The sequence below is a fragment of the Pelodiscus sinensis genome, chromosome 31 (genome assembly GCF_049634645.1).
Source record: "Pelodiscus sinensis isolate JC-2024 chromosome 31, ASM4963464v1, whole genome shotgun sequence".
Lineage (NCBI taxonomy): Eukaryota > Metazoa > Chordata > Testudines > Trionychidae > Pelodiscus > Pelodiscus sinensis.
In genome coordinates, this window is record NC_134741.1 from 11285371 (window position 1) to 11356020 (window position 70650).

Sequence of the window (70650 nt, forward strand, 5' to 3'; positions counted from 1 at the left end):
GCCTCCCCATGGCCCCTCAGCCCCCTGCCCAGCGAGACCCCCCATCTCTGCGCCCCTCATGGCAGGGCCCCCCCCCCCCGCACACGCCGGGAGCATCAGGAGGCGCCGAGAGCCCGGGGAGAGGGGCCGACACGAGCGGGGTGAGTGTTTGTGACGCCACCGCAGAGGCGGAGGGGGGGGGCGAGGCCATTGCCCGGCCGGAGCCGCCTCCCCCCAGACCCCGCCCCCAGCGCGCCCCGATCCCCAGCGCCGGACCCAACCCCGCAGCGAGTAACGGCGCCAACGGCCCCTCCCAACAGCTCCCACCTCAGGGCGCGCGGCGCGGGGCCCGAGCACGGTCGGGAACACAGGGAATGGAGCGGGCGCGGTCAGACCGCGCATGCGCAGCGAGTCAATGGCTCAGACCGAGGGGCTCCCATCAGTGACGTTTCTTGCTCCGACCCTTGCTCTGAAGCCCGAGTGACAAAGGAACCCCCGGCTGGGCCGAGACACGCGGCACGTGCGGGGGGGCCGGGTCCTGGGCCGGGGCAGGCAGCTCTTGAGACCCCCTCCGCAAGCTCCCCTTCGACCGTGACCCCCCCTGCAGGCTCCCCACAACCTCCCCTGCAACCGTGACACCCCGTATGAGCCCCCAAAACCCCCCTGCGACTGTGACACCCCCTGTGGGCCCCCCACAACCTCCCCTGCAACCGTGACACCCCCCTGCGAGCCCCCACAACCTCCCCTGCGACCGTGACACCCCCCTGCGAGCCCCCACAACCTCCCCTGCGACCGTGACACCCCCCTGCAAGCCCCCACAACCTCCCCTGCGACCGTGACACCCCCCCTGCAAGCCCCACAACCTCCCCTGCGACCGTGACACCCCCTGCAAGCCCCACAACCTCCCCTGCAACCGACACCCCCCTGCGAGCTCCAAAAACCTCCCCTTCGACCGTGACACCCCCCTGCGAGCCCCCCGCAACCTCCACTGCGACCCTGACCCCCCCCGTGAGTCCCTCCAACCTCCTCTGCGACCGTGACACCCCCCTGCGAGCCCCCCCAACCTCCTCTGCGACCGTGACACCCCTTACGGGCCCCCCCAACCTCCCCTACGACCGTGACACCCCCTGTGGGCCCCCCACAACCTCCCCTGCGACCGTGACCCCCCCTGTGGGCCCCCCACATCCTCCCCTGCGACCATGACACCCCCTGTGTGCCCCCACAACCTCCCCTGCAACCGTGACACCCCCTATGAGCCCCCAAAACCCCCCTGCAACTGTGACACCCCCTTCTATTCCCCCAACCTCCCTTGCGACCGTGACACCCCCCTGCGAGTCCCCCCAACCTCCCCTGCGACCGTGACACCCCCCTGCGGACCCCCTCAACCTTCCCTGCAACCGTGACACCCCCCTGCGAGCCCCCACAACCTCCCCTGTGACCGTGACACCCTTCTGTGGGCCCCCCCGCAACCTCCCCTGCGACCGTGACACCCCCCTGCGAGCTCCAAAAACCTCCCCTGCGACCGTGACACCCCCCCTGCGAGCCCCCACAACCTCCCCGTGACCGTGACACCCCCTGCGAGCCCCCACAACCTCCCCTGCGACCGTGACACCCACCTGCGAGCCCCCCACGACTTCCTCTGTAATTGTGACACCCCCCCTGCGAGCCCTCCACAACTTCCCCTGCGACCGTGACACCCCTCTGTGGGCCCCCCACAACCTCCCCTGCGACCGTGACACCCCCTGCGAGCCCCCCACAACCTCCCCTGCGATCGTGACACCCCCTGCGAGCCCTCCACAACCTCCCCTGCGATCGTGACACCCCCCTGCGAGCCGCCCACAACCTCCCCTGTGATCATGACACCCCCTGCAAGCCCCCCACAACCTCCCCTGCGACTGTGACACTCCCCTGCGAGCCCCCCACAACCTCCCCTGCGATCATGACACCCCCTGTGAGCCCCCCCACAACCTCCAGTGCAAGCTCTTTACAATCATCCCTATGGGGCCACCCACAACCTTCCGAACCTCCCACTTCATCCCACGGGGCTTTGGCAGACACCTCATAATGCTGCAAAGCCCATCCCTGAAGTGTCCTGGGCTCTCACTTGGGGATCCCTGTTCTGTTCATTCCCTCTGGGGCACCTGCATTGGCCACTGGGCAGACAGGACACTAGGCTGGAGGGGCCTTTGGTCTGACCCTGCCTGGCAGCTCCTGTGTGGGAGACCTAAAAAAGTCATTAATATCGGCAGCGCTATTGAAACTGAGGCTCTTTTAGAAAGAGCCAGAGCAGCCTTAGCGCACGTCAGAATCAGGCCGTGGAAATATGGATTCCAGCTGGAATAAGTGTTTGGCCTGTGAATTGAATGTCACTGGGCTTAATTGTGGTTTAATAATAAAGATTTTCCTGTTTGAATCTCAGTGTCTGTCACTGAATAGTTACTGTCTGAGCCAAGTACTGCATGCCCCTCCCCCTAACATTTCCCACTGCTGTGAAAATTGAACATGGTAAAACCGTGCAACTGGGAGTGTGTAACTAGATCCATATAAATACTCAGCTGTCACTTTATCTGTCCACATCACACATCAAACACAATGAATTCTGCACAAGCCTCACTCTCACTTCTTACTTGCACAGTTCTGGGAGCTGATCAGCCCAGCGTGGTGGATTCTGGGGAACATGTGATGCCCCAGGGACCCTCCACACCAGCCCAGGGGTGGGTGCCAGGGCCAGAGCCCTAGTGGGACATTGCTCACAAAGCCTCCAGGGCTGTGTTGTCCTCATTGGCTCCCTCCAATTCAGCAAACAGCCTGAGTCAGCTCCAGGGAGGGGCACAGCCGGTTGTAGCTGGAGGCAGGGCAGAGCCTGAGCTCAGAAAATTGAAACTAACTCTGTTCCCCCGCCCAGAGGAGCCATGGCTGCAGCCAACCCTGTGAAAAGCCTGCAGGAGGAAGCGATGTGTCCCCTCTGCCTGGAATATTTCACGGACCCGGTGGTCACAGCCTGTGGGCACAATTTCTGCCATGTCTGCCTCAGCCGGTGCTGGGAGGAACCCAGTCCAGCCACCTTCTGCCCGCAGTGCAGGGACCCGGTGCAGCAGGGCCCCCTCCGGCCCAACAGGCAGCTGGCAAACATGGTAGAACTAGTCAAACAGCTGACTTTGCAGGCAGTGAAGGGGGCAGGCGGGGACGGGGTGTGTGAGGAGCATCAGGAGGTGCTGAAGCTGTTTTGTGAGGCGGATCAAGCCCTCATCTGTGTGGTGTGCGACAGGTCCTGGGCTCACCGCGCGCACATGGTGCTGCCCATAGTGGAGGCTGCCCAGGAGTACAAGGTAGGGAACTGCTGCCCTGTCTGCTGGGAATTACTCTGGGTTTTAGTCACTGGCTAATTTCCCTGACTGTTCCTGGGAGAGGCTGTGACAAAAGAAATGCTCTGGCCAGGGGGCAACTGACGCAATAGAGCAAGTCCTTAAAGACACCGGCTGAGAGAAACTTCTCTGAGATGCTCAGCGGAATCCTTCTGGACCCATGCCCCCCCCCCCCCACGGGGAAATGAGGGGCTGTTACCCAATGGGAGGCTGGCTTATAGGAATGTGCTGCCTTCAGACTGGAGAAGGGGGGGGCTGGGTTACTACAGATTTGAGGACTAGAATTTATGGTTATTACTTGTATTTGCATCATAGTTGCACTGACAGACCCCATGTGAGATCCGGGCTCTGCACAAAACCCAGCCAGGGACAATCCCTGCCCTGAGTAGTTTACAGTCTAGGCAGACAAAAGATGGAGCAGGAAACTGAGGCACAAAGGCTTGTGAGTAGGTCAGTGCCTGAGTTCAGCATGGAACCCCAGTTTCTCCAGACCCAGTCTAGGGAGCTTAACCACTAGGGTATGCTGCTACCTCAACTGCAGTGATGAAATGTGTGAGTTAGGAGGGAAAGACGCCTTGCTACAGGCCCCGGGCCCAACAGGGAGAGGAGGTTTCCTGTGGTGTATGAAGGAACGGACTCCAGCCGGTGCAAGCACGAAATCGTTTTATTGCAAGATTACAACTATCTTTATTCCCTCTCAACTTCCCAAAAGTCCACATCCTGCTTTTCACAAACTGTGCTTTCTCACAGTCCCAACACAGCATTCTCGAAGGTCGTTGACTTGGGCAGATGTTGTTATTGTTGGCTCAGGACTCTTGATCACGCGCGTCCCCGCTGACTCCTGGATTGTCCTCCAAGGTCTGCAGCTTTTCTTGGTTTTGTCCTTGGATGCCCTGTCACATGGTCAATGCACTATACTTGTTGATTCTCTACAGTTTCCCACTGGGGTGCTGAACTCCTGGGCTGCTCCATGAGGGGGTTAAACTTAGATGCTGCAGCCAGCGCTAGAGGAGGTCACAGGACAGGATGCTGTGTGGGATCTGGAGCGCCTTGAGTCCACTCACAACAGGGCTCCAGGCAGCACAGGGCCATGGCAGGGACCACTGGGATCAGACTGGGTTGGAGCAGAACTACCCCCAGGCTGGAGCTGCCCGGTGCCGGTCTGACCTGTGCCAGTGGGTACCTGGGCACGGACCAGTCAGCGAGGTTCCTTTAGTTCCACCAGGCAGGCTGTGGGAATCTCCCAGAATGCACTGCTGCCAGGAGCTGTACTAGGGACTGGGGCAGCAGGTACTTGCCCAGAGGGCGTTGCTCTAAAAAGAGTTTAGGGCACCGTTGGGGCAAACCTGAACCCTACTTACTACAAATCAGCCTGTTTAAGTATGGGGGCCACTGACCCATCCCCAGAGCACAGGACATGCTCACGTCTACCTGCCCAAGCCCACCCTCAATGCTTGGGTGGCCTCTGTGGACCTGTCCCTGCCTCGGTCAGACCATCCCTCCATTGTGGAGGTGCCGCCCTCACCTGCTGCAGCCTCAGTCTCCTCCTGTCCCTTTCTCACCGGACAAAGCCACGGCCAGAGCTGAGTCCCCACTGGGCAGGGACAGAGCCCCACAGAACTGGGACTGTGCAGCATAAAGCCGGACAAATGGCCTCCTCAGGCCCTCAGATGGGGGGGAAGGGAGGGAGACAGAAGAGCCTGGTGATCTGCCCAGGGGCCCGTTGACGTTGCTCTGCTGAGCCTCCCTACAACTAATGGGTTGGCCCTGCTGCCAAGCCCAGCTGTGTCCAACCAGGGCAGTCCCCAGAGCTGAGCTCCCAGCCCCTGTTTAAGCCCTGGTGACTCCTGGGATTGGCATCACTTAGTTATTTCAATCCCCTCACTCAGAGATGTGTTGATTCACCCCCAGTGCGAGTCAGGGCCGGTTCCGGGCTGCGCCGCCAATCGTTTCACTCACGCCAACAACGCGCGGTGATAACTGAGATCTCTTTCTAATTACTAAACGGACTCAACCTGCCTTGGTAACAGACAGATTCTGACACACTCCCAGGCTGTATTAATAAGGTTTCATCTCCTTGGTGGGCCCTGATGTCACACAGCGACTGGGACCAACAGTCACTAGGGCTGTGAGTGGGAAAACGCCCCGTTCCCCACCCCTCTCAGCCTCACAATGAAACCTCCCAGCTCATTTATATTTCCTCAGGGGAAAATCCAGGCCCATTTGAAGACTCTGCGGGAAGAGAGAGAAAAGCTGCTGGGATGGAAAGCGATGTGGGAGGGGAGAAGTCAGGAGTATCTGGTAGGTGCCTTTGGCTATGGACCGGCAGGGGGAGGTCTGAATGTTGGGCAGCAGCTCAGGAGAGATTCAAATGGTGCCCAGCTGATTAGCAGAATGTTCACAGCTAGATTTCGTTTCAACTGGTGGTGCACATGTACATGCCTCAGTACACATTGAAAAATGTATTCCACACATGGATGGAGACGATTAAAGAGAACACTGATGCTGAGATCTGTCCCCTGCTGCTCTGGGTGTGATTTCCCAGAGCCCAAGAATAACAGAACTTGCTGCCCATGACAGGCAGGGAATCGTCCCTTTTAGAGGGACACATGGGCCAAACAGGAAACTGAGGGATGCCTCAGCCTAGTACCCACAGATGGTATTACAGGTTCTCAGGCTCTGCCCATGCCCCTGACCATCCCTTTCCCGGTTTTCATACAGAAAGAGACACAAGCCGAGAGGCAGAAGATTGTGGCCGAGTTTCAGCAGCAGTTCCTGGAGAAACAAGAGCGACTCCTGCTGGCCCAGCTTCTCGCTGGATGAGGAGACTGGGAGGCTCCAGACTGACGCTGACGGGAAACTCTCTGTGCAGATTTCCCGTCTCAGTGAGCTGATTGGTGAGCTGGAGGGGAAGTGTCAGAAGCCAGCGAGTGAATTCCTGCAGGTGAGACTAAGGGAGAAACATCCCAGCTCCCCACACAGGGAAGGGAGGCTCCTGAGTCAGAAGTGCTGGAGTCCAGCCATCAGATCTGGGTGTAACTCGGTGGGTGCATTGCTGACCTGTGAGTGACTGTTGTGCTTTGCAGTGTTACAGGCACAGAGCTATTAGAGATGGCAAAGCCCCATTTGCTCAGGGGAACATGGCCCTGGAGCCAGGGCAGGGCCTCTCTTCCCATGTTTGCAAAATCCCTTCCCTGGGTCCTGTGTGTGTGGATAGGGGCTGAGATTCTTTTCTCTCTCTCCTCCAGGACATGAGAAGCACCCTGAGCAGGTAGGCATCTCTCGCTTCCCTCCACTGCACAGAGCAGGGAAAGAGCTTGGATCTGATGCTGGCACCACATCTCCCCAGGGCCCTGCAGCCAGATGGGAGGGGAAGGTCACTGGCTGGGCACAAGTCTCTGATCAGCATCAGCCTACGGCTCTCCCCAGGCCCAGCAGACTCTGGAATTCCCCATTCAGGGCACAGTCTGACCTCAAGTGCTTCCTGGCGCTGTCACCTCCCTGGGGACTGGCTGCCTCAGGGCTGTGGGGTGGGACATGGGCCTGTCACTGCTGGGCACTGGGCACATTCAGCCCAGGGCAGCAGGGACCCAGAGTCTGTCCCACCCGAGGGCTGTTTGGAGACATGTGGGAATGGGCAGGGGAGGGGGGAGCTGGTGACTCAGTCTAGTCCCTAGTGGGCAGATTCCTACAGCCCTTCATGTAGGAACCTCCTGCCCCTCAGCGCCTGGAGGCCAAGGGGTGAGTTGGCTATGGAGACTGCTAGGAGTCTGACTAATAAGATGGGTGAACTAGAGTACTTCGTATTAAATGAGGAGATAGACATAATAGGCATCACTGAAACCTGGTGGAATGAGGAAAATCTGTGGGACACAATCATACCGGGATATAAAATATATAGAAAGGATACAGCAGTCCGGGTGGGTGGCGGAGTGGCACTGTATGTGAAAGATAATGTAGAATCAAATGAAATAAAAATATTAAGTGAATCAACATGTTCCATAGAATCGCTATGGATAGAAATTCCATGCTCCAATAATAAGAAATTAGCAGTAGGGATATATTACCGACCACCTGACCAGGACAGCGATACTGACATGCTGAGGGAGATTAGAGAGGCTACCAAAATAGAGAACTCTATAATAATGGGGGGTTTTAATTACCCCCATATTGACTGGATACATGTCACCTCAGGAAGAGAACCAGAGATAACATTTCTCAATGGCTTAAATGACTGCTTCTTGGAGCAGCTAGTGCGGGAACCCACAAGGGGAGAGGCAATTCTCGATTTAGTCCTGAGTGGAGTGCAGGATCAGGTCCAGGATATAACCGTTACAGGACCGCTTGGGACTAGTGACCATAATATAATAACATTCAACATTCCTGTGGTGGGAAGAACACCTCAGCAGTCCAGCACCCTGGCATTTAATTTCAAAAAGGGGAATTACGCAAAAATGAGGAGGTTAGTTAAACAGAAATTAAAAGGCACAGTGACTAGAGACAAATCCCTGAAAGCTGCATGGAAACTTTTTAAAGACACCATAATAGAGGCCCAACTTAAATGTATACCCCAAATTAAAAAAATATAGCAAGAGACCTAAAAAAGAGTCACCGTGGCTTAACCACCATGTAAAAGAAGCAGTGAGGGACAAAAAGGCATCTTTTAAGAAGTGGAAGTCCAGTCCTAGTGAGATAAATGGAAAGGAACATAAATGCTGTCAAATCAAGTGTAAACATGTAATAAGAAAAGCAAAAAAAGATTTTGAGGAACAGCTAGCCAAAAACTCAAAAAGAAATAACAAAATGTTTTTTAAGTACATTAGAAGCAGGAAGCCTGCTAAAAAGCCTGTGGGTCCCCTAGATGATCGAGCTATAAAAGGAGCAATCAAGGACGATAAAGCCATTGCGGAGAAACTAAATGATTTCTTTGCTTCAGTCTTCACGGCTGAGGACGTTGGGGAGATTCCTGAATCTACACCGTCCCTTGTGGGTGATGAATCTGAGGAACTGTCCCGGATTGAAGTGTCATTAGAGGAGGTTTTGGAACAAATAGAAAAACTTAATGTTAACAAATCTCCGGGACCGGATGGCATTCATCCAAGGGTTCTAAAAGAACTTAAATGGGAAATTGCTGAGCTATTATCTGTGGTTTGTAACCTATCCTTTAAATCGGCTTCCGTACCTAATGACTGGAAGGTAGCCAACGTGCCACCAATATTTAAAAAGGGCTCTAGAGGCAATCCTGGCAATTACAGACCGGTAAGTCTAACTTCAGTACCGGGCAAATTAGTCGAAACAATAATAAAGAATAAAATTGTGAAGCATGTAGAAGAACATAATTTGTTGGACAAAAGTCAACATGGTTTCTGTAAAGGGAAATCCTGTCTTACTAATCTATTAGAGTTCTTTGAAGGGGTTAACAAACATGCGGACAAGGGGGATCCAGTAGATATAGTGGATTTTCAGAAAGCCTTTGACAAGGTCCCTCACCAAAGGCTCTTGTGTAAATTACATGGCCATGGGATAAGAGGGAAGGTCCTTTCTTGGGCTGAGAACTGGTTAAAAGACAGGAAACAAAGAGTAGGAATAAATGGTAAATTTTCAGATTGGAGAGGGGTAACTAGTGGTGTACCCCAAGAGTCAATCCTGGGACCAATCCTTTTCAACTTATTCATAAATGATCTGGAGAAAGGGGTAAGCAGTGAGGTAGTAAAGTTTGCAGATGATACCAAACTGTTTAGGATAGTCAAGACAGAAGCAGACTGTGAGGGACTCCAAGAAGATCTCACCAAACTGAGTGATTGGGCAACAAAATGGCAAATGAAATTTAATGTGGATAAGTGTAAAGTAATGCACATCGGGAAAAATAACCCCAACTATATGTACAGTATGATGGGGGCTAATTTGGCTACGACATATCAGGTAAGAGATCTTGGAGTTATCGTGGACAGTTCTCTGAAAACTTCCACACAGTGTGCAGCGGCGGTTAAAAAGGCAAATAGGATGCTAGGAATTATTAGGAAAGGGATAGAAAATAAGACCCAGAATATCTTACTGCCCCTGTATAAAACTATAGTACGCCCACATCTTGAATACTGTGTACAGATGTGGTCTCCTCACCTCAAAAAAGATATTTTGGCCTTGGAAAGGGTTCAGAAAAGGGCAACTAAAATGATTAGGGGTTTGGAATGGGTCCCATATGAGGAGAGGCTAAAGAGACTGGGACTTTTCAGTTTAGAAAAGAGGAGACTGAGGGGGGATATGATAGAGGTCTATAAAATCATGAGTGGTGTGGAGAGGGCTGATGAGGAAAAGTTATTTATTAGTTCCCATAATAGAAGAACTAGAGGACACCAAATGAAATTAATGGGTAGAAGGTTTAAAACTAATAAAAGGAAGTTCTTCTTCACACAGCGTGTTGTCAACCTGTGGAACTCCTTGCCAGAGAAGGCTGTGAAGGCTAGGACTATAATAGAGTTTAAAGAGAAGCTGGATAAATTCATGGAAGTTAGGTCTATAAAAGGCTATTAGCCAGGGGATAAAATGGTGTCCTTGGCCTCTGTTTCAGAGGCTGGAGAGGGATGGCAGGAGACAAATCGCTTGATCATTGTCTTCGGTCCACCCTCTCTGGAGCACCTGGTGCTGGCCACTGTCGGTAGACAGGATACTGGGCTAGATGGACCTTTGGTCTGACCCAGTACGGCCATTCTTATGTTCTTATGTTCTTTAGTCCCTGTGGTGTAGTGGTGGTGCTGTCTGCTCTGTAACCCCGTGTCCTCCTGGCTCTCCCAGATGTATATTCACACTGGCTCTCCCAGATGTGTATTGGCCCAGACACCCAGGCCCAGCCTAAAGGTTAACAAGTCTCTTCCCAGAGGAAGACACAAAGGAAGGGAGGTGGAGCCCCACACCTTTCTGGGGGGCAGGGCTTGGGAGGGAGGCAGTTGCTGTCTGGGAAACATGGAGAGAACAGCCTAAGCTGGGGGCTAGGGGCGATGGACCCCTAACCTAAGGGGCCTGAGGCATCCTGGCCCTGCCCCCTGTAGCCATATCCCATATATGCTGGGCTGTATCCTGGAGGAACAGTAAACTCTCTCTTTTCTATGGGCTGGTGGAGTCTGTTCTCGTTGCTATGGGGCTGCAGGATCAGGGGGAACCCCAACTGCATCGCCACAGTCCTTCAGCTGGTTTCCCCAGGTCAGGCCTGCAGACTGTTCATGGGACCTGTGAGGGGATGTTGCAGGGCCAAGGGCTGCGCTGCCCCTGCTCTCGGGCTGGGAGAACTGGAAGGATTCGAACTCCAGACCCAGCAGAGCAGAGACTCACTGGCCAGAGCTGGAGAACTGAGTCACTCGGTGCAGTGTCCTCATGTGACGTTGTCTCTCCTCAGGTGTGAGACGGGGCCGTTCCAGCCGCCAGAGGAGATTTCTCCTGAACTGGGCGAGCGAGTCAGAGGTTTCTCCCAGCAAACGACTGCACTGTCGGAGACTCTGAGGGTATGTCTACACTACCCTCCTAGTTCGAACTAGGAGGGTAATGTATGCATACCGCACTTGCTAATGAAGCCCAGGATTTGAATTTCCCGGGCTTCATTAGCATAAGCGGGGAGCCGCCATTTTTAAATCCCCGCTGCTTCGAACCCCGTGTAGCGCGGCTACACGGGGCTCGAACTAGGTAGTTCGGACTAGGGTGCCTATTCCGAACTACCGGTACACCTCGTTTCACGAGGAGTAACGGTAGTTCGGAATAGGACCCTAGTCCGAACTACCTAGTTCGAGCCCCGTGTAGCCGCGCTACACGGGGTTCGAAGCAGCGGGGATTTAAAAATGGCGGCTCCCTGCTTATGCTAATGAAGCCCGGGAAATTCAAATCCCGGGCTTCATTAGCAAGTGCGGTATGCATACATTACCCCGCTAGTTCGAACTAGCGGGGTAGTGTAGACATACCCTGAGGGAGTTCACAGGTACCGAGAAGGGATGGGGGAGGGGAGAGTGAGTGACACCATAGAAAGAGAATGTCAGGAACAGAATCAGACAATGCAAAGCCATAACAAGGGTAGGACAAGTGGGGCACTCGCCCCATACACAGTACATGTAGGGGTGCAAAATTAAAAATTAGAAAGTTCAAATATTATTTCATATATATCTTTACTATCATCTATTTGCAATCTCAAAATATGTGCAATTAACAACATGTGCAATGAATAAAATTCATACAAAAAATTAATAATTTTATTATTTTGGGGGTGGAGGGTGCAGTTCAGCCACTTGTCCCAGGCACAGAACCCAAGTGGAGTCTGCAGGGTGGGAGGGGATGTTGGGGAGAAAGTGAATCTCTTCACACATTGTCCTGGGATAGTTGTGAGGCTGCAGGGATGTTGGTTCCTTTGCTGGGACAGGCCTGAGTGACAGAGGAATCAGGAGGCTTCAGACCTTTTTATATTAAATACCTGAGGGTGCGTCTACACTGCGGGACAAAATCAAATTAAGCTACATGACTTCCGCTGCATTAATTGCATAGCTGCAGTCGAAGTAGCTTAACTCAGCCATTGGAGCTGTCCACACAGCAGGCAGTGGAGGGAAGAGCCCTCTCCCTCCGACTTTTCTTACTCCTCCTGCAATGAGGGCTACCGGCATTGACAGAAGCGCCCCTCAGTGCGATTAGCTGTCTTCACTCAACCGCTAATTCGAACCCTGGAAGATCAACAGCAGCAGCCCTCATCTTCTCTGTAGTATAGATGCACCCAAGTGTGTCTCTGCTGTAACGAAAACCCAGGTCTGTGTGTTAGATGTGTGGGGATGTTGTGTACAATATGGACTCCTGAAATCTCACCTTTCTTCTCCCTTCCCCCACCAGACACGCTGCCCTCTGTTCTGGAAGGAGCAGGAGGGAAGTTCCTGGGACCTTTCAGACAGGGTGAGGTTTCAAGTGGAGACTGAAAACACCTTCCTGAGTTTGTGGCTCAACTCACTGACCAAATCCCCAGCGACCACGACAGGCAGAGCCCCAAACCTGCCCACTGAGCGGTGAGGAGCCCCAGGAGCACTGGATCAGAAGGACGAGGGGCCGTGTCCTGCCCCTTTAAGCAATGGGATGGTCGGACCCCCCACTTCTCACTATGGGCGCAGTTTGCAGGCAGGGGGCTTTGCAGGCAGGGGCTGCGCTTTGTGTCGGGGCAGCTGATCAGCGCAGCCCCTTCTTGGTCACCAGCCTCTGCCCTGTGCTGCCCCCTCCCAGGGACCCGCCCCAGATCCCCTTCCCCACAGGCCCTGCCCCCGGCCAGGCCAGAAGCCAGAGCTGGGTTCCCCCCATTGAGCCCGGCTGCCCTGAAGAGCCCTGGGGGTGACTAATGCCCAGGCCCTGCTCTCTGGGGTGAGGCTGCTCTTCCCCCATGCTGCCCCCTCCCCTCTGTGCCCTGGGCAGGGGGTGGACACTGCAGCAAGGGAGGGAGCTTCCCTCTGGGGTTTAAGGCTGGTATCTGCCTCCTATGCCCCACCCCCATTGAACCCTCCTGCTCTAGGCCTGGCCCTGGGGATGGAGCAGCCCGAGCTGGGGGCAGGAGGCTGCAGCCTCTGCACACAAATGAGAAGCTGATGAAGCGGGTCCCATTGCCCAGGCTGAGGCGCTGCAGTGACAGCTCGGCTCAGTCTCAGGGCCCAGGGCAGAGGCAGCTCCCTGGGGCCCAGGCCTGTCCCAGCCATAACAGGGCTGCTGGGGAGGGTGAGAAATGGCCCCAGCCACCCCCAGGGCTGAGCTCTGCCCCTCACACCCTGATTCTCTCTCCCCAGTGACTGACTCTGGATCCAGACACAGCAAATCCCCACCTCGTCCTGTCCGGGGATCGGAAACGTGTGAGATGGGAAGACACACGGCAGCCACTGCCCGACAACCCAGAGAGATTTGACACTTGGCCCTGTGTGCTGGGCCATGAGGGGTTCACCTCGGGGAGACATTGCTGGGAGGTGGAGGTGGGGGATGGGCAGTACTGGGTTGTGGGGGTGGCCAGAGAGGCTGTGAGCAGGAAGGGAGAGATCAGCCTGAGCCCTGAGGGGGGGATCTGGGCTGTGGAGCGGTGGGGGGGGTCAGTTCTGGGCTCTCACCTCCCCTGAAACCTCTATGCCCCTGAGCCGCCCCCCCCCCCCCCCCGCAGGATCCGGATTTGTCTGGACTGTGGCCAGGGGCAGGTGACATTGATCGATGCTGGTTCCAAGGCCCCGATCTTCACTTTCCTGCCGGGCTCCCTCCCCGGGGAGAGAATCCGACCATGGCTCTGGGTGAGGTCAGGATCCCCGCTCAGCCTGTGCCCCTGAAATCAGCCTCTCTGACCTCACACAGCCCCGTCTCTGTGACCTCACAGGACTCCCCTCACCCAGCCCCTGGCCCCTCATCTCTATGATGCCTGAAAGCTCCTCCCCCTCCCTCCCTCTAGCCCCAGGGATGGGAGGGGGAAGAACTCCTTGGACTGCAGGAGGAACAAGTGGGCAGGGGCTGGGGCTGGGCAGGGGCAGAACTAACAGCCAGGCTGGGGACAGGCAGAGGTGAGGGTGGCAGGACACAGAATTAACCAATCAGGGTTTGGGTGATGGGGGTAAGTTGGAAGCTGCACAGCAGCAGGGAGCGATTTGTACCAGTCTGTGTCCTGAGATCTCACTGGGGTCTCCAGCCAGAGCTCCAGCCACAGGAGCCAAAGTCGTCTTCCCCTGTGACCATGGGGCAGCCGGCAACACTTGTAACCTGTGTCCCCCTAATATTTTCCATCCCTGAGCAGAGTGAGTTTGATCTCGTGCACCAATACTGAGGTCGTAGGGGCTTGTTGGGCGTGTGCCAGGAAGAATCATATTTAAACATAAGACTTCTTACTTCTGTACAGATAACTTTTGAATAAATGTTATTCGATTCTATTGCATATGAAAAATGACTTTCAGCCTGTCTCCCTGAGTCCATCTGGGTATTTCCCTTAATATGGGCGTTTTCATTGCTTTGAAGAATACTGCTGTTAGAGATCCTATATCGTGGCATGTTCCAAAACAAAACAAATCACACGTCATCACTGGATTCCTGTAGCAGGTGGGTACGGCCACACTCCACCACATGGAAATCCTGACGGGCCCACTATACTGGTTACCTGGTGTAGTCTGGTCATCTTGGTGGAGCTTGGCTTGTTTTGCAAGGTATTTACAGGGCCCGAGGTCACCTCTTCCAAATGCTCTTTGCAGTAAAGCTGGAGGGAAATGGTTTTTATTTGTTTCAGCACAGTAGAAAAATGCTGAGTTAGAAAAACAGCCTGTTCCCAGATGCCTGAGAATCAGCTGAGCTACGTCCTCCATCCCTGAGGGGTTTTTACTCTCCTCGGCTCGAACACGTCTCGTACTGAGCCCAGACTGAACGGTGAATACACCGTCAATGGGCCCTGGGTGTGGGCCGCCCCTTTTCCTCCCACGTCTCTCACGAGAACACTCCAGTAGCTACGGTTGTGTGAGAAGATCTATAATAAGCAATGACGTTGAGCAGCAAAACCAAACCAATAACTTGTACTTTGGAAATAAAAAACACCAAGCCAGTGAAACATACACAGACGAGAGCCCCCGTCCAGTCATCACATGAAAGTGTGTTAGGCCTAATAAGGTGCTGTCCATGCACCACAGCCTCAGCCCCAGGAGCAGCTGCCGCATGGGCCTGGCCCCCACTCTCCCACTCAGCCCACCACCAACAACTTACTTTCCAAGGGGGGGGGGAGGTGCTGCAGCGCAGCTCTGCTGAGGAGGTGGATGGGATTCAAATTCTTTGTATGCCCCCTGGAGGGAACTGAGGTTGCGACCTGTCCCTGGGCTCAAGGGGAAACATTGTCATTGCCAGGCAAGGACAAAATCTGGCTCTCATGGTGGAGGAAGGGTTTTGAAGTCTGGCCCATGTTTCTGGAAACTCCTGGAACCATCCCAGCTTTTACCCTTCACTAGAACCTCAAGAGATCCTGATGAAGCCGGGTCCATTCTCCACTGCTGCAGGGGTCAGAACAGGGAGTCAGGGATCCCGCCTCTGCTCAGGGTCTGCTCAGAGAGGTCTGGGTCGAGTGGACGGGCCGGAGCCCAACTAAACCCACTGACACAAACTCCAATTAACCTCCAGATTCATCCACCAGGGTCACAAGATCAACCCAAACAACCCCCTGTGAGGAGCCATCGTCCTCTGCTTTCATTTACCCCACAGCAAACCCCTGTGCTGCTTCTCCTGCCCCTCTAGGGGCTTCTCCAGCAGGACACACGGAGCCGGCAGGAATTCTCTGCTAGCAGCCAAGGGAGGGGCTGGGACGCCCCCTCCCCTGAGCCCCCAGGAGTTTGATTCCCAGGGAGCCCCAGGAGAGTCAGAGAAGGGAGCAGCTCCTTGTCCTGGGAGAGGTTTTCTCTTTCTCCTCCACATCCACTTACAGTGCAAAACCGCCGCAGGGAGCAGTATGGGAATGAGGCGCTCTGAGCTTGTGTGCGCAGCACTGGAAGAAAAACAAGAGGTTCCATGTGACAAGGTGTGATGGAAAAACTGTGATTTGAAAAGGGAAAAGTGATGTTTGTGTGGCCGGTCACAGATCCCCAGGGATTATTTTCTGATTTAAAAACAATGAAAGAAAAACCAGTTTTCAATGCAGAGGAAGCTCTTCTTGCTTCTGTACCTTGCTACAAACTATACCAGGGTCAGCAACCTTTCCAAGGTGGAGTGCACAGATTTGATTTATTCACCTGTATGGATGGGGCTGAGGAACCGTGATGCTTTTAAAGTCCTACTTACGGCAGTGTCATTAATAAATAAATACAGATGCAGATCTTACCTTACAGTGTGAGCCTTGGCCTTGCTCTGCCTTGCCGAGTTCTCCAGTCTCAGGCTCGTGGTTTGATACTTTAGGCAGCACACACACCTCTGAGTGTTCAGTCGTTAACTGGCTCTGGGATGGACATATGTGAAAATGTCTGTTCACAGAGGTGTGTAGATCCAAAGGCTGAGCACCGTGAAAATGCTACTTTCTTCAAATAGTCAAATTTCACAGGCAGGACATTCCAACAGTCCATGGTAGTGACCCTGTAATCTGTCTTGGTAGCCTCAAGTGTGCACCACAGATCCATAAACTTCAAGTCCCTTTAGTCTAATCATTGCAATTCAATGAGCTGCATTTCAAAATCCTCAACACCCATCCACTGAAGCACTGTTGAATCCATGTCGCTGGCAGCAAAGTTGTCTGATATGATTAGAAAGGAAAACATCAGGCCACAATGTTGGAAAACTTGAAATGTGACAGAAAATTCTGAGGCGAGTTCTTGCCTGTACATTTTAATCTCAGCAATGCTGACAGTGCGATGTTTCAATAGTTCTTTCAGCTGTTGGAAACAGCGACAAGTTGAGGTGTCAATGTCCAGAGAAAAAATGGCAAATTTTGCAACAAATGCCTTCTCAATTTCAAAAAGTCTCAGAACAGTTTGGCCTGTGCCCTGCAGATGGAGGTTGAGTTTGTTTAGTTGTGGGTCATGTCAGCTAGAAACATTACTTGCATGAGCCATTTGTCATCATCCAGTTCGGGGTAGTTTTGACCTTTTTCTGGCAAAAAGATCTTGATGGCAGCAGAGGAGTCCACAAAGCACGTCCAAACCTTCCCACGGCCTAACCGACAAACACTGCTGGATGCAGAACGTCCTTGTATGCGCTGGCCACCTCCTCAAGCAGGGCTCGGAACTGCCGATGCATCAAGGCAGGTCAAGCAACAACAAAAGTCACCATCTTCACTGCTGTAGCCATCCCATTGTTAAGCTCAGAGTTAGAAATCTTGGCACAAAGATTTTATTGGTTAATAATACAATGAAAAATTCCTGTTGGGTGGCCAACGTGTTCCTCAACGAGCCTTACAAATCCCTTCCATTTTCCCACCATAGCAGGGGCTATGCTTCAGGTGTCACAGAAAACATTTTTGTGATGTCAATTCCTCTTTCCTCAAAATGTTTAACAAACGTCTTTGCTGTATCTTCCCCTGTAGCGGTGCCATGTGTGGGCTTTAGACAGCACAGCTCTGCTCAAACTTTGTCTGAGGCCTAGTATCTTGCAAGAACTGCTAACTGTGGTATGTCGTTTATGCCCACATACTCACCAAGTGCAACACTGATACTGCTACATCTTTTATTGCCATTGTCTGCTAGTTATTAATGTTTCCTGCCATTTCACCCAAGTGCCTTGCTCCAACCTGGCAGATGAAGGCAAGTCTTTTATTCTGGAGATGGTTGTGTCTCTATTGGGCAAGCCATTAAACATAACATCCAAACAATTGAGAAAAGCCTCTTTTATATAATCTCTCTCTGTAAATGGCTTTCCATGTTTTGCAACACAAAGTGCGATTCTGTAACTTCCGTCTGTAGCTTGATTTTTACTGATAGAGAAGTTAGTGGAGATGCTGCTTTGCTTTTCGTACCTCATGATGGCCCATTCAATTGTCTCAGCTTTGTCTGCCTCATCCTTGACGTGTTTCTCGTGCTCTGTCTGAAAACGTCGTAGGACACGTGATGTGCAGCAAACAGCGCTTTCACAACACAGAGCACACACAGTAAGGTCTGTAGGCTGAACTAACCCGTATTTGTCTGTCCAAGAAGGCTGATATGAGCGAACATCTCACTTTGCTTTCTTAGGAACTGCCATGAATTGCTGAGAATCGATTCCTCCTGCTGTCTCTTTGGATGGCTTTACTTCTTCCCTCCCTCCGGCTTCTGCTACCTCTGAGTAACAGGAGGCTAGTGTACGTATGGGAAGCAGGGGTCTGTCAAAGAGCAATAGTTTTTCCAGTCATCACTCTGCATATGCAAAGAGCAATTGCTTTTTCAGGATATACAACACATATCCAGCCCTCATAGGGGCAAGAACTCGCCTGCTTGCAGCTGCAGCCCCCACTCTGATCCCTAGGCTGCCCACAGCTGCAACACCCCCCCTCCAGTTCCTAACCAGCCTGAGGATTCAACCCCTGATGGGGCAGCAACTCGCCCTCCGTGGCTGCAACACCTGCCCCCTCCAGTCACCAGGCTGCCTGTACCTTCAACAGCTCCCCATCCCCAACCAGCTCAACGCTTCAACACCCACTCCCCCCAGTCCCCAACCAGCTCACGACTTCAGCAGTCCCCAACCCACCTTCCCATGGCTTTAACATGCCATGGCAGCAACTCACCTGGCTGCCAGGTGTTCTAGGCCTGAATCACCATCCACCCCACAATGCGGCCTCAGCCCAGAAGCAGCCGACATCCCAACATGGCACTGGCTGCCTGCAGCTTCAACACCCCTCCAGTCCTCAACCTGCCTACTGCCCCCCAAACACAGCCCTGGGCTGTCCCCGTGCCCATCAGTGGGAGCAGCTTCCAGGAGCAGGAGGAGGGTGGGTGCTGCTGTGGAGGTGGGTGGGCTTAAGCTGTTTTTGCGTTGCCGCATAGGTCCACACATTAAAGGAGCAGTGGTGCAGGCTCCTGGCTTCCAGGGGAGATGGGGCAGGGCTGAGCTCCCGTTTGGTGTGCCAAGAAAAATTGGTCACTTGTGGCACACGTGCCAGGGGCTGCCAACCCCTGAACTAGACCCACTTCAAATTTTGTAACCTATTTGTGTCCTTGTGTCCCCATTTAATGTGGAGATTCCAAAAGCTCAGCAAGGGGGTGAGAGGAGGGACCCAGCCCAGCCAGTGAGCCCAGGGCAGAGTGTGAGAAAATTCAGTGGTAGCAAATTGTGATGAGGACGTAGCTCTTTGTGTCACCTCTCACCTTTGTCACCATCTGGTTGGGAGAAGGAAATTCGGCTGGACTGGAAATACACAGAATTGGCTCCCTCTGGATCAGGGGATGGGAAAGGGGCAAGGCAGAGAACAGAGACAGGGGAGCAAAAAAGAACATCCATGAATGTCAGTGAGAGGCAGCAGCAGCATTTTTCCCCATCACACTTCTGGAAAGGAGCAGCCCCAGGAGGCAGCTTCATTCCTCTTTCTCTTTCCACTTTTCACTGCCTTGTCTGTGTTTGGTGGTGGGGAGGTGCAGGCACAGCCACGTGTTGTGTAGACCATTGTAGCTCCTGGTGGGCAGCTGTGTTTCTCATCTCTTGTTCTAGACCCATTTGACCACATTCAAGCAGTGCCTATATGTAGAGAATCAGCAAGCATAGTGCTTTGGCCGCATGACAGAGCGTCCCAAGGACGAAACCAAGCAAGAGTCCTGAGCCAACAATAACAACATCTGCCTGAGTCAATGACCTTCGAGAGTGCTGTGTTTGTGACTGGGAAAAAGCAGTTTGTGAAAAAGCAGTTTGTAAACTTTTAAGGGTATAAAGGTAGTTGTGATCTTGCAATAAAATGATTTCGTGCTTGCACCGGCCGGAGTCCGTGCCTTCATACACCACAAATGGTACCCGATACAGGGCTTGAAGTGAACGAGTGATTCAAACCGGTGGTGTACCCGCGGCTGGACAGAGGATAAGTTGTTGAGAGGAGCTCCCGAAATTACTGACATCACCTTTCGCAGGACGAACAGGTGAGCAGCCGCGGATAGAATAACAGAATGGGGCAGTCTGCCACGAAAGAGCAAAAACTGCAGCTTGAGATCTTGCAGCGCATTGTGAAGGAACAGAGGTTTAAGGTTCCCCCTGTACAGCTGGTTCAGCTGTTGGTTTGGATACGAGACCATTGCCCGTGGTTCCTGGAAGGGGGTTCTTATGATTTGACCTTCTGGGAGAAGGTGGGCAAGGAATTGAGAACCTCTGAACATCTTGCATTATCCCTCCCAAAAGGGATCATAGTAACGTGGCGAACTGTTTATACAGCCATACGGGCATTGCATCCCGCCGAGCGGGCCCTGAAGGAAGCGTCAGCAACATTTGATCCCAGGCCATATCAGGACCCAGAGGATCCCTCGTCCCCTCCCCCGAAACTCCCCGGGGAGGATTGTGAGCCAGTGTACGCCACGGTCCCGGTCTCCCCGGAGCCTGACGACTTGTGCCTCGGCCCTGAGGACAGTGAATCTGAGGAAGGCGGTCCCGAGGACCCCTTTTGACACAGAGATGGTGGCGGTCGACGTAGGGGCTGACTTGTACCCGCCGCTCGAGCCCATCAAGGCCCTGGTGGCATCTGCGCCGACGGCAGAGCAAATTTTACAGACTCAGAGGCTACGAGCTGTTTCTCGGTCCTTGATTGTAGCCCCTCCGCCTTTTGCCCCAGCATTAGCTCCCACTTCTTCATACAGGTCCGCAAGCCACACGGTCGCTCCATATGGGCCCCCCTTGGCGGCGCCCTCGCATAATGAACAGGCAGGGGGTTTATCTGAATGCTGCCGTGAGGCTCTTCAGCGAGGAGATGTACAACTTCTACAAGCCTTTCCAATTGTGTATGCGCCCCAACGGCCCGCCCGACATGAGGCTTTGCCATATGAACTTGTAAAAGAGTTGTGCAAATCTGTGAAGGATTATGGATTACAGTCTTCTTATACGATGAATTTGGTTGTGGCTATTTCGGAGTCGTGTGTTGTGGCCCCGCATGGTTGGCGCCTGCTGCTTAGCCTGGTGCAGTATGCAGTTTGGGACACCGAGAATCGTGACAGTGTTACATCACAAGTTATGGATTATATTACCAGTGGGATAAACGTTGGCATAGATGAACTCATAGGGCAGAGCCAATATGCTACTCCCCAGGCTCAGGCTCAGATGAATCGCTTGGTATTTACGCAAGCCACATCGCTGACCCTTCGAGCCTTATGACAGGTCCCTGATGCGGGCCGAAGGGACACATCTTTTGTTACGGTCCACCAGGGCCCCAGGAACCCTATGTGTCATTTTTGGATAGGCTCCAAACCGCCATACAACGACAAGTAGACTCGCCATACAACGACAAGGAGGCTCAGCACCTGTTGCTGTTTCAATTGGCTATCGAAAACACTAATATAGACTGCAGGAAGGCTTTGGACCCCCTGCGTAACAAGGTGAAAACTCTTTCAGAATTGATAAATTTGTAAAACCTGCACCCTAAGGGTTAAATGTGTCTTCCAAGGAAACTAATTATTGTTTTAAGAATTCAAACTCTGAAACGTCACTGTGTTTCTGTTCAAGGCTGAGTTGATAGCACTCTTGGCTTGCTTTCAGACCCAAGGTTGTGTGTGTCTGCAAACTGCCTGTCTGTTCTGAAAGGGGGGGCACTGTACCCCATAAGTAAGCCTGTAACATTGCATGTGATTCTTTTCAGGAAAAGAAAACCTTTTTGCTTGCTGGAATAGTAATTAGCAAGCACCTTGTTCTAAGAGAGTTTCTGTGGCAGTAAAAAAAGCCTGGTCTGCAGTACAAGAGGGAAACTGAGGCATGCCACCTTTAACTTAATAATTAAACAATAAAGTAATTTACTCAAACCCTCTCAAGCTGGTGTTCAAAATAAAAGTATTCCATTGGGTAACAGCAGGCTGATCAAAAAGTAGCAAAAATCTGTAAAGAAAAAGTGTTCTAAAATATAATGCACCACCCCAATAGGGGTAGAAATGTTTTCTTGTCTTTCAGATCATCAGAAAGCGCTGGTGCCAGCTGAAGAAAAACAACAAACAACAACAACAAAAAACCATGGTTCTGTGTCATGACATAATAAGTTCGTGTTCTGTGTTCTGTCCAGATTTGTCTTGTGTGTCTTGTTTGTGATATATGTATTTCAAACGTTCTTGTGTGTACAATATTGTTTTTTTAATGAAAGAATAATTTAAGTCCCTTGAATAATCTTAACTTTGTGCTTTACTCAGATGGTTTTTTTGCTTTTATAATTCTAGTGGAGTTTTAGTAGCAGGCTATGCAGTTTGTACTGTCTGGAATGTAATGAAATCTGCTCCTCTACCTGCTGTTTTTCCCTTCTCTCCTACGATCGCCAGCTCCTTTGCCATCTCTTTCAGAACTGTCCCTCCTGCAAGACCAAGCCCCAGAATCGGGAAAGCAGGAGTGGAGACTGGCAGGGTGCACCTTGCACCCAGAGCACTACTGATGCAGCTCTGTTGGCCACATTGTTGCCCCAGTGGTCTTGCTACCTCACCTTGCCTCCGTGCTCCCTGGATTGTCGCACGTTGGCAAAGGTAAAACAAAATTGGTTTGCTCCCAAATTCTCCCAAGCAGTCAAAGATTACTGTTTGGCTTGCCCTGTCTGCCAAGCCTACAACGTGGGTAAACCTGTAAAGACAGTCCCGGCAACCAGACCTCCACCTTTGGGACCATTTCTGAATTTACAAATGGACTTTATTTAATTGCCTAAATGTCAGGTTTTTTTGAATAATGTGCTGGTGATTGTTTGCTTGTTTTTGAGATGAGTAGAAGCTTATCCCTTCAGGAAAACTGATGCCATCACAGTGGCAAAGAAACTTCTAAATCATTACATCCCATCATGGGGAATACACCTTGTGATCTCCAGTGATAAAGGTACCCACTTTACTGGACAAATTGTTCAAAAACTGGCAAAGCACTACTCTACCAGACAAGCACTGCACTGTGCGCGACACCCGGAGAGCGCAGAAGCAGTAAAAAGATGAAACAGGATTTTAGAGAACAAACTTACTAAAATATGTGAGAACTCTGGCCTGTGTGCAAAATCTGGCTGCACTCTGCGACGGGACCCCGGTCCTAGCAGTAAAGTCACGGACGTTAAACCTTTTCTCAGCACACACACACACACTGCCCTGACCGTCGGCTGACACATGGGTAGAAGCACTCCCGATTGCCCTAATGAGCATGAGAGCCACTCCTAATCGGAAAACTGGACTCAGTCCACATGAAATTGCATGTGGCCGACCTATGAAATTGTTAAGCAACCCAAAATTAACCTGGCTGATGCCACGCTTGTTAAAAGAAGCCTAGTCAAGTATTGTCAGGAACTTATGAGGTGTGTACAGTCTTATCATTCACAGATTAAGGACGCCTTCCAGGAGGACCCGACTGAGCCGTGCCATAAACTACAACCAGGAGACTGGGTTTGCGTGAAAGTTCACCAATGAAAGACTGCCCTGGAACCCAGGTGAAAAGGTCCCTACCACGTCCTTCTGACCACCCATACTGCTGTAAAGTGCAAGGGATTGCCCACTTGGATTCATGCCTCTCACTGCCAACTGGTTCCAGCGCCTACAGAGGTTAGCCCCAACAAGGATCACTGCAGACCTGGTACCGGAGACCCAGGTCCAGAAGTAGACAGAGATCAACGCAGGCTTGGTACCGGCAATCCAGGCCCAGAAGCAGATGAACCTGAGAGACCAAGGCTAAGGTACCAGCTGCGGCCCAGAAGAACCTGCCAGCGATAGGTGAAGCAAACTATGAAGTCCTGAAGAACAGCCAGCATGAGGCTAGACAAACAATTCATGTTGAGCTTATGCTTAATCTTATCATAGAATCATAGGACTGGAAGGGACCTCAAGAGGTCATCGAGTCCAGCCCCCCGCCCTCAAGGCGGGACCAAGCTCCGTCTACACCATCCCTGACAGATGTCTATCTAACCTGTTCTTAAATATCTCCAGAGAGGGAGATTCCACCACCTCCCTTGGCAATTTATTCCAATATTTGACCACCCTGACAGTTAGGAATTTTTTCCTAATGTCCAATCTAAACCTCCCCTGCTGCACTTTAAGCCCATTACTCCTGGTCCTGTCCTCAGAAACCAAGAGGAACAAATTTTCTCCTTCCTCCTTGTGACACCCTTTTAGATATTTGAAAACCGCTATCATGTCCCCCCTTAATGTTCTTTTTTCCAAACTAAACAAGCCCAGTTCATGAAGCCTGGCTTCATAGGTCATGTTCTCTAAACCTTTAATCATTCTTGTCACTCTTCTCTGTACCCTTTCCAATTTCTCCACATCTTTCTTGAAATGTGGCGCCCAGAACTGGACACAGTACTCCAGCTGAGGCCTAACTAGTGCACAGTAGAGCGGCAGAATGACTTCACGAGTTTTGCTTACAACACACCTGTTGATACAACCTAGAATCATATTTGCTTTTTTTGCAACAGCATCACACTGTTGACTCATATTCAACTTGTGGTCCACTATGACCCCTAGATCCCTTTCCGCCATGCTCCTTCCTAGACAGTCGCTTCCCATCTTGTATGTATGGAACTGATTGTTCCTTCCTAAGTGGAGCACTTTGCATTTCTCTTTATTAAACCTCATCCTGTTTACCTCTGACCATCTTGTTTTTAATACCTAGCAGTTATAACCTATATGGTTCAAATGTGTTTATGCTTTTAATGAACCAAGAAACAAAAAAGGGGGAATCCAGTGGGAATGACCCCACAGGAGCGTTTGGACAAAGCTATGTATGTGTTAAACTTTTTAAATCTTTCTGATTTGTCTTTCACGGCAGCACAGCGCCACTTTGGGCAAGACTCTGCATGGCCGGAGCGGCCACAGGTTTACTACAGACACCTGGAATCCGGACAGTGGCAAGGTCACGTACCATTAATCACGTGGGGATGTGGGTATGCATGTGTTTCTCTTCCCTCAGGTCCCTACTGGCTTCCTGTGTGATTTGTTAAGTCAGCCAGGATTGGTACGCCATCGGCGCAAGAGATTCAACTCAAGAATGAAGGGACCGCTGCCGATCCGTAGCGACAAATCCATGACGGTCACCGCTGCGTTTCTGTGGTTCCTGTGGAGCGGTTTCTGTGTGCATACTGCAACAGCACATTTGTATTGGGCGCACATCATTGATCCCCCCGTATTCAGGCCTGTGACGTGGTGGGATCCCTCACCGCCCATCAGTAACAATGGTACCGATTGGGTGGGAGGGGTGTGGATACCCCCTACAGTGGAACAAGAAATCGAGGTCGTTAATGTTACCAATGTTACCTTTGTCACTGACCTCCCACCGCTTTGCTTTTCTACCCTTCATGACTCAGGTTGCATGCAGTGCAGCCACAGTTGCATCTAGTGGCGCGGGAGCACGACGGAAGAGTTAACTATACCTTACTGAGCATTCCCGGGATGCACAGAAGCAGTAATGACTCGTGGGAGCCATACGCCCCCGATTTGCCCGGCTGCATGATAAAGAGGATATCAGCAGACGCGGCACCAGTTTGGCAAGCATGTCGTGGATGCAGCCCCCTGGTACTCCGGGGCAAATTCGGCACGGTTGTGGATTGGAGCCCTCACGGTATGCTGTGGGATAAAGTGGACAATCGCACTGTCCCCTTCGGCCGGTATAATCATAGCCTTTCATGGCATGGGGAAGGCTCTGCCGGTCCTGTGTTACAATTTATTACTAATGGGGATAACGCCACGGCCTCCATGTTACATAAGGGGGTGTGGCAGATAGGGTTAGCATTTATGGGTTATAGTTTAGGGAATTTGATTTTAGAGAATTATGTATCTAACTATATTAAGCAGCAAGATAATAGTGTTATGGTTTGTACTTCGCATCCATATGTTTTTGCCTTGGCACAAAATGCAAGTTTTAAGAGATGTAAATTTTCCCATTCTTGTTATTCTGTTATGTTGTCTGAGGTGCGATATAAGTCCTGCATCTCCATGAGTGATTATGTAACCTTTGTGTTCCCTCTTCGACGACGCCCTGAGTTATGGATTCCTGTTAATCTCACATGAGACTGGGAAGGAGATAGTGGTTTTGGCCATCTTACAAGGTTGCTGCAGGAGGAGATTACTAACACTCATAGACGTACGAAGCGATTTTTGGGGTGGTTGATTTTTGCTCTTGTGTCGGCAATTATTATTCTTGCTTCTGCCACTGCTGCTATTGCCTCTTTAACTCAGTTGGTTAAGACAGCAAAAATGGTAGGGGAAGCTCTAATAAACGTTACACGGGAATTCCAAACGCAGCAGACCATTGATGAAGAGATATTGGCGCGGCTTGAGGCCCTAGAAGCCGCAGTCATTTGGCTTGGTGAAAGGCATGCAGCCTTAAAGACTAGGTTGTCTCTGCATTGTGATTGGGAGCACACTGCTGGAGGTCTCTGTGTGACATCCCTCCCCTGGAATTCATCAGTTCATGATTGAAACCTTGTTAAACACCATTTACAGGGTGCCTTTGATGTTTCTTTATGTTCTCATGTTAATTCTTTGCATGTTCAATTAAAGAACCAAATTCAGCAATTGCAAGAATTAACCACACAAAAGGTTTTTGCTACTTTGCAATCTGATTTATCTTGGCTTAATCCTACTACGTGGTTTTCTGGATTAAATTTGTGCATGTGGGTGTTTATTGGACTTGCTAGTGGGCTTCTTATTGTGCTTTTTATAATTCTTTCTTTATTTTTTTCTTGTATTCGTTCTGCTCAGAAAGTTGAGGCTCGTGTAATGACAATGTTACTTATTAATGGTATTGCTTTGTATAAAAGAGGGGGAGATGTAGAGAATCAGCAAGCATAGTGCTTTGGCCGCATGACAGAGCGTCCCAAGGATGAAACCAAGCAAGAGTCCTGAGCCAACAATAACAACGTCTGCCTGAGTCAATGACCTTCGAGAGTGCTGTGTTTGTGACTGGGAAAAAGCAGTTTGTGAAAAAGCAGTTTGTAAACTTTTAAGGGTATAAAAGGCAGTTGTGATCTTGCAATAAAATGATTTTGTGCTTGCACCGGCCGGAGTCTGTGCCTTCATACACCACACCTATATGGTAACAGCTACCCAGCAAATCAGGGTGTATCTAAAGTGACTCTGGTGGGATTTGAACCCACGAACTCTGAAGGAGTGGCCTGACTCACACTAAGCAGCATAGGTTAGAAAGACAACATGTGTTCTATTGTGCCACAGAGCCCCACATGCAGCCTGGTCTGACATCTTCTCTCTGCTTTGCATCATGACAATTGCTGGGGTAGAAAAAAGGGAAGAGCTGGGCTGGCTGGGAACTGAGTCCAGCCTGACTGCTTGGATGGCAGATGGGGATAGAATCAAAGAGCAGAAAATCCTCTTTTACGCTCCTAGGCTATGTCTCCACTACAATGCTATCTTGAGATACCTGAGTATCCCAAAATAGCCATCCTGTGCCTTAACAAAAGGCCTATTATTTCACACGTGCAATATTCCAACAGCCCAGTAAACCTCATTCCATGAGGAGTAATGGACATTTTAGAATAGCAGATTATTTCAATATTTGGCTCTGTGTAGTATGAATTGCTTCTAGGCTGAAAGTGCAAGTGAAAGAAGGTATCACCCACCATGGGGCTTGAACCCATGACCCTGAAATTAAGAGTCTCATGTGCTAATGGAGCTAGCAAAGCTAGGTACAAGGCTTCTACTAATGCCCTGTGACAGGCTAGCCAGTGCCAAGTGGTCTCAAGTGCCTGACTCAAGGCTCTGTCTTGCCCCCCAATGGGGTGTTCTGGTTTCCGCGTCTCTCTGGCCTGCCCAGCAGCTCTGCACAGAGGTGCCCTCTGAGGGCGGGAATTCTCTCCTAGTGCCACAGGGCGGGGCTGCTCCCACGCACGGGGAGCTCAGAGTGTTCTGCTGGGTGGGACAGGCTCTGAGCTTTGCCACTTGCCAGCACGCTGCCCTCAGGGATCAGACACAGTGCGGAGCCTCTTCCCCCGGCTTCTGGCAGTCTGGGGTGTGTGCGCCCTGAGGGAGAGGCTGGACCTTTGGGCCTGGGCATCCCTTGACCCCTGCTGTGACATTCAGTGTAAGGGGCTGGTAAAGGTAAGGTAAAGGTTTATAAAGTATTTATTAATAACTTGGGTGCCACATCCAAAGAAGCCACATGAATTCAGTACCGCTGCACAACACAAAATTAATTCTGCTCATGGGAGGAAACCCTTAGGCTATGACTACACTGGCGGCATCTTGCGCAAGGGTTTTTGTGCAAGAAGTCTTGTGCAAGAACACGTCCACACTGCCATGTGCGAGCTGTGCTTTTGCACAAGTGCATCCATGGCAGTGTGGATGCTCTCTTGCACAAGAAAGCTCTGATGGCCATTTTAGCCAGAGGGGTTTCTTGCGCAAGAAATCACTGCTGAGCATCCACACTGCCCTCTTGCGTAAGAGAGCTTACACCTGTTAGAAAGGAGCGTAACTCTTGTACAAGACACCCTCTCTTACCATGCCGTACTGTACATTTCCTTGCGCAAGAGCAGGCGGGCAGTGTGGAAGCTCTGCAGATTCTTGCGCAAGAACGACGGTATTTGCGCAAGAAACCATGAGTGTAGACATAGCCTTTGAGGAAACACTTCCCCCAATCTCTCTGCCCTCGAGTTAATGTCACACACATTGGGTTAATGCAATTGCAGGATAGTTGCATGGGGGGGGTTGGTGGGGGCCAAACTAATCCCTGTTAATAGGAGGATGGTGGGAAAAGTCCTTCAAGAGGGGTGACATGACACCTTTTACTTCTGGTCATGTGTCTATCTTGACCCGAGCATGTTACCTCCAGTGGCGTGGTTAATGGGGGTCAGGGGGTGTGGCTAATGGGACACCACCAAAAATTATACAAACCTGCTGCCCCTGCCCGGAAGTGTGCCGGGCGCGCTATGGAAGGGGGTGTCGGCCCTGAAGGAGGAGTGCAGCGGTTGTGTGTGCCACAGGAGGAGTGAGTTGAGCTGTGGGAGGGGTGTTAGCTACCTCCTGGGCTTTGCGGGGCAGGTAGCTGTATGTTTCTGGGCCCCCTGTTGAAACTTTTATGTGCGGTGTGTGGTGTTATGTTTTTTTTTTTTTTTTGCTCAACCAAAATTGCTACGGGGCCCCGTCAAAATTGTTTGAATTGGGCCCCACACTTCCTAAAGCCGGCCCTGCGGGGGGGGGGGGGGCGGGAGGAGAGGGGGCATAGGTGATGTCTCTGGTTCCATCTCCATGGAACATGCCTGGGGTCGGTCTGTGCTGTGGGGGTTGCTGATTCCATCAGCCTGAGCCCAAGCTCTGAGATCGACCCCCTGGCAGTGGATTTAGGGGGTACAGTGAAGACTCCCCCAAATCCAGTGCAAGCTCTGCAGTCGCCCCCAGTGAATGGGATGAGCAAGGGGAGCTGACGGGAGAGTGTCTCCCACTGACCCAGCATGGTGCAGCCTCCGCGATATCCCCACCCAGGGCAGCAGGAGGTGAGAGTCTCAGCTCACTGCACTGCCATTCCCTCCAGCCTGCACTGGGGCCGGGAAGATGGTCAAGGGAGCCGCGTTGGTGCCCCCAGCATTGTTACTGGGACTGAAGAAAGGGCAGAGCGTCCCGGAGAAGGTACCGGTGAAGGTGAAGAGATGGGACCTGTCAGTCACATTGTAAAACAAGACCTCGCCCACCTCGTAGTCCAGGAAAACCCCCACCCGGCTGGGCCTGGCGCTCATGGGGAGGGAGTTCGAGGGGGAGGTGAGGGCCTTGTATCCCCCGTCCCTCAGCCTCACGACCCAGTATCCATCCACAGGTGAGAGTGCGATGTGCCCCTTCCTGCTCACAGATTCCCTGCAAACCCCCAGGTACCACTCAGTCTTGTCTCCCACCTCCACCTCCCAGTAACACCTCCCGCCCCCGAAACCCTCGGTTCCCAGCACACAGGGACAACGGTCAAATCTCTCCGGGGTGTTGAGCAAAGCCAGGCACATATCTCCGTGTCTCACACGTTTCCGATCCTCAGACAGGACGAGGTTGGGATGAGCTGTGTCTGGATCCAGAGTCATGTCCACTAGGTAGAGAGTCACAGAGTCAGGGCCAGGTCGCTGGGATCAGGGGGAAATTAACCTGCCTCCCTATTAATCAGGGCGGTGGGGGTTTTGTCATCTGAGGGGAGTCAGGGACCCTCTGCCTGTGAGGAGACAATGAGCAGGGGCAGGGCAGGAAGGGTGGGGGAGGGGAGGGCACAGGCTGATGCTGGGAGAGGAAAGGGGAGGGTCATGTGATGGGGCAGAGGGGGTGGAAAGCAGAGGGGATGGGCAGGCACAAGTACAATTGGGGGCAAGAGGAATTGGTTCTATGAGGACAGAGGAGAGAGAAGGGAGGGGGTTGCAGGGGGCGAGGGGAGGGGCAGGCACCAGGGGAGAAAAAGGGGACAGATCCCACAGGCACAGGGAAGCCAGGGTAGGATCAGGCACTGGGGGACTAAGAGGTGTGAGGCAATGGGGGAGGTCCAAAGGGGAAGAGGGAACCAAGGGGAGGGACAGGTGATAGGGCCCAGGAGGATGAGCAATTTGATAGGGCCCAGGAGGTGCCAGGACCATGGGGGAGAGAGAGTGGGTAGACATAGGGGGGCTGGAACCTGGGCCAGAGGGGCTGGCTGGGGCAGGGAAAGAGGCAGAGGAGGGCAAGAGGAGGGGCAGGTGCCAGAGGACTGCAGGGGAGTGAGGAAGGGGCAGATGTGGGGTAATGGGAGGCATGAGCACTGGGGGAGGTTAAGGGGGAAAGGAGGGGCAGGCACCAAGGCCATAGGGCCCACTGGGGAAGAGACAAAGGTGGGGGGGCATCAGAGATCAAAGAGGGGGAGGAGAAGGTGCAGGCATAGGACACAGAGAAGGGAGAGGGGAGGGAGTGGCACTAGGGGAAGGTGCAGGTGACAAGGAGACAAAGAGGGGGTAAGGAGGTGGGGCAGGTGCTAAAGGGGCATGGGAAGTGTGAGGTGTGGGGCAGATCCCAGGAGACACAAGGGCAGGGAGGGAAGGAGCATTTATCAAGTGGGAGGGGGCATGAGGGGTGGGTGCCAGGGAGACAGAGATGGGCAAGAGAAGGGGAAGTCCCTAGGAGGGCTGGGTGGAGGGGCAGATGTAAGAAGAGCAGAAAGGAGAGGGGCAGGCACCAGGGGATAGAGGGGGAGGAAGGGAGCAAGGAGGCAGAGAGAGAGGGGTGTGGGGAAGGGCAGGCCCGAGGGAGTCAGAGGGGCAAGGAGATGTGGGCACCAATGCAGCAGAGATGGGGGTGGGGAAAGGGCCTGTGACGTAGTGGGGGTACTTGCTGGGCTGTGGTGACCCCTGCTGTCTGGAGCAAGACCCAGCAGGGAAAACCTCACTATGCAAAGGTAGTGCCAAACTTGTTGAACCAGTGGCCAGACACCCCCCATGGAGAGGAACAAAGGAAGGTGGAATGCTGCCCTGGCTGGGGGGCAGGGCTGGAAGGGAATTTAGTTAGTTCTGTCTGAGAGCATGGAGGAGAGCCTAGGGGAAGGGGCTGGAGTTTAGGGGCCCAGTCTCCCCCATCTCAAGGGGGCCTGAGGCATCCTAGCCCAGCTCTGTGACCAGATTCCATCTGTGCTGTGCTGTATCCTGGAGAGGCAATAAACTTCCTCTATTCCACCGGCTGGTGCAGTCTGTTTGTGCCATTTCGGGGTGCAGGAGACGGGGGACCCCCAACGCGCCGTCACAGGGCCTACACCACAGGGCCCGATGCAGGGGCCAGGGAAGGGATACCAGGCAGACAGAAGGGCAAAGGAAGGGGTAAGAGCCAGAGAGGCAGGGGGCTCACACTAAGGGACTAGAAGGGAGTGAGGGGTGCAGATGTCAGGGAGCCAGAGAGGCAGGAGAGCACTAAGGGGAAGGTGGCAGGGGAAGGGTGCAAGGAAGGGGCAGGCACCTGTGGGTGGGAAGGAGGGGGACAGGGAAGGGTCTTGTGCAGAGGGGGACAGGGCAGGAGAAGACAGGGTAGGTAGCAAGGAGCAGAGTGGAGGAGAGGTGGAGGAAGGGAGGGGACAGCTGATGCCGGGAAGCAAAGAGGTGACATTTTAGGACCCTTTTAGTGTTTGAGTAACAGGCAACAGAGCTGTACTTAGCCTGCCCAATTGAGGGGATCCCCCAGCGCAGTGCCAGGCAGGCCGGGCTCAGGGCATCAGCTGGACACTCCAGAGTGGCTGTGAAATGTGCCCTGGCCAGGAAAATCCCCCCAGCCCTGATCTCAGCCCACAGACCCAGCTGCCACTGGAGACTCGGCTCCAGCCTGAACTCTCTGCCCAGAGCCACATGTCCCCTGGGCCCTGCGAGCAGCACAGACCCTCTGCCGCTGCCCCGGCATCTCCCAGCACAGGCACAGCCACAGAGCCCCTGCCAGAGCCCCATGGGGGCAGGTGTCTGCAGCTGGCGACTGCCCCAGCTTCGCCCCGGCTCCTCTTGCCCAGCCCTGACGCAGATGTGCTGGAGACTCTCACACCCGGCTCTGCAGACACAGCAGGTACAGCTACACAGCCGCCAGCGCGTCCCATGCACCTGGAGAGAGACACAGACACGCCCCCATGACCTGTCTGTGCAGCCCCCTGCACATGGGCTCAGGCAAGACCTCCCAGCACCTGCTCAGTGGCAGCAGGCAGTGAGGGGTCAGGGTGGCAGGGTGAGGGGGCCAGGTCAGATCCCAGATCAAATGTCAGCAGGTGGGTGTGAGCAGCAGGCAAACTCCCCAGCACTGAGCCCATCAGCCTCCAGCTACCACCCAGCTCCCAGCCAGGTCCATGTGTGTCCTGGGGCCCCAGGCTCTGCCCTGAGCCCCCGGCACCAAACAACTCAATGTCCCAGGGGCTCCACTCACCTGCAAATCTGTTCAGAGCTTCCCTCAAATCAAGACAAATTTTATACACATGCTGCAGGTTGAAAGAAACGGCTTCGGGTTCCTGGAGTTTCGTGTTTTCACTCCTAGGAAGCAAACGTCCCAGCATCATCAGCTGCCCTGCACTGGCATCGCCACAGGGCCCCCACCAGGAATACGAGGGCAGCAAAAATGGGACACGCACCTGCTCGATGTGCTTTTCACATCCTGAAAGGAGAAAGAGAATTGATGCTCTGGTTGAACACCGGGGCAATTCCCCATCCAGGCAGAAGCCTTTCATCTAGACAATAGATTCACCATCCTAGGCTTCACTGTTCTGTGGCAAAACCTCCTGCTCCACTTTGCATTTACACTCAATTCATTGTTTGTAGGTCAGATGGGAATTTAGTTAAATGGTTCTTTCTCCTAGGGACCCCGCCCCCGTATCTGTGTTTAGCGACTGGTTGAGTCCAATGTTCTGGAGTCACAGCAGGGATCTCTGCATTGTTTTTACACCAAACATTTCATCTCCCAGGGCCTCCTTGGATCTCCATGATTCCTCGCCCACCCGAACTGCACCGTCTGGAACTGATGGAGTCCTTGGCCAAGTATTGTCTCTCAGCACGTTTACTCTCATCCTTGGGATCCAGGCCCATGGATCCGAGTTGTGATTCTGACTGGGTGCAGAGTTTTGACGCTGTCTCACCTTCAGCAACTGGCTGCTGACACTTCCCCTTGATCTCTGCGATCAGCTGCTGCAGGGAGGCGCTTTGGTGGGAGAGTTTGATGACATTTTCCTGGAGCCTCTACAGAGTCTCCCTCTCCTCCTCCGCCAGCCTCTGCAGAAGCAGCTGCTCCTCCTCCCTCAGCAGCATGTGCAGCTTGTTAAATTCAGCAGCAATCATCTCCCGCTTTGCCTGCACTTTCGTCTGGAGAAAGGAAAAGAGAGAGGAACCCACAGGCCAGATGCCAAGTTAGACAAGGCCTCTGCCCATGAAGCAGGGAGAATCAGATTGGTATGAGGTTTGTAAGGATAGTTACTTCTTTGGGAAACACACCAGAAAGTGTCAGCGAGGTAGCTGTGTCAGTCTGCTTCAGCAAAAACAACAAGTAGTCCAGAGTCCTTGTTATTTGTATCATAAAGGGTTGGTTTTAGCTCAGAGTGAACAGGGCCAGTCCTGTAGTGGGCCTGTCCAGGGTGCTAGGTAAAGCTGCCGTCTGTTATTGCAGGTGGCATGGGATGGACACGGGAAAGGGAAGAAATCGAGGGAACAGGAGAGATGTACGGTGGGGAGGGACAGCACAGTCTGTGAGGAAGGAGATTTAGGTGCACAGAGCTGGGCACTCACTGCCCCCCCCCCCCCCCGCTCCCTCCAAGAGACCTGTCCTAGCAAGATGTGGGCGATGCTCATTCTTGGCAACCTGCTCCCAGGGCTGTCATGTTCAGGACACAGGACTGGTGCCAATAGCCCTGTGGGTGCCGTCCTGGGGCTCACGTTGGTGTTGGACCCTCAAGGCACTGCCAGGGCTGGCTTTGCCCTGGCCCAGCCTGGCCATGTGCCCAGTGATCTGCCAATGTCCTCATCACACCCCTACATCCTCAGCGGGGATCTCACTGTAACAGGCAGGGGAAGCAGAACGGACATGTTGTCCCAGGGGTTCATGCTCCAGCTACAGACAAGGTCAGGGAAGGTCACAGGAGCAGCAGCAGGTGATTGGGATGAGGGGGCCAGACGATGGCAGCAGAGGCTGGGACCTGCCCTGGCTCTGGTCACTCAGGGAGGGGGAATGGGTCCTGCAGCAGTGGGGTGTTGATGGCATTGTGGGCAGATACACTCCAGATAGACTTGATCTGCCAGAGCAGGTTCATAGCCTTGTTCTGGAGCTTTTAGCTCCTTCACCCTTGGGAGCACTGCCGGGGGAAGGGCTCGGGGAGAGAAACCCAGACTCCCACCTGCCACTCCCTGGTTTTCTCCTTTTCTTTAGACGTCAACGCCCGGGCCTCCTCCAGCTGCTTCCTGAGCGGGCCCATGGCCCCCTGGAGTTTCTCCTGCAGGGCATCATGGGCGACAAACAGCCGTTATCTGCCTGTACGACAGGCAGCGAGCGCCATGCACACCGGCCTTCCATACGCACGCAGGGACCCAGCCTGGAAGGAGGCAGCCACTTGGCTTTGCCAGCCCCAAAGGCACCCTGAGAGCAGAGATGCAGGGTCTCTGCCTCCTGCAGCCACTCAGGGTGTCTCCACACCTCTGTGTTAGCTCAGGGCCAGAGAGGAAATGGCTGGGAAGCCCCTGAATGGTCCCTCCAGCCAGTGCGAGGAGCTGGGGCAGGAACATCGCTGCACCGCGCCTCAGGCCCAGACCCAGACTCTGCTCTCCCGTGTGCTCAGGCTCCCAGGGGGCCTCCCGCACAGCAAAGGCCTCTCACCAGTGCAGCCTCATTACCCGTGCAGGGAGGTGCTGTGATGTGCCTGGAGACCAGTGAGGGAGAGGGGAGCCCTGGGTCTCGGGGAGCAGACACCTGTAATTGTGACAGGACTGTGGTAACCCGGCATTCTTACCCCCTTGGGCAGCCCGTGATTCATTCGCCCAGCGCAGCACCATGCCATGCGAGGGCTTAAAAATCCCCACTAACCCATCAAACGTCCAGTTAACCTAACGCTTCACCAGTTAACTGCACTACGCAAGACCTCACTGCTGGCTCCAGCCTCTACCCTCCCCGGCCCGCCAGGGACAGAGGCTGCTCCAGCCAAGATGCTGAGGACATCCCTGCTCCAACTCTGCTGCGCCATGGTCTTCTGGATAGCTGTGTCGAGTATCACCGCGGTTACTTCACTTCCACGTACCATGGAGAAGGGGGGACCCGGACGGGAGAGGGCGGTGGGACAGAGCAGGCTGCTAGGCCTTCAGATCCCACACCACAGGGAGAGCGGGAATGGGGGCTGACCCCCTGCTGTTGCCCCATGTCAGACCACCCAGTGCCACCATGTCAGGGGACAATGGGGCAGAGCAGGAGTTGGGATTGGCAGGAGGGGTGAAGCAGAGGCAGGGTGCAGCTGGGGTGGGGGGTGCCCTAGATCCCATGCCCCCTTGGGGACAGCCCTGGCTGTAGAGTCACCACTGACATAATTAGGTTGATGTGAGCTGCCGATGTCACTCTAACACCACAGTGTGAACCAAGCCCCAGGACCCGCCCTGCAGAGCATGGTCCCTACCTTGGGCAGCCTCCTTGATGGGCACTGCCTTGTGGGCACAGTGCTCCCGGGACTCTCTGCAGATCACACAGATGGGGGTTTGATCCTCCTGGCAGAAGAGCTTCACCAGCTCCACCAGGTTGCCCAGCTGGTAGTTGGGCCGCAGGTGTCTCTGCAGGACAGTCTCCAAATACTGGTGGAAAATCCACCCCGGCTGTGGGTTCACCCATCCCTGTCTGCAGCCACCTCTTGTTCTGGGGGAAAACTCTTTTCCTAAGTAATGGCCCAATGCGGGGGAGGGGAGATAAACTCCCCAAAGGACCAGTCGTCCCTCCCCCCCCCCTTATGGCTGGGAACAGATTTGTTCCCCCATTGTCTCCTCATGTTTCATAATCAAATTCTGTTCCCCTTTGCACCCAATAAACTAACCTGCAGCTGAGAAACTTAATGATCATCAGAGACAGGAGCCCATTTGGGACCAGTGTCTCCCAGCTGCTAAGGCAGGGCTGCCCAGCCCGACAGGCTATTTTATTGCCCCTGATGAGGTGGGGGAAGAATGTGGGTAACAGGGGCCTCCTCCACTCCAGGGGGCTGCTTTCTGTTTCACTGCCTGTCACATTACTGGATTTTTAGGGGAGCAGCCAGATCGCTGCTGCACCCATAGGTGGGGGTGTTGGCCCCAGAAAATGGTATAAAAGGGGACCATGTGGGGTGTTGAATAGAAGCTCACTGTGTTTGTATAATGTCTGTGTGTGCAATTATAAGCATGTATTTGTATGGATACTGAATATTTCCCTGCATGTGATTGAGCATTGGGCAGGGCCCAGCCTATGGACATGCTAATCAGTGAGGCCCTGTGGGACAATGGCACTCAATGGGCCAAGGACACACCTAAAGAATGAGTGGTGACTCATACCTAAGGGCTACCAGCAGGCAACACAGGAATAAGGTGGACCAGGTGACCTGCTATAGCCAAGAAGAGACCAGGAAGGAGGGATAAATAGGCCATGTGGTAGTCTCCATCTGGTTCTTCAGCTCAGCACTTCATCCCAGAGGCAGCAATGCAGGGAAGAGCCAGAAAGACCTGTGAACCCATTCTACTTCCTACTTTGAAGTAGGAATAAGAGCCTCCGGAAAAGGGCACTTTTTCCGGAGGATCGGGGCCAGTCTAGACGCTCTTTTCCGGCTTTTTTAAAAGCCGGAAAAAAGCGGCGGACATTTTTATTTAAATGCCGCGGGGGATATTTAAATCCCCCGCGGATTTCCCTACGACGACTGCTGAAATTTACATGCCCCTTCCGGAAAAGGGGCCAGTGTAGACGTAGCCAACATGTTTGGGGTAGGTGGGATTGGGTACTAGGATCCCCCACCTGTGTATGAGGCCTGGAGCCATCTGGGGCACGAATATTGCTGGAGTGTTGGAGGGGTTTTGCTCGTGAGGCTTCAGGCAGGCTGCTGAAGCACTCTGTGGGACTGGTTTGTGGCCTGTTTGGAGAGGTCACCAGTCTGGGGACTGTAAGGAGCCCCGAAGTTGAGCAATTCGCCCTGAGCGGACGCCCTCAGCTGTGCCCAGACACGGCCCGGTCTGTCACACTGCTCTGTTTCCCTGGGCAGGACCCCGAGTGGCCACACACCTGCTCCAGCCCCTCTGTTCCCCTCCCCTCTGGCCCCACAAGCTCAGGACCACTGGGGGTCATTGCTCAGACACAGCCAGGGCCTGGGCGGGCACGTGGCTGTTCTGTGACAGCGACAGAGCACAGCTGGGTCACGGGAGGGGAAGGGCAAAGCTCCGGTTTGCCTGTCCCAACTGCTGCCCCCTCCCCTGCGCCTGCCAACCCAGCCCCTCCCCCACTGCTGTTCCCCCAACTGCCACAGAACCTTCTGGCTCCACCCCCACCCTGCCCTTGTGACTAAGGGCCCCCAGGGCTCCCTGCTGCCCAGGTGTGGGGGGGGGGGGGGAAGAGGCCGCAGCACATCCCAGTGATTCACTCAGTTTTGATCCCCCCCCCCCCGAGTTTGCCCTTTTCTGTGCGACTAGTGGATGCGCCTCCCCCGTCAGACTCGCCCCGCGGCCCCCGCCTCCATCTGACACGTGCAGTGACCCGCTTTCGGTCCCCCCACGACACACCAAGGGCAGCGGCTCCCGGGGGGGCGGGGCCTGGCCCCAGCGCTCGCATCCCCCCCCCCCAGAAACCTCCCGCGACAGTGCCGCGGGGCTGGGCGGCAGCGGGAGGGGGGGGGGGAAGCATCCCTGGCCCCTCCTCTCACAGCCCCGGGCGCGCCAAGCCCAGGGAAAGGCCCCGTGAGGCGCCGGGTCCCGCCCCCAGCCGCAGCCGGACCGAGCTCGGAGTAGCCGCGCAGGCCCCGAGGCGGGAGGGGGGGGGGAGCTCCAACGGCTGCAGGGGCGGGGCCCGGTGACGTCACTTTGGGAGCGGCGCGCGAGTCCCAGGCAGCCACCGGCCGCAGCTCAACCGGCAGGGAGCAGCGCGCAGGCGCGTCACTGGGCTCCGAGGGAACCAAACGGCTCCGCCCCCGGCGGCCTGATTGGTTCCTGGACTCTCCCCCCCATCTCGGCGTGAAGGTCCAGGGGAATCCTTCCGTCAGTCACCGCGTGAGAGCGAGGGGCGGGCCAACGTACGTCACTAATGAGGGTGGAGCAGGGGCGGGGCCGGAGTGAGGCTTTTGTGTCTCCACGGGACGTCACAAAACGAGCTGCCCCCGCCCCAGAGCGCAGCCTGCGGGGCGGGGCCAGAGCAGCCCCCTGTAGCCAGCCTGGCTCTGCCCGTGAACTGCGGCCCCTGCTCCCCCCTCGCGCCCGCAGCCTGCTCGGGTCTGTGCCGGAGCCGCGCCGGTGCAACGACAGAAACACCCGCTTATCCCAACTCGCTGCTTCGGGTGCGCTGAGCGGCGCTGGGGGAGCAAAGTACGTGTTGTGGGCCGGGGAACCATCCCTCGGAATTAGCAACCCTGGGACAGGGAGCAAGTCCTGAGCAGTAGCCCCGCGTTTCATGTGCGCAGGGCAAAAACCGCAACTGGCCGCAAAAAATGAGGGTTCCACGCTACACCGGGCTGCGCTCCAGTCCGACGGGCTCTTTCCCTGGGCTTAGCGCGCCCGGGGTGAGCCTGTACCCGCGTATCAGAGCTGGGGGCAGGAATGCTTCCCCCCCCCCCCCCATTGTCAGAGACACGCCGCCGTCCAGGTCCCTGGCACCATCCCAGGAGGGATCTGCCCATAGTAACTAGGGGGTGAAATGCGAAAGCTGGGGCCAAGGCAGCGGGTCCCACCCCCGAACAGGGAGCAGCTGCCCTTGGTGTGACGTTGTGCCCAGCTTGAAATACTTAAGGCACCGCAGCACTCTTGCTTCTTAGACGCTTTTAGAGTCCATGCCTTGTACTGCCTCAGAAATGTGTGAAAAACCTGGCACATGTTCTTGAGGAGGAAACAAGGCTCTTGAACTAGATGATATGGCTGGGACTGTCGTACATGGAGAAAAATTATATCCGGCATTGGCGCTAACAGGAAAGTTTGCACCAGACCTCCATGATCCCTCATTGCGAGAATTCCAGCAAACTGGATGGTAGTTACTGCTATAGGACAGAAACCACTTGTGCCTAGCTAGAAACACCTAAGACACCGTGGCACTCTTGCTTCTGAGACGCTTTTGGAGTCCATGTCTCTTACTGCCTCTGAAATGTGTGAAAAACCTGCCACATGTTCTCGAAGAGGAAGCAAGACTGTTGAACTAGACGATATGGCTGGGAATGTCGTACATGGAGAAAAATGATATCGGGTATTGGCGGTACCTTACCTCGATGATCCCTCATTGCGAGAATTCCAGCAAACTGAAAGGTAGTTACCGCTATGGGACAGAAACCACTTGTGCCTAGCTAGAAACCGCTAAGACAACGTGGCACTCGTGCTTCTGAGACGCTTTTTGAGTCCATGTCTTGTACTGCCTCAGAAATATGTGAAAAACCTGCCACATGTTCTCGAGGCGGAAACAAGGGTGCTGCAGTAGATGATTTTGCTGGGACCGTCCTACATGCAGAAAAACGCTACCGGCATTGGCCCTACCTGACGTCCATAATCCCGCATTGCGAGAATTCCAGGCAACTGGACGGTAGTTACAGCTATGGGACAGAAACCACTTGTGCATAGATAGAAACACCTAAGACACCGTGGCTCTCTTGCTTCTGAGACGCTTTTTGAGTCCATGGCTTGTACTTCCTCAGAAATGTGTGAAAAACCTTCCACATGTTCTCGAGGCTGAAAGAAGGGTGCTGAAGTAGATGATTTTGCTGGGACCACTGCCGGATATCATTTGCGCCACTGCCGGATATCATTTTTCTCAATGTACGAAATTCCCAGCTACATCGTCTAGTTCAACAGCCTTGCTTCCTCTTCGAGAACATGTGGCAGGTTTTTCACATATTTCAGAGGCAGTAAAAGACATGGACTCCAAAAGCCTCTCAAAAGCAAGAGTGCCACGGTGTCTTAGGTGTTTCTAGCTAGGCACAAGTGGTTTCTGTCCCATAGCGGTAACTACCATCCAGATTGCTGGAATTCGCGCAATGAGGCATCATGGAGGTCTGGTGCAAACTTTCCTGTTAGCGCCAATGACGGATATAATTTTTCTTCATGTACGACAGTCCCAGCCATATCATCTAGTTCAAGAGCCTTGTTTCCGCCTCAAGAACATGTGGCAGGTTTTTCACACATTTCTGAGGCAGTAGAAGACATGGACTCAAAAAGCGTCTCAGAAGCACGCGTGCCACGTTGTCTTAGCGGTTTCTAGCTAGGCACAAGTGGTTTCTGTCCCATAGCGGTAACTACCTTTCAGTTTGATGCAATTCTCGCAATGAGGGATCATGGAGGTAAGGTACCGCCAATAACGGATATCATTTTTCTCAATGTACGATATTCCCAGCTATATCGTCTAGTTGAACAGCCTTGCTTCCTCTTCGAGAACATGTGGCAGGTTTTTCTCACATTGTTGAGGCAGTGTAGCACATGGACTCAAAAAGCGTCTCAGAAGCAAGATTGCCACTGTGTCTTAGGTGTTTCTAGCAAGGAACAAGTGGTTTCTGTCCCATAGCGGTAACTACCGTCCAGTTTGCTGGAATTCTCGCAATGAGGGATCATGGAGGTCAGGTAGGGCCAATGCCGGTAGCGTTTTTCTTCATGTACGACAGTCCCAGCCATATCATCTAGTTCAAGAGCCTTGTTTCCCCCTCAAGAACATGTGGCAGGTTTTTCACACATTTCTGAGGCAGTAAAAGGCATGGACTCTAAAAGCGTCTAAGAGGCAAGAGTGCTACGGTGCCTTAAAGTGTTTCAAGCTAGGCACAAGTGCTTTCCGTCCCATAGCGGTAACTACCTTTCAGTTTGCTGGAATTCTCGCAATGAGGGATCATGGAGGTCAGGTAGGGCCAATGCCGGTAGCGTTTTTCTGCATGTAGGACGGTGCCTGCAAAATCTTCTACTGCAGCACCCTTGTTTCCGCCTCGAGAACATGTGGCAGGTTTTTCACATATTTCAGAGGCAGTTAAAAGACATGGACTCGAAAAGCCTCTCAAAAACAAGAGTGCCACGGTGTCTATGTGTTTCTAGCTAGGCACAAGTGGTTTCTGTCCCATAGCGGTAACTACCATCGAGATTGCTGGAATTCTCGCAATGAGGCATCATGGATGTCTGGTGCAAACTTTCCTGTTAGCGCCTTTGACGGATATAATTTTTCTTCATGTACGACAGTCCCAGCCATATCATCTAGTTCAAGAGCCTTGTTTCCTCCTCAAGAACATGTGGCAGGTTTTTCACACATTTCTGAGGCAGTACAAGACATGGACTCAAAAAGCGTCTCAGAAGCACGCGTGCCACGTTGTCTTAGCGGTTTCTAGCTAGGCATAAGTGGTTTCTGTCCCATAGCGGTAACTACCTTTCAGTTTGATGCAATTCTCGCAATGAGGGATCATGGAGGTAAGTTACTGCCAATAACGGATATCATTTTTCTCAATGTACGACATTCCCAGCTATATCGTCTAGTTGAACAGCCTTGCTTCCTCTTCGAGAACATGTGGCAGGTTTTTCTCACATTGTTGAGGCAGTGTAGCACATGGACTCAAAAAGCGTCTCAGAAGCAAGATTCCACTGTGTCTTAGGTGTTTCTGGCAAGGAACAAGTGGTTTCTGTCCCATAGCGGTAACTACCGTCCAGTTTGCTGGAATTCTCGCAATGCGGGATCATGGAGGTCAGGTAGGGCCAATGCCGGTAGCATTTTTCTGCATGTAGGACGGTCCCAGCAAAATCTTCTACTTCAGCACCCTTCTTTCAGCCTCGAGAATATGTGGAAGGTTTCTCACACATTTCTGAGGCAGTACAAGACATGGACTCAAAATGCGTCTCAGAAGCACGAGTGCCACGTTGTCTTTGCGGTTTCTAGCTAGGCACAAGTAGTTTCTGTCCCATAGCGGTAACTACCTTTCAGTTTGCTGGAATTCTCGCAATGAGGGATCATGGAGGTCAGGTAGGGCCAATGCCGGTAGCGTTTTTCTTCATGTACGACAGTCCCAGCCATATCATCTAGTTCAAGAGCCTTGTTTCCTCCTCAAGAACATGTGGCAGGTTTTTCACACATTTCTGAGGCAGTAAAAGGCATGGACTCTAAAAGCGTCTAAGAAGCAAGAGTGCTACTGTGCCTTAAAGTGTTTCAAGCTAGGCACAAGTGCTTTCTGTCCCATAGCGGTAACTACCTTTCAGTTTGCTGGAATTCTCACAATGAGGGATCATGGAGGTCAGGTAGGGCCAATGCCGGTAGCGTTTTTCTGCATGTAGGACGGTCCCAGCAAAATCATCTACTGCAGCACCCTTGTTTCCGCCTCAAGAACATGTGGCAGGTTTTTCACACATTTCTGAGGCAGTACAAGACATGGACTCAAAAAGCGTCTCAGAAGCACGCGTGCCACGTTGTCTTAGCGGTTTCTAGCTAGGCACAAGTGGTTTCTGTCCCATAGCGGTAACTATCTTTCAGTTTGATGCAATTCTCGCAATGAGGGATCATGGAGGTAAGTTACCGCTAATAACGGATATCATTTTTCTCAATATACGACATTCCCAGCTATATCGTCTAGTTGAACAGCCTTGCTTCCTCTTCGAGAACATGTGGCAGGTTTTTCTCACATTGTTGAGGCAGTGTAGCACATGGACTCAAAAAGCGTCTCAGAAGCAAGATTCCACTGTGTCTTAGGTGTTTCTGGCAAGGAACAAGTGGTTTCTGTCCCATAGCGGTAACTACCGTCCAGTTTGCTGGAATTCTCGCAATGCGGGATCATGGAGGTCAGGTAGGGCCAATGCCGGTAGCATTTTTCTGCATGTAGGACGGTCCCAGCAAAATCTTCTACTTCAGCACCCTTCTTTCAGCCTCGAGAATATGTGGAAGGTTTCTCACACATTTCTGAGGCAGTACAAGACATGGACTCAAAATGCGTCTCAGAAGCACGAGTGCCACGTTGTCTTCGCGGTTTCTAGCTAGGCACAAGTAGTTTCTGTCCCATAGCGGTAACTACCTTTCAGTTTGCTGGAATTCTCGCAATGAGGGATCATGGAGGTCAGGTAGGGCCAATGCCGGTAGCGTTTTTCTTCATGTACGACAGTCCCAGCCATATCATCTAGTTCAAGAGCCTTGTTTCCTCCTCAAGAACATGTGGCAGGTTTTTCACACATTTCTGAGGCAGTAAAAGGCATGGACTCTAAAAGCGTCTAAGAAGCAAGAGTGCTACTGTGCCTTAAAGTGTTTCAAGCTAGGCACAAGTGCTTTCTGTCCCATAGCGGTAACTACCTTTCAGTTTGCTGGAATTCTCACAATGAGGGATCATGGAGGTCAGGTAGGGCCAATGCCGGTAGCGTTTTTCTGCATGTAGGACGGTCCCAGCAAAATCATCTACTGCAGCACCCTTGTTTCCGCCTCAAGAACATGTGGCAGGTTTTTCACACATTTCTGAGGCAGTACAAGACATGGACTCAAAAAGCGTCTCAGAAGCACGCGTGCCACGTTGTCTTAGCGGTTTCTAGCTAGGCACAAGTGGTTTCTGTCCCATAGCGGTAACTATCTTTCAGTTTGATGCAATTCTCGCAATGAGGGATCATGGAGGTAAGTTACCGCTAATAACGGATATCATTTTTCTCAATATACGACATTCCCAGCTATATCGTCTAGTTGAACAGCCTTGCTTCCTCTTCGAGAACATGTGGCAGGTTTTTCTCACATTGTTGAGGCAGTGTAGCACATGGACTCAAAAAGCGTCTCAGAAGCAAGATTCCACTGTGTCTTAGGTGTTTCTGGCAAGGAACAAGTGGTTTCTGTCCCATAGCGGTAACTACCGTCCAGTTTGCTGGAATTCTCGCAATGCGGGATCATGGAGGTCAGGTAGGGCCAATGCCGGTAGCATTTTTCTGCATGTAGGACGGTCCCAGCAAAATCTTCTACTTCAGCACCCTTCTTTCAGCCTCGAGAATATGTGGAAGGTTTCTCACACATTTCTGAGGCAGTACAAGACATGGACTCAAAATGCGTCTCAGAAGCACGAGTGCCACGTTGTCTTCGCGGTTTCTAGCTAGGCACAAGTAGTTTCTGTCCCATAGCGGTAACTACCTTTCAGTTTGCTGGAATTCTCGCAATGAGGGATCATGGAGGTCAGGTAGGGCCAATGCCGGTAGCGTTTTTCTGCATGTAGGACGGTCCCAGCAAAATCATCTACTGCAGCACCCTTGTTTCCGCCTCGAGAACATGTGGCAGGTTTTTCACACATTTCTGAGGCAGTACAAGACATGGACTCAAAAGCACGAGTGCCACGTTATCTTAGCGGTTTCTACCTAGGCACAAGTGGTTTCTGTCCCATAGCGGTAACTACCTTTCAGTTTGCTGGAATTCTCGCAATGAGGGATCATGGAGGTCAGGTAGGGCCAATGCCGGTAGCGTTTTTCTTCATGTACGACAGTCCCAGCCATATCATCTAGTTCAAGAGCCTTGTTTCCCCCTCAAGAACATGTGGCAGGTTTTTCACACATTTCTGAGGCAGTAAAAGGCATGGACTCTAAAAGCGTCTAAGAGGCAAGAGTGCTACGGTGCCTTAAAGTGTTTCAAGCTAGGCACAAGTGCTTTCCGTCCCATAGCGGTAACTACCTTTCAGTTTGCTGGAATTCTCGCAATGAGGGATCATGGAGGTCAGGTAGGGCCAATGCCGTAGCGTTTTTCTGCATGTAGGACGGTGCCTGCAAAATCTTCTACTGCAGCACCCTTGTTTCCGCCTCGAGAACATGTGGCAGGTTTTTCACATATTTCAGAGGCAGTTAAAAGACATGGACTCGAAAAGCCTCTCAAAAACAAGAGTGCCACGGTGTCGTATGTGTTTCTAGCTAGGCACAAGTGGTTTCTGTCCCATAGCGGTAACTACCATCGAGATTGCTGGAATTCTCGCAATGAGGCATCATGGATGTCTGGTGCAAACTTTCCTGTTAGCGCCTTTGACGGATATAATTTTTCTTCATGTACGACAGTCCCAGCCATATCATCTAGTTCAAGAGCCTTGTTTCCTCCTCAAGAACATGTGGCAGGTTTTTCACACATTTCTGAGGCAGTAAAAGGCATGGACTCTAAAAGCGTCTAAGAAGCAAGAGTGCTACTGTGCCTTAAAGTGTTTCAAGCTAGGCACAAGTGCTTTCTGTCCCATAGCGGTAACTACCTTTCAGTTTGCTGGAATTCTCACAATGAGGGATCATGGAGGTCAGGTAGGGCCAATGCCGGTAGCGTTTTTCTGCATGTAGGACGGTCCCAGCAAAATCATCTACTGCAGCACCCTTGTTTCCGCCTCAAGACCATGTGGCAGGTTTTTCACACATTTCTGAGGCAGTACAAGACATGGACTCAAAAAGCGTCTCAGAAGCACGCGTGCCACGTTGTTTTAGCGGTTTCTAGCTAGGCACAAGTGGTTTCTGTCCCATAGCGGTAACTACCTTTCAGTTTGATGCAATTCTCGCAATGAGGGATCATGGAGGTAAGTTACCGCCAATAACGGATATCATTTTTCTCAATGTACGACATTCCCAGCTATATCGTCTAGTTGAACAGCCTTGCTTCCTCTTCGAGAACATGTGGCAGGTTTTTCTCACATTGTTGAGGCAGTGTAGCACATGGACTCAAAAAGCGTCTCAGAAGCAAGATTGCCATTGTGTCTTAGGTGTTTCTAGCAAGGAACAAGTGGTTTCTGTCCCATAGCGGTAACTACCGTCCAGTTTGCTGGAATTCTCGCAATGCGGGATCATGGAGGTCAGGTAGGGCCAATGCCGGTAGCGTTTTTCTGCAGGTAGGACGGTCCCAGCAAAATCATCTACTGCAGCACCCTTGTTTCCGCCTCGAGAACATGTGGCAGGTTTTTCACACATTTCTGAGGCAGTACAAGACATGGACTCAAAAGCACGAGTGCTACGTTATCTTAGCGGTTTCTACCTAGGCACAAGTGGTTTCTGTCCCATAGCGGTAACTACCTTTCAGTTTGCTGGAATTCTCGCAATGAGGGAGCATGGAGGTCAGGTAGGGCCAATGCCGGTAGCGTTTTTCTTCATGTACGACAGTCCCAGCCATATCATCTAGTTCAAGAGCCTTGTTTCCCCCTCAAGAACATGTGGCAGGTTTTTCACACATTTCTGAGGCAGTAAAAGGCATGGACTCTAAAAGCGTCTAAGAGGCAAGAGTGCTACGGTGCCTTAAAGTGTTTCAAGCTAGGCACAAGTGCTTTCCGTCCCATAGCGGTAACTACCTTTCAGTTTGCTGGAATTCTCGCAATGAGGGATCATGGAGGTCAGGTAGGGCCAATGCCGGTAGCGTTTTTCTGCATGTAGGACGGTGCCTGCAAAATCTTCTACTGCAGCACCCTTGTTTCCGCCTCGAGAACATGTGGCAGGTTTTTCACATATTTCAGAGGCAGTTAAAAGACATGGACTCGAAAAGCCTCTCAAAAACAAGAGTGCCACGGTGTCTTATGTGTTTCTAGCTAGGCACAAGTGGTTTCTGTCCCATAGCGGTAACTACCATCGAGATTGCTGGAATTCTCGCAATGAGGCATCATGGATGTCTGGTGCAAACTTTCCCTTTAGCGCCTTTGACGGATATAATTTTTCTTCATGTACGACAGTCCCAGCCATATCATCTAGTTCAAGAGCCTTGTTTCCCCCTCAAGAACATGTGGCAGGTTTTTCACACATTTCTGAGGCAGTAAAAGGCATGGACTCTAAAAGCGTCTAAGAAGCAAGAGTGCTACTGTGCCTTAAAGTGTTTCAAGCTAGGCACAAGTGCTTTCTGTCCCATAGCGGTAACTACCTTTCAGTTTGCTGGAATTCTCACAATGAGGGATCATGGAGGTCAGGTAGGGCCAATGCCGGTAGCGTTTTTCTGCATGTAGGACGGTCCCAGCAAAATCATCTACTGCAGCACCCTTGTTTCCGCCTCAAGAACATGTGGCAGGTTTTTCACACATTTCTGAGGCAGGACAAGACATGGACTCAAAAAGCGTCTCAGAAGCACGCGTGCCACGTTGTTTTAGCGGTTTCTAGCTAGGCACAAGTGGTTTCTGTCCCATAGCGGTAACTACCTTTCAGTTTGATGCAATTCTCGCAATGAGGGATCATGGAGGTAAGATACCGCCAATAACGGATATCATTTTTCTCAATGTACGACATTCCCAGCTATATCGTCTAGTTGAACAGCCTTGCTTCCTCTTCGAGAACATGTGGCAGGTTTTTCTCACATTGTTGAGGCAGTGTAGCACATGGACTCAAAAAGCGTCTCAGAAGCAAGATTGCCATTGTGTCTTAGGTGTTTCTAGCAAGGAACAAGTGGTTTCTGTCCCATAGCGGTAACTACCGTCCAGTTTGCTGGAATTCTAGCAATGCGGGATCATGGAGGTCAGGTAGGGCCAATGCCGGTAGCATTTTTCTGCATGTAGGACGGTCCCAGCAAAATCTTCTACTTCAGCACCCTTCTTTCAGCCTCGAGAATAAGTGGAAGGTTTCTCACACATTTCTGAGGCAGTACAAGACATGGACTCCAAAAGCGTCTCAGAAGCACGAGTGCCACGTTGTCTTCGCGGTTTCTACCTAGGCACAAGTAGTTTCTGTCCCATAGTGGTAACTACCTTTCAGTTTGCTGGAATTCTCGCAATGAGGGATCATGGAGGTCAGGTAGGGCCAATGCCGGTAGCGTTTTTCTGCATGTAGGACGGTCCCAGCAAAATCATCTACTGCAGCACCCTTGTTTCCGCCTCAAGAACATGTGGCAGGTTTTTGACACATTTCTGAGGCAGTACAAGACATGGACTCAAAAAGCGTCTCGGAAGCACGCGTGCCACGTTGTCTTAGCGGTTTCTAGCTAGGCACAAGTGGTTTCTGTCCCATAGCGGTAACTACCTTTCAGTTTGATGCAATTCTCGCAATGAGGGATCATGGAGGTAAGTTACCGCCAATAACGGATATCATTTTTCTCAATGTACGACATTCCCAGCTATATCGTCTAGTTGAACAGCCTTGCTTCCTCTTCGAGAACATTTGGCAGGTTTTTCTCACATTGTTGAGGCAGTGTAGCACATGGACTCAAAAAGCGTCTCAGAAGCAAGATTGCCATTGTGTCTTAGGTGTTTCTAGCAAGGAACAAGTGGTTTCTGTCCCATAGCGGTAACTACCGTCCAGTTTGCTGGAATTCTCGCAATGCGGGATCATGGAGGTCAGGTAGGGCCAATGCCGGTAGCATTTTTCTGCATGTAGGACGGTCCCAGCAAAATCTTCTACTTCAGCACCCTTCTTTCAGCCTCGAGAATATGTGGAAGGTTTCTCACACATTTCTGAGGCAGTACAAGACATGGACTCAAAAAGCGTCTCAGAAGCACGAGTGCCACGTTGTCTTCGCGGTTTCTAGCTAGGCACAAGTAGTTTCTGTCCCATAGCGGTAACTACCTTTCAGTTTGCTGGAATTCTCGCAATGAGGGATCATGGAGGTCAGGTAGGGCCAATGCCGGTAGCGTTTTTCTGCAGGTAGGACGGTCCCAGCAAAATCATCTACTGCAGCACCCTTGTTTCCGCCTCGAGAACATGTGGCAGGTTTTTCACACATTTCTGAGGCAGTACAAGACATGGACTCAAAAGCACGAGTGCTACGTTATCTTAGCGGTTTCTACCTAGGCACAAGTGGTTTCTGTCCCATAGCGGTAACTACCTTTCAGTTTGCTGGAATTCTCGCAATGAGGGAGCATGGAGGTCAGGTAGGGCCAATGCCGGTAGCGTTTTTCTTCATGTACGACAGTCCCAGCCATATCATCTAGTTCAAGAGCCTTGTTTCCCCCTCAAGAACATGTGGCAGGTTTTTCACACATTTCTGAGGCAGTAAAAGGCATGGACTCTAAAAGCGTCTAAGAGGCAAGAGTGCTACGGTGCCTTAAAGTGTTTCAAGCTAGGCACAAGTGCTTTCCGTCCCATAGCGGTAACTACCTTTCAGTTTGCTGGAATTTTCGCAATGAGGGATCATGGAGGTCAGGTAGGGCCAATGCCGGTAGCGTTTTTCTGCATGTAGGACGGTGCCTGCAAAATCTTCTACTGCAGCACCCTTGTTTCCGCCTCGAGAACATGTGGCAGGTTTTTCACATATTTCAGAGGCAGTTAAAAGACATGGACTCGAAAAGCCTCTCAAAAACAAGAGTGCCACGGTGTCTTATGTGTTTCTAGCTAGGCACAAGTGGTTTCTGTCCCATAGCGGTAACTACCTTTCAGTTTGCTGGAATTCTAGCAATGAGGGATCATGGAGGTCTGGTGCAAACTTTCCTGTTAGCGCCTTTGACGGATATAATTTTTCTTCATGTACGACAGTCCCAGCCATATCATCTAGTTCAAGAGCCTTGTTTCCCCCTCAAGAACATGTGGCAGGTTTTTCACACATTTCAGAGGCAGTACAAGATGTGGACTCCAAAAGCGTCTCAGAAGCACGAGTGCCACGTTGTCTTAGCGGCTTCTAGCTAGGCACAAGTGGTTTCTGTCCCATAGCGGTAACTACCTTTCAGTTTGCTAGAATTCTAGCAATGAGGGATCATGGAGGTCAGGTAGGGCCAATGCCGGTAGCGTTTTTCTGCATGTAGGACGGTCCCAGCAAAATCATCTACTGCAGCACCCTTGTTTCCGCCTCGAGAACATGTGGCAGGTTTTTCACACATTTCTGAGGCAGTACAAGACATGGACTCAAAAAGCGTCTCAGAAGCACGAGTGCCACGTTTTCTTAGCGGTTTCTAGCTAGGCACAAGTGGTTTCTGTCCCATAGCGGTAACTACCTTTCAGTTTGCTGGAATTCTCGCAATGAGGGATCATGGAGGTCAGGTAGGGCCAATGCCGGTAACGATTTTCTGCATGTAGGACGGTCCCAGCAAAATCATCTACTGCAGCACCCTTGTTTCCGCCTCAAGAACATGTGGCAGGTTTTTCACACATTTCTGAGGCAGTAGAAGACATGGACTCAAAAAGCGTCTCAGAAGCACGCGTGCCACGTTGTCTTAGCAGTTTCTAGCTAGGCACAAGTGGTTTCTGTCCCTTAGCGGTAACTACCTTTCAGTTTGATGCAATTCTCGCAATGAAGGATCATGGAGGTAAGGTACCGCCAATAACGGATATCATTTTTCTCAATGTACGACATTCCCAGCTATATCGTCTAGTTGAACAGCCTTGCTTCCTCTTCGAGAACATGTGGCAGGTTTTTCTCACATTGTTGAGGCAGTGTAGCACATGGACTCAAAAAGCGTCTCAGAAGCAAGATTCCACTGTGTCTTAGGTGTTTCTGGCAAGGAACAAGTGGTTTCTGTCCCATAGCGGTAACTACCGTCCAGTTTGCTGGAATTCTCGCAATGCGGGATCATGGAGGTCAGGTAGGGCCAATGCCGGTAGCATTTTTCTGCATGTAGGACGGTCCCAGCAAAATCTTCTACTTCAGCACCCTTCTTTCAGCCTCGAGAATATGTGGAAGGTTTCTCACACATTTCTGAGGTAGTACAAGACATGGACTAAAAAGCACGAGTGCCACGTTATCTTAGCGGTTTCTACCTAGGCACAAGTGGTTTCTGTCCCATAGCGGTAACTACCTTTCAGTTTGCTGGAATTCTCGCAATGAGGGATCATGGAGGTCAGGTAGGGCCAATGCCGGTAGCGTTTTTCTTCATGTACGACAGTCCCAGCCATATCATCTAGTTCAAGAGCCTTGTTTCCCCCTCAAAAACATGTGGCAGGTTTTTCACACATTTCTGAGGCAGTAAAAGGCATGGACTCTAAAAGAGTCTCAGAAGCACGAGTGCCACGTTGTCTTAGCGGTTTCTAGCTAGGCACAAGTGGTTTCTGTCCCTTAGCGGTAACTACCTTTCAGTTTGATGCAATTCTCGCAATGAAGGATCATGGAGGTAAGGTACCGCCAATAACGGATATCATTTTTCTCAATGTACGACATTCCCAGCTATATCGTCTAGTTGAACAGCCTTGCTTCCTCTTCGAGAACATGTGGCAGGTTTTTCTCACATTGTTGAGGCAGTGTAGCACATGGACTCAAAATGCGTCTCAGAAGCACGAGTGCCACGTTGCCTTCGCGGTTTCCAGCTAGGCACAAGTGGTTTCTGTCCCATAGCGGTAACTACCTTTCAGTTTGCTGGAATTCTCGCAATGAGGGATCATGGAGGTCAGGTAGGGCCAATGCCGGTAGCGTTTTTCTGCATGTAGGACGGTCCCAGCAAAATCATCTACTGCAGCACCCTTGTTTCCGCCTCGAGAACATGTGGCAGGTTTTTCACACATTTCTGAGGCAGTACAAGACATGGACTAAAAAGTACGAGTGCCACGTTATCTTAGCGGTTTCTACCTAGGCACAAGTGGTTTCTGTCCCATAGCGGTAACTACCTTTCAGTTTGCTGGAATTCTCGCAATGAGGGATCATGGAGGTCAGGTAGGGCCAATGCCGGTAGCGTTTTTCTTCATGTACGACAGTCCCAGCCATATCATCTAGTTCAAGAGCCTTGTTTCCCCCTCAAAAACATGTGGCAGGTTTTTCACACATTTCTGAGGCAGTAAAAGGCATGGACTCTAAAAGCGTCTAAGAGGCAAGAGTGCTACGGTGCCTTAAAGTGTTTCAAGCTAGGCACAAGTGCTTGCCGTCCCATAGCGGTAACTACCTTTCAGTTTGCTGGAATTCTCGCAATGAGGGATCATGGAGGTCAGGTAGGGCCAATGCCGGTAGCGTTTTTCTGCATGTAGGACGGTGCCTGCAAAATCTTCTACTGCAGCACCCTTGTTTCCGCCTCGAGAACATGTGGCAGGTTTTTCACATATTTCAGAGGCAGTTAAAAGACATGGACTCGAAAAGCCTCTCAAAAACAAGAGTGCCACGGTGTCTTATGTGTTTCTAGCTAGGCACAAGTGGTTTCTGTCCCATAGCGGTAACTACCATCGAGATTGCTGGAATTCTCGCAATGAGGCATCATGGATGTCTGGTGCAAACTTTCCTGTTAGCGCCTTTGACGGATATAATTTTTCTTCATGTACGACAGTCCCAGCCATATCATCTAGTTCAAGAGCCTTGTTTCCTCCTCAAGAACATGTGGCAGGTTTTTCACACATTTCTGAGGCAGTAAAAGGCATGGACTCTAAAAGCGTCTAAGAAGCAAGAGTGCTACGGTGCCTTAAAGTGTTTCAAGCTAGGCACAAGTGCTTTCTGTCCCATAGCGGTAACTACCTTTCAGTTTGATGCAATTCTCGCAATGAGGGATCATGGAGGTAAGGTACCGCCAATAACGGATATCATTTTTCTCAATGTACGACATTCCCAGCTATATCGTCTAGTTGAACAGCCTTGCTTCCTCTTCGAGAACATGTGGCAGGTTTTTCTCACATTGTTGAGGCAGTGTAGCACATGGACTCAAAAAGCGTCTCAGAAGCAAGATTCCACTGTGTCTTAGGTGTTTCTGGCAAGGAACAAGTGGTTTCTGTCCCATAGCGGTAACAACCGTCCAGTTTGCTGGAATTCTCGCAATGCGGGATCATGGAGGTCAGGTAGGGCCAATGCCGGTAGCATTTTTCTGCATGTAGAACGGTCCCAGCAAAATCTTCTACTTCAGCACCCTTCTTTCAGCGTCGAGAATATGTGGAAGGTTTCTCACACATTTCTGAGGCAGTACAAGACATGGACTCAAAATGCGTCTCAGAAGCACGAGTGCCACGTTGTCTTCGCGGTTTCTAGCTAGGCACAAGTGGTTTCTGTCCCATAGCGGTAACTACCTTTCAGTTTGCTGGAATTCTCGCAATGAGGGATCATTTAGGTCAGGTAGGGCCAATGCCGGTAGCGTTTTTCTGCATGTAGGACGGTCCCAGCAAAATCATCTACTGCAGCACCCTTGTTTCCGCCTCGAGAACATGTGGCAGGTTTTTCACACATTTCTGAGGCAGTACAAGACATGGACTCAAAAAGCGTCTCAGAAGCACGAGTGCCACGTTTTCTTAGCGGTTTCTAGCTAGGCACAAGTGGTTTCTGTCCCATAGCGGTAACTACCTTTCAGTTTGCTGGAATTCTCGCAATGAGGGATCATGGAGGTCAGGTAGGGCCAATGCCGGTAACGATTTTCTGCATGTAGGACGGTCCCAGCAAAATCATCTACTGCAGCACCCTTGTTTCCGCCTCAAGAACATGTGGCAGGTTTTTCACACATTTCTGAGGCAGTAGAAGACATGGACTCAAAAAGCGTCTCAGAAGCACGCGTGCCACGTTGTCTTAGCAGTTTCTAGCTAGGCACAAGTGGTTTCTGTCCCTTAGCGGTAACTACCTTTCAGTTTGATGCAATTCTCGCAATGAAGGATCATGGAGGTAAGGTACCGCCAATAACGGATATCATTTTTCTCAATGTACGACATTCCCAGCTATATCGTCTAGTTGAACAGCCTTGCTTCCTCTTCGAGAACATGTGGCAGGTTTTTCTCACATTGTTGAGGCAGTGTAGCACATGGACTCAAAAAGCGTCTCAGAAGCAAGATTCCACTGTGTCTTAGGTGTTTCTGGCAAGGAACAAGTGGTTTCTGTCCCATAGCGGTAACTACCGTCCAGTTTGCTGGAATTCTCGCAATGCGGGATCATGGAGGTCAGGTAGGGCCAATGCCGGTAGCATTTTTCTGCATGTAGGACGGTCCCAGCAAAATCTTCTACTTCAGCACCCTTCTTTCAGCCTCGAGAATATGTGGAAGGTTTCTCACACATTTCTGAGGTAGTACAAGACATGGACTAAAAAGCACGAGTGCCACGTTATCTTAGCGGTTTCTACCTAGGCACAAGTGGTTTCTGTCCCATAGCGGTAACTACCTTTCAGTTTGCTGGAATTCTCGCAATGAGGGATCATGGAGGTCAGGTAGGGCCAATGCCGGTAGCGTTTTTCTTCATGTACGACAGTCCCAGCCATATCATCTAGTTCAAGAGCCTTGTTTCCCCCTCAAAAACATGTGGCAGGTTTTTCACACATTTCTGAGGCAGTAAAAGGCATGCACTCTAAAAGAGTCTCAGAAGCACGAGTGCCACGTTGTCTTAGCGGTTTCTAGCTAGGCACAAGTGGTTTCTGTCCCTTAGCGGTAACTACCTTTCAGTTTGATGCAATTCTCGCAATGAAGGATCATGGAGGTAAGGTACCGCCAATAACGGATATCATTTTTCTCAATGTACGACATTCCCAGCTATATCGTCTAGTTGAACAGCCTTGCTTCCTCTTCGAGAACATGTGGCAGGTTTTTCTCACATTGTTGAGGCAGTGTAGCACATGGACTCAAAATGCGTCTCAGAAGCACGAGTGCCACGTTGCCTTCGCGGTTTCCAGCTAGGCACAAGTGGTTTCTGTCCCATAGCGGTAACTACCTTTCAGTTTGCTGGAATTCTCGCAATGAGGGATCATGGAGGTCAGGTAGGGCCAATGCCGGTAGCGTTTTTCTGCATGTAGGACGGTCCCAGCAAAATCATCTACTGCAGCACCCTTGTTTCCGCCTCGAGAACATGTGGCAGGTTTTTCACACATTTCTGAGGCAGTACAAGACATGGACTAAAAAGTACGAGTGCCACGTTATCTTAGCGGTTTCTACCTAGGCACAAGTGGTTTCTGTCCCATAGCGGTAACTACCTTTCAGTTTGCTGGAATTCTCGCAATGAGGGATCATGGAGGTCAGGTAGGGCCAATGCCGGTAGCGTTTTTCTTCATGTACGACAGTCCCAGCCATATCATCTAGTTCAAGAGCCTTGTTTCCCCCTCAAAAACATGTGGCAGGTTTTTCACACATTTCTGAGGCAGTAAAAGGCATGGACTCTAAAAGCGTCTAAGAGGCAAGAGTGCTACGGTGCCTTAAAGTGTTTCAAGCTAGGCACAAGTGCTTGCCGTCCCATAGCGGTAACTACCTTTCAGTTTGCTGGAATTCTCGCAATGAGGGATCATGGAGGTCAGGTAGGGCCAATGCCGGTAGCGTTTTTCTGCATGTAGGACGGTGCCTGCAAAATCTTCTACTGCAGCACCCTTGTTTCCGCCTCGAGAACATGTGGCAGGTTTTTCACATATTTCAGAGGCAGTTAAAAGACATGGACTCGAAAAGCCTCTCAAAAACAAGAGTGCCACGGTGTCTTATGTGTTTCTAGCTAGGCACAAGTGGTTTCTGTCCCATAGCGGTAACTACCATCGAGATTGCTGGAATTCTCGCAATGAGGCATCATGGATGTCTGGTGCAAACTTTCCTGTTAGCGCCTTTGACGGATATAATTTTTCTTCATGTACGACAGTCCCAGCCATATCATCTAGTTCAAGAGCCTTGTTTCCTCCTCAAGAACATGTGGCAGGTTTTTCACACATTTCTGAGGCAGTAAAAGGCATGGACTCTAAAAGCGTCTAAGAAGCAAGAGTGCTACGGTGCCTTAAAGTGTTTCAAGCTAGGCACAAGTGCTTTCTGTCCCATAGCGGTAACTACCTTTCAGTTTGATGCAATTCTCGCAATGAGGGATCATGGAGGTAAGGTACCGCCAATAACGGATATCATTTTTCTCAATGTACGACATTCCCAGCTATATCGTCTAGTTGAACAGCCTTGCTTCCTCTTCGAGAACATGTGGCAGGTTTTTCTCACATTGTTGAGGCAGTGTAGCACATGGACTCAAAAAGCGTCTCAGAAGCAAGATTCCACTGTGTCTTAGGTGTTTCTGGCAAGGAACAAGTGGTTTCTGTCCCATAGCGGTAACAACCGTCCAGTTTGCTGGAATTCTCGCAATGCGGGATCATGGAGGTCAGGTAGGGCCAATGCCGGTAGCATTTTTCTGCATGTAGAACGGTCCCAGCAAAATCTTCTACTTCAGCACCCTTCTTTCAGCGTCGAGAATATGTGGAAGGTTTCTCACACATTTCTGAGGCAGTACAAGACATGGACTCAAAATGCGTCTCAGAAGCACGAGTGCCACGTTGTCTTCGCGGTTTCTAGCTAGGCACAAGTGGTTTCTGTCCCATAGCGGTAACTACCTTTCAGTTTGCTGGAATTCTCGCAATGAGGGATCATTTAGGTCAGGTAGGGCCAATGCCGGTAGCGTTTTTCTGCATGTAGGACGGTCCCAGCAAAATCATCTACTGCAGCACCCTTGTTTCCGCCTCGAGAACATGTGGCAGGTTTTTCACACATTTCTGAGGCAGTACAAGACATGGACTAAAAAGCACGAGTGCCACGTTATCTTAGCGGTTTCTACCTAGGCACAAGTGGTTTCTGTCCCACAGCGGTAACTACCTTTCAGTTTGCTGGAATTCTCGCAATGAGGGATCATGGAGGTCAGGTAGGGCCAATGCCGGTAGCGTTTTTCTTCATGTACGACAGTCCCAGCCATATCATCTAGTTCAAGAGCCTTGTTTCCCCCTCAAAAACATGTGGCAGGTTTTTCACACATTTCTGAGGCAGTAAAAGGCATGGACTCTAAAAGCGTCTAAGAGGCAAGAGTGCTACGGTGCCTTAAAGTGTTTCAAGCTAGGCACAAGTGCTTTCCGTCCCATAGCGGTAACTACCTTTCAGTTTGCTGGAATTCTCGCAATGAGGGATCATGGAGGTCAGGTAGGGCCAATGCCGGTAGCGTTTTTCTGCATGTAGGACGGTCCCAGCAAAATCATCTACTGCAGCACCCTTGTTTCCGCCTCAAGAACATGTGGCAGGTTTTTCACACATTTCTGAGGCAGTAGAAGACATGGACTCAAAAGCGTCTCAGAAGCACGCGTGCCACGTTGTCTTAGCGGTTTCTAGCTAGGCACAAGTGGTTTCTGTCCCATAGCGGTAACTACCTTTCAGTTTGATGCAATTCTCGCAATGAGGGATCATGGAGGTAAGGTACCGCCAATAACGGATATCATTTTTCTCAATGTACGACATTCCCAGCTATATCGTCTAGTTGAACAGCCTTGCTTCCTCTTCGAGAACATGTGGCAGGTTTTTCTCACATTGTTGAGGCAGTGTAGCACATGGACTCAAAAAGCGTCTCAGACGCAAGATTGACACTGTGTCTTAGGTGTTTCTAGCAAGGAACAAGTGGTTTCTGTCACATAGCGGTAACTACCGTCCAGTTTGCTGGAATTCTCGCAATGCGGGATCATGGAGGTCAGGTAGGGCCAATGCCGGTAGCGTTTTTCTGCATGTAGGACGGTCCCAGCAAAATCATCTACTGCAGCACCCTTGTTTCCGCCTCGAGAACATGTGGCAGGTTTTTCACACTTTTCTGAGGCAGTAGAAGACATGGACTCAAAAGCACGAGTGCTACGTTATCTTAGCGGTTTCTATCTAGGCACAAGTGGTTTCTCTCCTATAGCGGTAACTACCTTTCAGTTTGCTGGAATTCTCGCAATGAGGGATCATGGAGGTCAGGTAGAGCCAATGCCGGTAGCGTTTTTCTTCATGTACGACAGTCCCAGCCATATCATCTACTTCAAGAGCCTTGTTTCCTCCTCAAGAACATGTGGCAGGTTTTTCACACATTTCAGAGGCAGTACAAGATATGGACTCAAAAAGCGTCTCAGAAGCACGAGTGCCACGTTGTCTTAGCGGCTTCTAGCTAGGCACAAGTGGTTTCTGTCCCATAGCGGTAACTACCTTTCAGTTTGCTAGAATTCTAGCAATGAGGGATCATGGAGGTCAGGTAGGGCCAATGCCGGTAGCGTTTTTCTGCATGTAGGACGGTCCCAGCAAAATCATCTACTGCAGCACCCTTGTTTCCGCCTCGAGAACATGTGGCAGGTTTTTCACACATTTCTGAGGCAGTACAAGACATGGACTCAAAAAGCGTCTCAGAAGCACGCGTGCCACGTTGTCTTAGCGGTTTCTAGCTAGGCACAAGTGGTTTCTGTCCCATAGCGGTAACTACCTTTCAGTTTGATGCAATTCTCGCAATGAGGGATCATGGAGGTAAGTTACCGCCAATAACGGATATCATTTTTCTCAATGTACGACATTCCCAGCTATATCGTCTAGTTGAACAGCCTTGCTTCCTCTTCGAGAACATGTGGCAGGTTTTTCTCACATTGTTGAGGCAGTGTAGCACATGGACTCAAAAAGCGTCTCAGAAGCAAGATTGCCATTGTGTCTTAGGTGTTTCTAGCAAGGAACAAGTGGTTTCTGTCCCATAGCGGTAACTACCGTCCAGTTTGCTGGAATTCTCGCAATGCGGGATCATGGAGGTCAGGTAGGGCCAATGCCGGTAGCGTTTTTCTGCATGTAGGACGGTCCCAGCAAAATCATCTACTGCAGCACCCTTGTTTCCGCCTCGAGAACATGTGGCAGGTTTTTCACACATTTCTGAGGCAGTACAAGACATGGACTCAAAAGCACGAGTGCCACGTTATCTTAGCGGTTTCTACCTAGGCACAAGTGGTTTCTGTCCCATAGCGGTAACTACCTTTCAGTTTGCTGGAATTCTCGCAATGAGGGATCATGGAGGTCAGGTAGGGCCAATGCCGGTAGCGTTTTTCTTCATGTACGACAGTCCCAGCCATATCATCTAGTTCAAGAGCCTTGTTTCCCCCTCAAGAACATGTGGCAGGTTTTTCACACATTTCTGAGGCAGTAAAAGGCATGGACCCTAAAAGCGTCTAAGAGGCAAGAGTGCTACGGTGCCTTAAAGTGTTTCAAGCTAGGCACAAGTGGTTTCTGTCCCATAGCGGTAACTACCTTTCAGTTTGCTAGAATTTTAGCAATGAGGGATCATGGAGGTCAGGTAGGGCCAATGCCGGTAGCGTTTTTCTGCATGTAGGACGGTCCCAGCAAAATCGTCTACTGCAGCACCCTTGTTTCCGCCTCGAGAACATGTGGCAGGTTTTTCACACATTTCTGAGGCAGTACAAGACATGGACTCAAAAGCACGAGTGCTACGTTATCTTAGCGGTTTCTAGCTAGGCACAAGTGGTTTCTCTCCTATAGCGGTAACTACCTTTCAGTTTGCTGGAATTCTCGCAATGAGGGATCATGGAGGTCAGGTAGGGCCAATGCCGGTAGCGTTTTTCTTCATGTAGGACGGTCCCAGCAAAATTATCTACTGCAGCACCCTTGTTTCCCCCTCAAGAACATGTGGCAGGTTTTTCACACATTTCTGAGGCAGTAAAAGGCATGGACTCTAAAAGCGTCTAAGAGGCAAGAGTGCTACGGTGCCTTAAAGTGTTTCAAGCTAAGCACAAGTGCTTTCCGTCCCATAGCAGTAACTACCTTTCAGTTTGCTGGAATTCTCGCAATGAGGGATCATGGAGGTTAGGTAGGGCCAATGCCGGTAGCGTTTTTCTGCATGTAGGACGGTGCCTGCAAAATCTTCTACTGCAGCACCCTTGTTTCCGCCTCGAGAACATGTGGCAGGTTTTTCACATATTTCAGAGGCAGTTAAAAGACATGGACTCGAAAAGCCTCTCAAAAACAAGAGTGCCACGGTGTCTTATGTGTTTCTAGCTAGGCACAAGTGGTTTCTGTCCCATAGCGGTAACTACCATCGAGATTGCTGGAATTCTCGCAATGAGGCATCATGGATGTCTGGTGCAAACTTTCCTGTTAGCGCCTTTGACGGATATAATTTTTCTTCATGTACGACAGTCCCAGCCATATCATCTAGTTCAAGAGCCTTGTTTCCTCCTCAAGAACATGTGGCAGGTTTTTCACACATTTCTGAGGCAGTAAAAGGCATGGACTCTAAAAGCGTCTAAGAAGCAAGAGTGCTACTGTGCCTTAAAGTATTTCAAGCTAGGCACAAGTGCTTTCTGTCCCATAGCGGTAACTACCTTTCAGTTTGCTGGAATTCTCACAATGAGGGATCATGGAGGTCAGGTAGGGCCAATGCCGGTAGCGTTTTTCTGCATGTAGGACGGTCCCTGCAAAATCATCTACTGCAGCACCCTTGTTTCCGCCTCAAGAACATGTGGCAGGTTTTTCACACATTTCTGAGGCAGTACAAGACATGGACTCAAAAAGCGTCTCAGAAGCACGTGTGCCACGTTGTTTTAGCGGTTTCTAGATAGGCACAAGTGGTTTCTGTCCCATAGCGGTAACTACCTTTCAGTTTGATGCAATTCTCGCAATGAGGGATCATGGAGGTAAGTTACCGCCAATAACGGATATCATTTTTCTCAATGTACGACATTCCCAGCTATATCGTCTAGTTGAACAGCCTTGCTTCCTCTTCGAGAACATGTGGCAGGTTTTTCTCACATTGTTGAGGCAGTGTAGCACATGGACTCAAAAAGCGTCTCAGAAGCAAGATTGCCATTGTGTCTTAGGTGTTTCTAGCAAGGAACAAGTGGTTTCTGTCCCATAGCGGTAACTACCGTCCAGTTTGCTGGAATTCTCGCAATGCGGGATCATGGAGGTCAGGTAGGGCCAATGCCGGTAGCATTTTTCTGCATGTAGGACGGTCCCAGCAAAATCTTCTACTTCAGCACCCTTCTTTCAGCCTCGAGAATATGTGGAAGGTTTCTCACACATTTCTGAGGCAGTACAAGACATGGACTCAAAAAGCGTCTCAGAAGCACGAGTGCCACGTTGTCTTCGCGGTTTCTAGCTAGGCAGAAGTAGTTTCTGTCCCATAGCGGTAACTACCTTTCAGTTTGCTGGAATTCTCGCAATGAGGGATCATGGAGGTCAGGTAGGGCCAATGCCGGTAGCGTTTTTCTGCATGTAGGACGGTCCCAGCAAAATCATCTACTGCAGCACCCTTGTTTCCGCCTCAAGAACATGTGGCAGGTTTTTCACACATTTCTGAGGCAGTACAAGACATGGACTCAAAAAGCGTCTCAGAAGCACGAGTGCCACGTTGTCTTAGCGGTTTCTAGCTAGGCACAAGTGGTTTCTGTCCCATAGCGGTAACTACCTTTCAGTTTGCTGGAATTCTCGCAATGAGGGATCATGGAGGTCAGGTAGGGCCAATGCCGGTAGCGTTTTTCTGCATGTAGGACGGTCCCAGCAAAATCATCTACTGCAGCACCCTTGTTTCCGCCTCAAGAACATGTGGCAGGTTTTTCACACATTTCTGAGGCAGTACAAGACATGGACTCAAAAAGCGTCTCAGAAGCACGCGTGCCACGTTGTCTTAGCGGTTTCTAGCTAGGCACAAGTGGTTTCTGTCCCATAGCGGTAACTACCTTTCAGTTTGATGCAATTCTCGCAATGAGGGATCATGGAGGTAAGTTACCGCCAATAACGGATATCATTTTTCTCAATGTACGACATTCCCAGCTATATCGTCTAGTTGAACAGCCTTGCTTCCTCTTCGAGAACATGTGGCAGGTTTTTCTCACATTGTTGAGGCAGTGTAGCACATGGACTCAAAAAGCGTCTCAGAAGCAAGATTGCCATTGTGTCTTAGGTGTTTCTAGCAAGGAACAAGTGGTTTCTGTCCCATAGCGGTAACTACCGTCCAGTTTGCTGGAATTCTCGCAATGCGGGATCATGGAGGTCAGGTAGGGCCAATGCCGGTAGCATTTTTCTGCATGTAGGACGGTCCCAGCAAAATCTTCTACTTCAGCACCCTTCTTTCAGCCTCGAGAATATGTGGAAGGTTTCTCACACATTTCTGAGGCAGTACAAGACATGGACTCAAAAAGCGTCTCAGAAGCACGAGTGCCACGTTGTCTTCGCGGTTTCTAGCTAGGCACAAGTAGTTTCTGTCCCATAGCGGTAACTACCTTTCAGTTTGCTGGAATTCTCGCAATGAGGGATCATGGAGGTCAGGTAGGGCCAATGCCGGTAGCGTTTTTCTGCATGTAGGACGGTCCCAGCAAAATCATCTACTGCAGCACCCTTGTTTCCGCCTCGAGAACATGTGGCAGGTTTTTCACACATTTCTGAGGCAGTACAAGACATGGACTCAAAAGCACGAGTGCCACGTTATCTTAGCGGTTTCTACCTAGGCACAAGTGGTTTCTGTCCCATAGCGGTAACTACCTTTCAGTTTGCTAGAATTTTAGCAATGAGGGATCATGGAGGTCAGGTAGGGCCAATGCCGGTAGCGTTTTTCTGCATGTAGGACGGTCCCAGCAAAATCGTCTACTGCAGCACCCTTGTTTCCGCCTCGAGAACATGTGGCAGGTTTTTCACACATTTCTGAGGCAGTACAAGACATGGACTCAAAAGCACGAGTGCTACGTTATCTTAGCGGTTTCTAGCTAGGCACAAGTGGTTTCTCTCCTATAGCGGTAACTACCTTTCAGTTTGCTGGAATTCTCGCAATGAGGGATCATGGAGGTCAGGTAGGGCCAATGCCGGTAGCGTTTTTCTTCATGTAGGACGGTCCCAGCAAAATCATCTACTGCAGCACCCTTGTTTCCCCCTCAAGAACATGTGGCAGGTTTTTCACACATTTCTGAGGCAGTAAAAGGCATGGACTCTAAAAGCGTCTAAGAGGCAAGAGTGCTACGGTGCCTTAAAGTGTTTCAAGCTAAGCACAAGTGCTTGCCGTCCCATAGCGGTAACTACCTTTCAGTTTGCTGGAATTCTCGCAATGAGGGATCATGGAGGTCAGGTAGGGCCAATGGCGGTAGCGTTTTTCTGCATGTAGGACGGTGCCTGCAAAATCTTCTACTGCAGCACCCTTGTTTCCGCCTCGAGAACATGTGGCAGGTTTTTCACATATTTCAGAGGCAGTTAAAAGACATGGACTCGAAAAGCCTCTCAAAAACAAGAGTGCCACGGTGTCTTATGTGTTTCTAGCTAGGCACAAGTGGTTTCTGTCCCATAGCGGTAACTACCATCGAGATTGCTGGAATTCTCGCAATGAGGCATCATGGATGTCTGGTGCAAACTTTCCTGTTAGCGCCTTTGACGGATATAATTTTTCTTCATGTACGACAGTCCCAGCCATATCATCTAGTTCAAGAGCCTTGTTTCCTCCTCAAGAACATGTGGCAGGTTTTTCACACATTTCTGAGGCAGTAAAAGGCATGGACTCTAAAAGCGTCTAAGAAGCAAGAGTGCTACTGTGCCTTAAAGTATTTCAAGCTAGGCACAAGTGCTTTCTGTCCCATAGCGGTAACTACCTTTCAGTTTGCTGGAATTCTCACAATGAGGGATCATGGAGGTCAGGTAGGGCCAATGCCGGTAGCGTTTTTCTGCATGTAGGACGGTCCCTGCAAAATCATCTACTGCAGCACCCTTGTTTCCGCCTCAAGAACATGTGGCAGGTTTTTCACACATTTCTGAGGCAGTACAAGACATGGACTCAAAAAGCGTCTCAGAAGCACGCGTGCCACGTTGTTTTAGCGGTTTCTAGATAGGCACAAGTGGTTTCTGTCCCATAGCGGTAACTACCTTTCAGTTTGATGCAATTCTCGCAATGAGGGATCATGGAGGTAAGTTACCGCCAATAACGGATATCATTTTTCTCAATGTACGACATTCCCAGCTATATCGTCTAGTTGAACAGCCTTGCTTCCTCTTCGAGAACATGTGGCAGGTTTTTCTCACATTGTTGAGGCAGTGTAGCACATGGACTCAAAAAGCGTCTCAGAAGCAAGATTGCCATTGTGTCTTAGGTGTTTCTAGCAAGGAACAAGTGGTTTCTGTCCCATAGCGGTAACTACCGTCCAGTTTGCTGGAATTCTAGCAATGCGGGATCATGGAGGTCAGGTAGGGCCAATGCCGGTAGCATTTTTCTGCATGTAGGACGGTCCCAGCAAAATCTTCTACTTCAGCACTCTTCTTTCAGCCTCGAGAATATGTGGAAGGTTTCTCACACATTTCTGAGGCAGTACAAGACATGGACTCAAAAAGCGTCTCAGAAGCACGAGTGCCACGCTGTCTTAGCGGCTTCTAGCTAGGCACAAGTGGTTTCTGTCCCATAGCGGTAACTACCTTTCAGTTTGCTAGAATTGTAGCAATGAGGGATCATGGAGGTCAGGTAGGGCCAATGCCGGTAGCGTTTTTCTGCATGTAGGACGGTCCCAGCAAAATCATCAACTGCAGCACCCTTGTTTCCGCCTCGAGAACATGTGGCAGGTTTTTCACACATTTCTGAGGCAGTACAAGACATGGACTCAAAAGCACGAGTGCTACGTTATCTTAGCGGTTTCTGGCTAGGCACAAGTGGTTTCTCTCCTATAGCGGCAACTACCGTCCAGTTTGCTGGAATTCTCGCAATGAGGGATCATGTAGGTCAGGTAGGGCCAATGCCGGTAGCGTTTTTCTGCATGTAGGACGGTCCCAGCAAAATCATCTACTGCAGCACCCTTGTTTCCGCCTCGAGAACATGTGGCAGGTTTTTCACACATTTCTGAGGCAGTACAAGACATGGACTCAAAAAGCGTCTCAGAAGCACGAGTGCCACGTTGTCTTAGCGGTTTCTAGCTAGGCACAAGTGGTTTCTGTCCCATAGCGGTAACTACCTTTCAGTTTGCTGGAATTCTCGCAATGAGGGATCATGGAGGTCAGGTAGGGCCAATGCCGGTAGCGTTTTTCTGCATGTAGGACGGTCCCAGCAAAATCATCTACTGCAGCACCCTTGTTTCCGCCTCAAGAACATGTGGCAGGTTTTTCACACATTTCTGAGGCAGTACAAGACATGGACTCAAAAAGCGTCTCAGAAGCACGCGTGCCACGTTGTCTTAGCGGTTTCTAGCTAGGCACAAGTGGTTTCTGTCCCATAGCGGTAACTACCTTTCAGTTTGATGCAATTCTCGCAATGAGGGATCATGGAGGTAAGTTACCGCCAATAACGGATATCATTTTTCTCAATGTACGACATTCCCAGCTATATCGTCTAGTTGAACAGCCTTGCTTCCTCTTCGAGAACATGTGGCAGGTTTTTCTCACATTGTTGAGGCAGTGTAGCACATGGACTCAAAAAGCGTCTCAGAAGCAAGATTGCCATTGTGTCTTAGGTGTTTCTAGCAAGGAACAAGTGGTTTCTGTCCCATAGCGGTAACTACCGTCCAGTTTGCTGGAATTCTCGCAATGCGGGATCATGGAGGTCAGGTAGGGCCAATGCCGGTAGCATTTTTCTGCATGTAGGACGGTCCCAGCAAAATCTTCTACTTCAGCACCCTTCTTTCAGCCTCGAGAATATGTGGAAGGTTTCTCACACATTTCTGAGGCAGTACAAGACATGGACTCAAAAAGCGTCTCAGAAGCACGAGTGCCACGTTGTCTTCGCGGTTTCTAGCTAGGCAGAAGTAGTTTCTGTCCCATAGCGGTAACTACCTTTCAGTTTGCTGGAATTCTCGCAATGAGGGATCATGGAGGTCAGGTAGGGCCAATGCCGGTAGCGTTTTTCTGCATGTAGGACGGTCCCAGCAAAATCATCTACTGCAGCACCCTTGTTTCCGCCTCGAGAACATGTGGCAGGTTTTTCACACATTTCTGAGGCAGTACAAGACATGGACTCAAAAGCACGAGTGCCACGTTATCTTAGCGGTTTCTACCTAGGCACAAGTGGTTTCTGTCCCATAGCGGTAACTACCTTTCAGTTTGCTGGAATTCTCGCAATGAGGGATCATGGAGGTCAGGTAGGGCCAATGCCGGTAGCGTTTTTCTTCATGTACGACAGTCCCAGCCATATCATCTAGTTCAAGAGCCTTGTTTCCCCCTCAAGAACATGTGGCAGGTTTTTCACACATTTCTGAGGCAGTAAAAGGCATGGACTCTAAAAGCGTCTAAGAGGCAAGAGTGCTACGGTGCCTTAAAGTGTTTCAAGCTAGGCACAAGTGGTTTCTGTCCCATAGCGGTAACTACCTTTCAGTTTGCTAGAATTTTAGCAATGAGGGATCATGGAGGTCAGGTAGGGCCAATGCCGGTAGCGTTTTTCTGCATGTAGGACGGTCCCAGCAAAATCGTCTACTGCAGCACCCTTGTTTCCGCCTCGAGAACATGTGGCAGGTTTTTCACACATTTCTGAGGCAGTACAAGACATGGACTCAAAAGCACGAGTGCCACGTTATCTTAGCGGTTTCTAGCTAGGCACAAGTGGTTTCTCTCCTATAGCGGTAACTACCTTTCAGTTTGCTGGAATTCTCGCAATGAGGGATCATGGAGGTCAGGTAGGGCCAATGCCGGTAGCGTTTTTCTTCATGTAGGACGGTCCCAGCAAAATCATCTACTGCAGCACCCTTGTTTCCCCCTCAAGAACATGTGGCAGGTTTTTCACACATTTCTGAGGCAGTAAAAGGCATGGACTCTAAAAGCGTCTAAGAGGCAAGAGTGCTACGGTGCCTTAAAGTGTTTCAAGCTAAGCACAAGTGCTTTCCGTCCCATAGCGGTAACTACCTTTCAGTTTGCTGGAATTCTCGCAATGAGGGATCATGGAGGTCAGGTAGGGCCAATGCCGGTAGCGTTTTTCTGCATGTAGGACGGTGCCTGCAAAATCTTCTACTGCAGCACCCTTGTTTCCGCCTCGAGAACATGTGGCAGGTTTTTCACATATTTCAGAGGCAGTAAAAGACATGGACTCGAAAAGCCTCTCAAAAACAAGAGTGCCACGGTGTCTTATGTGTTTCTAGCTAGGCACAAGTGGTTTCTTTCCCATAGCGGTAACTACCATCGAGATTGCTGGAATTCTCGCAATGAGGCATCATGGAGGTCTGGTGCAAACTTTCCTGTTAGCGCCTTTGACGGATATAATTTTTCTTCATGTACGACAGTCCCAGCCATATCATCTAGTTCAAGAGCCTTGTTTCCTCCTCAAGAACATGTGGCAGGTTTTTCACACATTTCAGAGGCAGTACAAGATATGGACTCCAAAAGCGTCTCAGAAGCACGAGTGCCACGTTGTCTTAGCGGCTTCTAGCTAGGCACAAGTGGTTTCTGTCTCATAGCGGTAACTACCTTTCAGTTTGCTAGAATTCTAGCAATGAGGGATCATGGAGGTCAGGTAGGGCCAATGCCGGTAGCGTTTTTCTGCATGTAGGACGGTCCCAGCAAAATCATCTACTGCAGCACCCTTGTTTCCGCCTCGAGAACATGTGGCAGGTTTTTCACACATTTCTGAGGCAGTACAAGACATGGACTCAAAATCACGAGTGCTACGTTATCTTAGCGGTTTCTAGCTAGGCACAAGTGGTTTCTCTCCTATAGCGGTAACTACCGTCCAGTTTGCTGGAATTCTCGCAATGAGGGATCATGGAGGTCAGGTAGGGCCAATGCCGGTAGCGTTTTTCTGCATGTAGGACGGTCCCAGCAAAATCATCTACTGCAGCACCCTTGTTTCCGCCTCGAGAACATGTGGCAGGTTTTTCACACATTTCTGAGGCAGTACAAGACATGGACTCAAAAAGCGTCTCAGAAGCACGAGTGCCACGTTTTCTTAGCGGTTTCTAGCTAGGCACAAGTGGTTTCTGTCCCATAGCGGTAACTACCTTTCAGTTTGCTGGAATTCTCGCAATGAGGGATCATGGAGGTCAGGTAGGGCCAATGCCGGTAACGTTTTTCTGCATGTAGGACGGTCCCAGCAAAATCATCTACTGCAGCACCCTTGTTTCCGCCTCAAGAACATGTGGCAGGTTTTTCACACATTTCTGAGGCAGTAGAAGACATGGACTCAAAAAGCGTCTCAGAAGCACGCGTGCCACGTTGTCTTAGCGGTTTCTAGCTAGGCACAAGTGGTTTCTGTCCCATAGCGGTAACTACCTTTCAGTTTGATGCAATTCTCGCAATGAGGGATCATGGAGGTAAGGTACCGCCAATAACGGATATCATTTTTCTCAATGTACGACATTCCCAGCTATATCGTCTAGTTGAACAGCCTTGCTTCCTCTTCGAGAACATGTGGCAGGTTTTTCTCACATTGTTGAGGCAGTGTAGCACATGGACTCAAAAAGCGTCTCAGAAGCAAGATTCCACTGTGTCTTAGGTGTTTCTGGCAAGGAACAAGTGGTTTCTGTCCCATAGCGGTAACTACCGTCCAGTTTGCTGGAATTCTCGCAATGCGGGATCATGGAGGTCAGGTAGGGCCAATGCCGGTAGCATTTTTCTGCATGTAGGACGGTCCCAGCAAAATCTTCTACTTCAGCACCCTTCTTTCAGCCTCGAGAATATGTGGAAGGTTTCTCACACATTTCTGAGGCAGTACAAGACATGGACTCAAAATGCGTCTCAGAAGCACGAGTGCCACGTTGTCTTCGCGGTTTCTAGCTAGGCACAAGTGGTTTCTGTCCCATAGCGGTAACTACCTTTCAGTTTGCTGGAATTCTCGCAATGAGGGATCATGGAGGTCAGGTAGGGCCAATGCCGGTAGCGTTTTTCTGCATGTAGGACGGTCCCAGCAAAATCATCTACTGCAGCACCCTTGTTTCCGCCTCGAGAACATGTGGCAGGTTTTTCACACATTTCTGAGGCAGTACAAGACATGGACTCAAAAGCACGAGTGCCACGTTATCTTAGCGGTTTCTACCTAGGCACAAGTGGTTTCTGTCCCATAGCGGTAACTACCTTTCAGTTTGCTGGAATTCTCGCAATGAGGGATCATGGAGGTCAGGTAGGGCCAATGCCGGTAGCGTTTTTCTTCATGTACGACAGTCCCAGCCATATCATCTAGTTCAAGAGCCTTGTTTCCCCCTCAAGAACATGTGGCAGGTTTTTCACACATTTCTGAGGCAGTAAAAGGCATGGACTCTAAAAGCGTCTAAGAGGCAAGAGTGCTACGGTGCCTTAAAGTGTTTCAAGCTAGGCACAAGTGCTTTCCGTCCCATAGCGGTAACTACCTTTCAGTTTGCTGGAATTCTCGCAATGAGGGATCATGGAGGTCAGGTAGGGCCAATGGCGGTAGCGTTTTTCTGCATGTAGGACGGTGCCTGCAAAATCTTCTACTGCAGCACCCTTGTTTCCGCCTCGAGAACATGTGGCAGGTTTTTCACATATTTCAGAGGCAGTTAAAAGACATGGACTCGAAAAGCCTCTCAAAAACAAGAGTGCCACGGTGTCTTATGTGTTTCTAGCTAGGCACAAGTGGTTTCTGTCCCATAGCGGTAACTACCATCGAGATTGCTGGAATTCTCGCAATGAGGCATCATGGATGTCTGGTGCAAACTTTCCTGTTAGCGCCTTTGACGGATATAATTTTTCTTCATGTACGACAGTCCCAGCCATATCATCTAGTTCAAGAGCCTTGTTTCCTCCTCAAGAACATGTGGCAGGTTTTTCACACATTTCTGAGGCAGTAAAAGGCATGGACTCTAAAAGCGTCTAAGAAGCAAGAGTGCTACTGTGCCTTAAAGTATTTCAAGCTAGGCACAAGTGCTTTCTGTCCCATAGCGGTAACTACCTTTCAGATTGCTGGAATTCTCACAATGAGGGATCATGGAGGTCAGGTAGGGCCAATGCCAGTAGCGTTTTTCTGCATGTAGGACGGTCCCAGCAAAATCATCTACTGCAGCACCCTTGTTTCCGCCTCAAGAACATGTGGCAGGTTTTTCACACATTTCTGAGGCAGTACAAGACTTGGACTCAAAAAGCGTCTCAGAAGCACGCGTGCCACGTTGTTTTAGCGGTTTCTAGCTAGGCACAAGTGGTTTCTGTCCCATAGCGGTAACTACCTTTCAGTTTGATGCAATTCTCGCAATGAGGGATCATGGAGGTAAGTTACCGCCAATAACGGATATCATTTTTCTCAATGTACGACATTCCCAGCTATATCGTCTAGTTGAACAGCCTTGCTTCCTCTTCGAGAACATGTGGCAGGTTTTTCTCACATTGTTGAGGCAGTGTAGCACATGGACTCAAAAAGCGTCTCAGAAGCAAGATTGCCATTGTGTCTTAGGTGTTTCTAGCAAGGAACAAGTGGTTTCTGTCCCATAGCGGTAACTACCGTCCAGTTTGCTGGAATTCTCGCAATGCGGGATCATGGAGGTCAGGTAGGGCCAATGCCGGTAGCATTTTTCTGCATGTAGGACGGTCCCAGCAAAATCTTCTACTTCAGCACCCTTCTTTCAGCCTCGAGAATATGTGGAAGGTTTCTCACACATTTCTGAGGCAGTACAAGACATGGACTCAAAAAGCGTCTCAGAAGCACGAGTGCCACGTTGTCTTCGCGGTTTCTAGCTAGGCAGAAGTAGTTTCTGTCCCATAGCGGTAACTACCTTTCAGTTTGCTGGAATTCTCGCAATGAGGGATCATGGAGGTCAGGTAGGGCCAATGCCGGTA

General features: G+C 51.0%; 2 protein-coding genes and 1 pseudogene across 2 annotated transcripts in view; 1 reads left to right on the forward strand and 2 right to left on the reverse strand.

Moving 5' to 3' along the window:
- The window catches only part of LOC142818236 (uncharacterized), a 17131-nt gene extending 16833 nt beyond the window's left edge, over positions 1-298 (reverse strand). The window contains exon 1 of the mRNA XM_075912562.1: positions 1-298. This exon is cut by the window's left edge and continues 549 nt beyond it. The gene's annotated coding sequence lies outside the window, so the exon portion shown is untranslated.
- Positions 299-2891: 2593 nt separating this feature from the next.
- Positions 2892-14259, forward strand: LOC102461210 (zinc finger protein RFP-like; annotated as a pseudogene).
- A 14835-nt stretch (positions 14260-29094) lies between these two features.
- On the reverse strand, positions 29095-40053 carry LOC112543894 (E3 ubiquitin-protein ligase TRIM39-like). The gene is made up of 4 exons (XM_075912481.1): positions 40033-40053; positions 35979-36150; positions 32765-32989; positions 29095-29948 (listed from the first exon to the last, which is right to left on the reverse strand). Exons 1-4 carry the CDS (start codon positions 40051-40053, stop codon positions 29383-29385), a joined length of 984 nt encoding a protein of 327 aa, XP_075768596.1. The 3' UTR covers positions 29095-29382.
- Positions 40054-70650: the final 30597 nt, after the last annotated feature.

Bases quoted from the DNA above. Each gene is read 5' to 3' on its own strand.
- LOC112543894 (XM_075912481.1), bottom strand. From the start codon at position 40,053: ATGCGGGATTATGGACGTCAG. The intron at 36,151-40,032 runs GTAGGGCCAATG...ATTTTCCACCAG, and splicing joins TGCGGGATTATGGACGTCAG to TATTTGGAGACTGTCCTGCA. The intron at 29,949-32,764 runs GTGAGTGGAGCC...CTCTCTACCTAG, and splicing joins AGCTCTGAACAGATTTGCAG to TGGACATGACTCTGGATCCA.